At 34.9% G+C, this 72,089-nt stretch overlaps 1 protein-coding gene across 1 annotated transcript; it reads right to left on the bottom strand.

Annotated features, from left to right (window-relative positions):
- Positions 1–25,384: 25,384 nt before the first annotated feature.
- MEP1A (meprin A subunit alpha) lies at positions 25,385–58,459 on the bottom strand. The gene is made up of 14 exons (XM_074189993.1): positions 58,391–58,459; positions 58,281–58,305; positions 58,148–58,195; positions 49,324–49,364; positions 48,490–48,565; positions 45,935–46,052; positions 44,991–45,166; positions 42,709–42,930; positions 41,903–42,052; positions 35,270–35,485; positions 32,375–32,848; positions 30,465–30,638; positions 27,907–28,189; positions 25,385–25,648 (listed from the first exon to the last, which is right to left on the bottom strand). Exons 1-14 carry the CDS (start codon positions 58,457–58,459, stop codon positions 25,492–25,494), a joined length of 2,229 nt encoding a protein of 742 aa, XP_074046094.1. The 3' UTR covers positions 25,385–25,491.
- Positions 58,460–72,089: the final 13,630 nt, after the last annotated feature.

Here is a 72,089-nt window from a genome sequence, read left to right as displayed (position 1 = left end):
TATTTTTAAAAAATAGGCAAGGAAGAAGTTCTACCAAAATCCTTTCACGACATCAACATGGTGTTAATGAAGAACCAAAACAGACAAAGAAAATTATAGACCAGTATCCCTAATGAATATTGATGCAAAAATCTTAAATAAAATTTTAGCACTGAGACTACAGGAAGTTATTATTAGGTTACTACACCATGATCAGATTGGATTTATACCAGGCAGGCAGGAATGGTTCAATATTAGGAAAACATTCAGCATAATTAAACATATCAACAGTAAAACCAACAGAAACCTTATGATTATCTCAATAGATGCTGAAAAAGCATTTGATAAAATACAACATCCATTCCTATTAAAACCACTAGGTGAGGCAGCTAGGTGGCCCAGTGGATAGAACACCAGCCCTGGAGTCAGGAGTACCTGAGTTCAAATCCCACCTCAGACACTTAATAATTACCTAGCTGTGTGGCCTTGGGCAAGCCACTTAACCCCCATTGCCCCGGAAAAAAACAAACAAAAACACTAGAAAGCATAGGAATAAATGGAGTTTTCCTTAAAATAATAAATAGTATCTATTTAAAGCCATGAACAAATATTATATTTAATGGCAATAAACTCAGAGCACTTTTAACAAATTCAGGGGTGAAACAAGCTATGCCCACTATCACCAATACTATTCAATATGGTATTAGAAACACTAACAGTAGCAATAAGGGAAGAAAAAAATTGAAGGAATCAGAATAGTCAATGAGGAAACAAAACTTTCAATCCTTGCAGATGGTATGATAGTATACCTAGAGAACCCAAGAAAATCACCTAAAAAACTCCTTGAAACAATTAACAAATTCAGCAAAGTAGCAGCATATAAAATAAACCCACATTAAATCATCAGCATTTCTATAAATGAACAACGAAGCCCAAGAACAAGAGATAGAAAGAAAAATTTCCATATAAAATAACTAACATTAAATACTTGGGAATCTACTTCCCAAGACAAACCCAGAAATTGTATGAGTGCAATTATAAAGCTCTCCTCACCCAAATAAAGCCAGTTCTAAATAATTGGACAAATGTCAAATACTCATGGTTAGGTTGAGCTAATATAATAAAATGACAACTCTACTCAAATTAAATTACTTATTCAATACCATATAAATCAAACTACCAAATAAATACTTTACAAGCTAGTAGAAATAGTAACAAAATCCATCTGGAGTAACAAAAGGGCAAGGATAGCAAGGGGACTGATGAAAAAAAAATGTAAAGGAAGGTGGCCTAGCTCTATCAGATCTAAAACTAAACTATAAAGCAGCAGTCATTGAAACTGCCTGGTACTGGTTAAAAAATAGAGCAATAGATCAGTGGATTAGGATAGGTTCAAAAGAAAAAACAGTAAGTGACCACAGCAATCTATTATTTGACAAACCCAAAGATATCAGCCTCTGGTATAAGGACTCACTATTTGACAAAAATTGTTGTGAAAACTGGAAAATAGTATGGCAAAAACAAGAAAAAGATCCACATCTCAAACCCTATACCAAAATAAGGTCAAAATGGGTACAAGATTTAAGACATGAAGAGAATGCTATAGATAAATTAATAGACCAAAAAATATTCCATCTATCTGATCTATGGAAAAGGGGTAAATTTATGACCAAACGAGAATTATTTTAAACTGCAAAATGAATGATTTTGACTATATTAAATTAAAAGGCTTTTGCTCTAAAATCAATGCTGCCAAAACTAGAAGAAAAGCAGAAAACTGGGAAACAATCTTCACAACCAGGAATTCTGATAAAGGTCTCATCTCTAAAATATATAGAGAATTGCATCACATTTATAAGGTCACAAGTCATTCCCCAATTGATAAATGATCAAAGAATATAAAGACAGTTTTCAAATGAAGAAATTAAAGCTATATATAAGCATATGAAAAAATGCTCCAAATCACTATTGATTAAAGAAATGCAAATTAAAACAACTATGAGGTTTCATCTCACACCTATTAGATTAGCCCAGATGAGAAAAAGGGAAGATGATCATTGTTGCAGTTGATGTGAGAGGATTGGGACATTGATGCATTGCTGGTGAACTTGTGAACAGATCAACCTTTCTGGAGAGCAATATGGAACTATGCCCAAAGTACAATAAAACTGTTCATACCCTCTGACCCAGCAATACCAATTCTAGGACTATATATCCAGAAAAAAATATAAAAAGTGGAAAAAGTCCTACACATTCCATAACATTCATAGCAGCTCTTTTTGTAGTGACAAAGAATTAGAAATTGAGGTGATGCCCATCAATTGAGGAATGGCCAAACAAGTTATGGTACATGAGCACTATGGAATATTTTTGTTCTATAAGAAATAATAAATGGTCAGACTCTAGAGAAGCATGGAATGACTTGTGGGATCTGACACTGAGTGAAGGGAGTAGAGCCAAGAGAACAATTTACACATCAACATTATGAGTTGAACAACCTTGATGGAAGCAACCCCTCTCAGCAGACCAGAGAGCTAGGACAACCATTTTTGACAGATTATGGACTATGTTATCCTCAACCAGAGGAAGAAAAACAAAACAAAGCAAAACATACAGAAAAAAATCCCACCAAATCTGATGAACACTTCATAAAAATTATCTCTTGTGTATCTCTTTCCTTTAATCCTAATTCCTAAAATTTCTAATTTATAAATATGTTTAACAAAATATGTGTATAAAATGCTGACCTGACTATTCCCAACTAAGAGTGGAGGGTAATCTTTGTAATGTGGAAATATGCATATACAAATGATTGAAACTAAAAAAAAAATAAAATAAAATATGCCCTCCACCCCCACCCCCACACCTACCTCCTGCTGGTGGTGCAGTAGATAGGGCACTGGCCCTGGAGTCAGGAGGACCTGAGCTCAAATCTGGTCTCAGATATTTACTAGCTCTGTGATCCTCTGGACAAGTCACTTAAATCTGATTGCCATTTTCAAAATAAAATGTGCCTTCCTAAAGCAAGACAATAGACTACAAGGAATAAAAGGTCACCCTTGCAGTCAGAAAGTACTGGATTGAAGTCTTGACTCTGATTATATAATATATATATATATATATATATAACTTAACATATATATATATATATATATATATTTATACCTTAACATACACACACACACACACACACACACACACACACACACACACACACAAACACACAGACAAAATTAACTTCTCAATGTCCAAAGGAAACAAAGTTGCAAATTGTCCACAAAGTTGTTCATCTGCATCATGGAAGGAAGACAGTATTTGGTATCTCTCATACCAATAAAAATTACAGCTCCAGTTCTGAATCAAAAATTTCTCCATGAGAGCAATTCCATCTACCCAAATACTTTGAAAACAATTTAAAAATTTAGTATAGGAAAACCCTTATAACTTTTTTGTTCCAGAAAAGGAAGGGTCCCACAGAGTAGATGATATTTATTTAAGAGATACATTATGACATATACCTTCAAGTCCAGAAAAGGGATAAGGATGTCATCTTTACTAAAAAAAAAAACCTTTGCTTTTTGAGTTGCTTATGAGAGATGAGGCTGAACCAGTCCATGCCCAAGCCTATGTATAGCTACAACCATTTTTGTATGTCCCCACAACGGATGGTTTATCACAGAAGACATAATTATTTATTACATAATGGAACAGAGCACAGATTTTTAAAAAGCAGTTGACATTTTCTATTAGAACTTTTCTCCCAAGAAAGTCAAACCAGTATGTCATTAGAAAGACAAACACTTTTTGGAAGCAATATAATATGAGGGAAAGAATATTAGATTTGGAGACATGGGATCTTGGCTCAAATCCCATGTTTTTCACTTGCTACCTGTGTAGTCTTGGGTAAGTAGCACTAGCTAACTCTCTTGATTTCTTTATCTGTAAAATGAAAGGTTTGATCTAGATGAATTTTAAGGTCTCTTCCATCTCTAAATCTATATATCTCTTCCTGATTGTTTTATCTAGTGAATGAGAAAAGAACTAAAAAAATTATTTTTAAGAGGTAAGTCAAAATTCTACAAGGGCAACTTTTTCTGTTTTATGGGAGAGTTCATCCCATTCACATTCACAGTTAAGATTACTGTGTTTTTCTCCATCCTATTTTTCCTCCTATATGATGTCCTCTCTCTCTCTCTCTCTCTCTCTCTCTCTCTCTCTCTCTCTCTCTCTCTCTCTCTCTCTATTTTTAAATTATTCCCTCTTTGAGGCAAAATTGATGAGAGCAAGGTTCAAGGAATGTCCATCATTCATACTCCCATCTTCCTCTCCAGTGTAAAGGCACCTCTCTGTACCCAATGTCCTATCTTTCTCAGCCCTTAATTTTTTTATGTCATTCCATCAAATTTATGTTATACCTATAACTTCTGTTTATATACATATACATATATTCATTCTACTGTACTATTAGTGATTCACTTTTTTAAGAATTACAAATATCATCTTCCCATGTCTTCCTGTTAAGGATGTAAGCATTTTAGCTCTATTGAATCCCTTATGTTTTCTTTTCCCTTTTAAACTGTTTACACTTTGCTTGGGTATTGATACTGAAGATAAAATTTTTGTTTTAATTCTGATGTTCTTCTATTTTAAGTTCTACTTGATGTTCTCCATCTTTTGAAATCCTTCTATTTCATTAAATAACCATTATTTCCCTTAATATATTATGCTTAATTTCTCCAAGTAGGCGATTCTTAGTTGTAGTCCTAGCTCCTTTGCCACTGTTATGTCCTCTTTAATTTGGATTGTGGTTCCCCAATATTTGAATTATTTCTTTTTGGTCTTTTGTATTTTTCCCTTGACCGGAACAGTATGAAATTTCACTAGAATGTTCTTTAGAGATTTTATTTTGGGATCTCTTTCCTGAGGGTTCTTTCAATGTCTATTTTGTCCTATGGTTCCAAGATAATAAGACAGTTTTCTTTGATAATTTCTTGAAAGATGATGTTCAGGTATTCCTTTTGATTATGGCTTTCAGGTAGTCCAATCTCACATTGTCTCTTCTGGTTCTATTTTTCCAGTCAGTTTCTCCAAAGAGGTAATTTATATTTTCTTCTATTTTTTCTCATTCTTTTGAATTTTTCAATCGATTCATGGTATTTCATCCACTCAGTTACTTGTATTTGCCCAATTCTAACTTTTAAGGAATTGGCTCCTTAATTAGCTTTTTAAAGAGATGTTTTCTTTCATGGATTTTTATATTTTCATTTCCATCTGGTCAATTCTATGTTTTAGGCAGTTGTTTGCTTTTTCTAAGCTGTTAACTCTTTTTTCATAATTTTCTTGCATTATTCTCATTTCTTTCTCCAATTTTTCTTCTACCTTTTTTATATATTCCTTTTAAACTCCTTTTTCAGCTCTTCCATAAGTTCTTTCTAGGCTTGAAACCATTACCTGCTTTGCTTTGGGGTTTTGTCTGTGGGTGTTTTGACATCATTGTCCTCTACTGAGTTTTTGTCTTGATTCCCCCATCACCATAATAATTTTTCATGGTCAGATTCTTTTTTGTTGTTTTTTTGTTCATCTTTTTTGACCATTTTCCTCTCTTAAATTTGAGCTCTGCTTCAAGGTTGAAGGGGCATTGTCTCAGACTTCTTGTGCCAGAGCCACAGACCCTGGTGGTTTATCATATGCTGCCCCGATGTTGCTTTGAGGCCCATAGGGATCCCTCATATCTGTTTCTGCAGTGAAGAAGTGGAATGAAGGGTGACTGGCACTGCTGGAGGTCATTAAGGTCTGGCAGCTTACCTAGTACTGAACTGGGGTCTGATAAATGCTGAGGTTGTTGGGGTCTGCATTTCACTGGGTCTAAACTGAAGCATGTAGAGATCTGGTCACTGGAATCTGTTCATTCCCCTGGCTATTCTGAGATTCATGAGGTATCCTGGTGTTGGCATTTGCCTGTTCCACTACACTGAGATTCAGGATTTACCTCTGGTTAGCTGAGGCGATACTTGCTGCTGGCTTGCTGGGAGGCTTTCTGTCCTGGATCACATTCCTCTTTTACCCAGGTGAGATAGACAATTCCTGACAACCTTCCAAGTTTCTTGGATTCAAAAACGGATTTACCCTTTCTTTTTGTTATTTCTGCTGATCTAGGATTTGAATATTTTTATGGATGTTGGAAATGAATATGGGAGAATTACAGCTTACTTTTTAAATCTTACTCTACCATCTCTACTTCCCTTTTAGGTTTTATTGTTGTTTTTTATTAAAAAAGAAAAATTCATATTTCAGTTATCTCTTCAAAAAGCTTTTATTTTCCATTCATGCTAAAAGTCACCTATCTATCTAGAAACTCAAGGCCTTTGGGGGAAGTGAATGTTATGCTTGATGACATTCTATTCTTGACATCAGAATTGTTAAGAGGAACTGTTTTCCACTGACTGCTCCAAATTGGCAACATTCTCTTATCATTCACCCCACTAATGATATGAAAAGAAAGTCCAACATACCCAGGGTTTATTTAGGCACATAAGGTCACAATATAACCATAGAGATTAATGGCCACCACTATGTTCAGAAGAACCTGAGATGTTTTGCATCATCCAGAGCTCTCTGGAGTAGATTACTTCAGGCAGAGTGATGTCATCCAGGAAAATCCTCCCACTTGAATTAGGGTCTCATTTTGTGCCTTGGAAGAGGTATCTGAACTTAGTTTCTTCTCTGAGGATCATGTGAGTAGTTTTCCACTTATAGTTTTGATTTCCTGAAGACAAAAATAAAGATGTTAAATGTACTCACCCTGTTACTTTTTATTTAAATAATTTTTATTTTAATAAATTGTTTTAAGATAAATAGATAATGGGAATGAACACTTAGGTACCACAATAATTTGAAGACAGTTTAATTTTTTGACAATTTAATTGGTATGGAAAAGATGATTTTTTAAAAGTGACTATTTTAGGAGAGGATATGGAAGAAAGAATAGGCACGCTGATGCCCTGTGAGTTGTCCCAATCATTCTGGAAAGCAGTCACCAAACTTTGAACTAGACTGCTAGGCATATACCTGAAAAAGATCATCAGATAGAGAGGGAAAAGAACCAAAAATACAAAAGATTTTAGAGGGGCAGCTAGGTGATGCAGTGGGAATGGCTAGGTGGCTCAATGGATAGAGCACTGGCCCTGATGTCAGGAGTACCTGAGTTCAAATCCCACCTCAGACACTTAATAATTACCTAGCTGTGTGGCCTTGGGCAAGCCACTTAACCCCATTGCCTTGAAAAAAAACTAATAAAAAAAGTTTTTAGAGTAGCATCTTTTTGTTGCTGAAATCAACTGGGAAAACAAAAATAAATGCTGAGCAGTTGAGGAATGTCTGAACAAATTATGTTATATAAATTTAATGGTTATTGGGACTATGTAAGAAGTGACAAAAGGGACAGATTTAGAGAAAACGAAGAATATTTGTATGTATTTGTATCAATTCATACAAAGTGAGCAAATCAGGGTAATCCTTTATACTATGACCACCATATTGTAAAGAAAAATCATATTAAAACAAAATTCTGATCAATGCAAAAGCTAATATAACTCCAGAAAACTGGTGCTGGAGTACTACTCTTCCCATCTTTTATCAGAAAGTTGGTGGACTGTAAGTATAGAATAAGACATCCATAGTCAGGAAACAATCAACCAATTGGCTAATTTTTTCTTGGCTATATAAACATTTGAGAGGAACATATGGATGGAGATAACGATAGCAACAGAATAAAAAAATATAATCAATGGAACATTTTTAAAATTTACAGAAATGAGCAGAAGAATGTTTAGATGGAGAAAGATAATCAGAATAGTTTAAATACTACAGTTTTACATGTATTTTATATAATATAAATATTAAATAATCTATTATACAGTTTCAAAGTGTGATATACTTCTAATTTTCTTAGTTTAAGATAATGTTCATTTTTTAAATTTGTGAAACTCTTAATAAGATACATGGCATATATTCATGTATATATGCAAAGTATGTTTCTGTGTATATGTGTACATGCATATTACATATAATACCTTCTTGGAACAGTCAAAATAAATCCAGTAAATAAACTTAATGTCCTTTTAGTTTAATTTATCTTTTTTTCTAGTGTCCAACCAAAATAGGTTCTCTCATGAAACCTGTCAGCACCATCTCTGATACCTTAGATCATGCCACAAATATTTTCTTTATCAAAAGCACAATGGTCCAGAAGTGTTGCTGACAGAAATAATTTTTCACCCAGACTCATGATTTAGAAAATCAAGGTGTCCCATTCCTAGAGGTTATTAACTTCTAGACAGATAATGCCACACACATTTATTTATCACTTTAAGTTTTATAAATCCTTAACAATTCCATGAGTTGGGTTATACAAAGATTCAGAAGCCCTGTTTATAAGGAATTGGAGGCATTAATAAAGGTTAGAATTCAGGATTTCTGATTCCAAGTTCCTCAAAATTCTTGTTCATCAAAGACTAATATTATGAAGCCCTTGTTTCATAATCTGAGTTTCTATATTTACACCAAATTCTTGAATCATCATCAACTGACCCTAAGGGCTATCTATTTACATTTGCTAGACCTAAGGATATAGAGAATGGGTTTAAGATTACTTTGCAGGCTCTGATTGGGGAATTTATAAAGTATTGTTAAGAAAGGTTTCATCCCAGAGATACAGATTAGATCAGCAGAGGAGGATGGGGATAGGATTTGGGGAAACTACAAATAGTTGTGGAAATAAAATTCACAGAGTAAAGATTGGGCAGCTAGATGGAACACTGGACAAAGTGCTAAGTCTGAAGTCAGAAAGACTCCTCTTCCTGAATTCAGATCTGGCCTCAGACACTCACTAGCTGTGTGATTCTGGGAACATCTCTTAAACCTGCTTGCCCCACTTTTCTCATCTGTAAAATAATCTGGAGAAGAAAATGAGAAACCACTCCAGTATCTTTGCAAAGAAAATCCCAAATAGGGTCATGGAGAGTGTAACATGACCAAAACAATAACTCCAACAGCTTCAAAAAATAATAAAAATAAAGTGACATAGAATGAAATATAGGTCCCTCAGGAAAATACCATCCTTCAGCCCCAGTGAAACTCACTACAGTTATCCATTGAATTAAGTCTTTTTAAGTTAAGGATGTTAAAATGATGGCGCTGTGCAATGATATCATCAAATGCAGTTATCTTGGTTATGATGGTGGACATACTTGCATCCTTGTTAAGGGAGTATAGCTCGTAGTGTATCAAGGATTCATAGTCATAAGAGGTGTTGAGTTAGTTCAGTTATGAAACTCCTGTTTTATATATTAAAAATGTGCTCATAACCTGCCAAGGAAAGTAGAATGCAAGATCTTTGAGGGAAAAAAAATCTATTTTTAAATTGTCTTTTATCTCCAGCATCTAGTACAGTACTTAATAATGCTTTCTGAATTAAACTGAAAGAAGCATCTAGAGGTCAGTCTTGGCAAATGTACACTTAGCTTTTTTTACAATGAATTGTCTTCTAATAAGGCATTGGAAAGTGTCTGCAGTTCTTTCAGTTATTAAAAGGAAACAAAAAAGAGGAAAGAAAAGAGAAAGGAATTAATTTAAGCATGAAGAATATAAATTCAAAATTGTAACTAAATTTAGCTAGGGAATCTAGTTGAAATCAATATTAATAAAAGCATCAATTTTCTAGGGTGTCCCAGACTTCTAGTCACTCTGACCTTGGCCCTGTTTCTTTAGAAAGTCTTCTTTCAAGCGGCCTCCTACCAGGATGCTGGGAGTGACCTTTGTTTCAGGCCCCATCTCCTTTTATTATCCTTTATGGAATAAAGGAGTCGAGTAGTATTTTTCTTTGACTTTGTAGTTTCATACGGCCCTCTTCTTTATTGTTAATTATTCATAGAATCATAGATTTAGAACTGAAAAGGACTATAGCAGTCATCAACTTTAGCTCCCATATTTTAAAGATGAGACACCAAGACCAAAAAGGACTTTATGACTTGCTCAGGCTTCTATAAATACTAATTATCTGAGGAAGAATTTAAACCTAATTCTTACTGATTCTATTTCCATTGTCTTATATCATAATCATATTAAAGGTAGTATCTGCACTCAAGTCCTACTTCAGGGTAAGTGCTCTTTTCACTGGATCATTCAATCTAAAGGTCTGTTTCAAATCTGAAATTCTGTGTTTTTATGACTAACAAAAGTGAAGATTTAATTTTAAGATTCTAAAAGTATTTCTAAGTTTTGAAAAAAAAGAGTATTAAAAATATACTATGATACAAACCAACTTTAATCTGAAAATTTAGATTTATAAAAAAATAAATTAGGTATCATCCTTAATTAAAAAATGAACCTGGAATTCCTATATTGAACTCATGTTAATGCATTTTTGAGGACACAAAGAATATGCTGTCAAATCACCAACTTAAGTTTCCCAATGCCTGCTCTAATCCCTAAGTATAAAACACAATTCTTTAGAAACTCCTGTGTCAGCTCTCAGAATAGTTCAGAATAAGTCATTGTGGGGTAGAAATCCAAGCAAGCAAGCAATAGACAAGTGGGGAAAATGTTCTAAATCACCAATAATTAATAAAATACAAAATAAAATAACTCTGAGGTACCTTCTTATATCTCTAAGTTTGACTATGATAAAAAATTAAAATGAAAAATGCTGGCAGAACTATGTAAAAGTGGATATATTAATGCACTCTTGGAGCTATGAATTAGTCCAACTGTTCTAGGAAGCAATTTGGAACAAAGCCCCAAAAGCTATTAAACTGTGCATACACTTTGGTCAAGCAATATTGCTCCTAGAAGAAAAATATAGAGGAAAAGGAGTCATATGTATAAATATATTTTAGCAGCTTTTTTTTTGTAAGTTGGAGGATGGTTATCAATTAGGGAACAGCTAAGTTATAGTATACAAATGTGATAGAATACTATTGTGCTATAAGAAACAATAAAGGGGATAGTTTTTTTGTTTTTTTAATTTAAGTAATTTGTTTATTTGATTTCTGTAAAGTGAAATTACTTCACAATAATCATTATTTTATAGTCTGGGACTGAGTTTCATATTAATCTGAACTTCTTTTTCTAAAATTTGTCTTTTTGATATTAGGTGAAAAAGCGAAATAAACCTGATGGGGAAAGAAAGGAATCAGTCTTGTATTATAGATTTCATCTGATTAGGATTATTGGATTCAAACCAGTATGGATTACTATCATTTTTTTTTAGTAAAGAAAGATTTTATTTATTTTAAACTTTACAATTTTTTCCCCTAATCTTGCTATCCTCCCCCTACCCCCCCCCCCACAGAAGGAAGTCTGATAGTCTACATTGTTTCCATGTATACACTTATATAAGTTGAATGTGATGAGAGAGAAATCACATCCCTAGAAAAGAAAAATAAAGTATAAGAGATAGCAAAATTACATAATAAGATAACAATTTTCTTAATTAAAGGTAATAAGTCTTTGGTCTTTGTTCAAACTCCACAATTCTTTCTCTGGATACAGATGATATTCTCCATCACAGATATCCCCAAATTGTACCTGGTTGTTGCACTGATGGAATGAGCAAGTCCATTAAGGTTGATCATCACCCCCATGTTGCTTTAGGGTGTACAATGTTTTTCTGGTTCTGCTCATCTCGCTCAGCATCAGTTCATGAAAATCCTTCCAGGCTTCCCTGAATTCCCATCCCTTCTGGTTTCTGATAGAGCAATAGTGTTCCATCACATACATATATCACAGTTTGTTAAGCCCTTCCCCAACTGATGGACATTCACTCAATTTCCAATTCTTTGCCTCCACAAACAGGGTTGCTATTGATATTTTTGTACAAGTGATGTTTTTACCCTTTTTCATAACCTCTTCAGGGTATAGACACAGTACTGATATTGCTGGATCAAAGAGTATGCATATTTTTGTTGCTCTTTGGGTGTAATTCCAAATTGCTCTCCAGAAAGGTTGGATGAGTTCACAGCTCCACCAACAATGTATTAGTGGCCCAGATTTCCCACATCCCTTCCAACATTGATCATTGTCCTTTCTGGTCATATTGACCACTCTGAGAGGTGTGAGGTGGTGCCTCAGAGATGCTTTAATTTGCATTTCTCTAATAAGTAGTGATTTAGAGCAATGTTTCATATGACTATGGATTTCTTTGATTTCCTCATCTATAAATTGCCTTTGCATAGCCTTTGACCATTTGTCAATTGGGGAATGGCTTGTTTTTTAAAAAAATTTGACTCAGTTCTCTGTATGTTTTAGAAATGAGTCCTTTGTCAGAAATATTAGTTGTAAAAATTGTTTCCCAATTTACTACATTTCTTTTCATCTTGTTCCAGTGGTTTTGTCTGTGCAAAATCTTTTTAATTTAATATAATTAAAATTATGTAGTTTGTTTTTAATTATGTTCTCCATATCTTCCCTGGTCATAAACTGCTTCCATTTCCATAGATCTGACAGGTAAATTATTCCTTGACCTCCTAGTTTGCTTATAATATTGTATTTTATGTATAGATCCTCTATCCATTTTGAATCTTATCTTGGTAAAGGGTGTTAGGTGTTGGTCTAATCTAAGTTTCTTCCATACTAACTTCCAATTTTCCCAACAGTTTTTATCGAAGAGAAAGTTTTTATCCCAGTAGTTGTACACTTTGCGTTTATCAAACAGCAGATTACTATAACCACCTCCTGCTATGGCACGTAGTCTATTCCACTGATCCACCACTCTATTTCTTAGCCAATCCCAGACAGTTCTGATGACTGATGCATTATAATATAATTTTAGATCTGGTAGGGCTAAGCCACCTTCTTTTGCACTTTTTTTCATTAAATCAAGGGCATAGTGTTTTTTTTTTAAAAAAACAATCTGGAAAGACATATAAACCAATGAAAAGTGAAGTAAGTGGAATCAGGAGGACAATGTATACAATGATAGTAATTTATGAAGATTAGCAATGTAGACTTACTTGTGCTGATCAAAGTAATGAACATCTATAGTTAAAATGTCCTCAGAAATGTCTGTAATAATTTATTTAGATTTTATAAATTTTAATTAAAAACTAAGGGAAAATTTTAGATGCTAAGTCTGCATTAGGAAATCTAGCATTGTAATATAATTTAGGTTATATTCTCTTTTCCATTTCAACAGAGACAATAACAAATATCAGAATAAACCAAAACGTCACTTAGTACACCCCAAATGGGTTCACAAATAGTCAGATAAACTGAAAAATAATTGAACAAACTTCAGGAAAAGAACGATCTAAACAACTCTATTCCTCAATGCTATAATAAGCACTATTATAATGTTGGTTGAATTTAACCTCTATTCATCAATCATACTTGAGTACCATTTGAAACAGTAGGTGGTGAAGATGAAATAGAATTGGCCCTTTTAGAAAATATTTTCTGCCAGGGCTTTTATAAAAGGAAGTAATCTGATATCAAACTAGAAATAAAGAAAGATCAGACCCAGACAATGAAGACAAAGAAATATTGATCAGAGATGTTTGTTCCCTATTCTGGAAACATGAGGAAACCAGTGGAACTTCTTAAGTAAGAGAGTGACATTTCCGACCCGTGCTTTAAGTACATCAATTTCACCACTAAATATTTAAGATGGATTGAAGAGGGGAGAGACTAACCCTAACCATCTGGGAAAATTCATAAACTCAAGCCATGAAAATTTATAAAAAGCAGACTAACTTGGACTTGAACTCAGGTATTCCTAATTCCAAGGTGGGTGCTGTATTCACTGCACCACCTAGCCACTCAGCCACCCCAGCAGACTGACTTGGAATGACATACCTTCTATGCAGAGACTTTATTTAGACAGTCATCTGCCTTAGGACAAAAGAAACTCATGGAGTCATTAGATCTCCTATTCCATTCTTCTTGAAATCCTTCCTATTCTGAATTATGCTACTATATATAGATTAGAGTCTACTAGATTAGTTTAGATTAGTTTAAACTAGATTAGATTAGATACTAGAATAGATTAAAATCTACAGAAGGTATATACAAGTCTTTCCAAATATAATAAAAGTGCTATTGGGACTTCTGGCCAAGATGGCAGAGAGAAGACAGGCACAGTTCTAAAGTCTCCTGATCTCTTCCCCATATACCATATGAAACAAACCTCTTAAAAGAAATACGACCCACAAAACCCAGAAAGAAAAGCCAGAAGAAAGAACATCTACCTCGGGATTTATCTTCAGCAGGAGCTGTGGCTGAATTCGGGCAGGTAAGTCTGGGCCCAGAGGGAAGATCAGCCCCGAATAACCAGACTAGCAGCTGAATTGGAATTGGGAGTCTGAGGGCCCAAGAGCCGGACCTGCTGGATCAGAGGTGGGGCTGGACCACAGGGGCATGAGTCTGCGGAGGAGCAGAGGCACTGGTGTTGGAGCTGTCCCCCTGGAGATCCCGGACAGGGCTGGGGGGGAGAATTCTGGAGCAGGGGAGCTGTGGACACCATCCCTGGGCTCCTCTGGTCTGAGTCCCATTACAACTCAGACTTCTCCCCTAACAAACAAATGCAAACTACTTCTGCCTCAGGCCCAGGTGTGTGAGGAGAAGAGCCAGCCCAGCTGAGGAATGACCTCAGGCCAGGGTAAACCCCACCATTGATTGAAGGCAAAAGAATTCAATACCTCCAACTCCTCCCTTCAAGCAAAGGGAGAGGGCCTCAACCAAGGTCACAGACACTCCAGAGAAAGCAACCAGCACCTCCTACTGGCCAGCCAGAGAAACCACACTCAGTGAGTAAAGCCTTTAGCGATCCCAAGCCCCTGTGAACCAGCCCCTCCAAAACTCAGGTCTCAGCAAAATGAAGAAGGGTCAGCGGAAAGGTGGATCCATTGAAAAATTCTTGGAAGGGAAAGACACTAACTCAGAGAGACCATGGAACGTTTGAGGAGAATACAATCTGGTCTTCAGCACAGAAAGACTTCCTTGAAGAAATATGGAAGGAGTTTAAAAATCAACTAGAAAATTTGGGGGAGACAATTAATACCTTGCAACAAGAAAACAAATCTCTCAGATCTTCAAATGGGCAAATGCAAAAAAAGAAATTAATTCTCTCAAAACCTCAATTGGTCAAATGGAAAGCTCTTTCAAAAGTAGAATTGACCAATTAGAAAAGGAGTTGCAAAAGGTTAATGAAGAAAACTCCTCCCCCCCAAAAAAGAATGGAGTCTAAAGAAACTAATGACTCCATGAGACAGCAAGAGTCAGTTAAACAAAATCAAAAAATAGAAAAAATAGAAGCAAATGTAAAATACCTCATCAACAAAACCACTGACCTCGAGAATAGATCGAGGAGGGGCAACCTGAAAATTATAGGACTTCCTGAAAACATTGAAGAGAAAAAAAGCCTGGACTTAATATTACAGGATCTAGTGATGGAAAACTGCCCTGATATCATGGAATCGGAGGGCAAAGGCGTTATTGAAAGAGTACATCGATCCCCACCAGAAAAAGATCCTAAAATGAAAACACCAAGGAATGTTGTGGCCAAACTGCAGAACTATCAGATAAAAGAGAAAATCCTGCAAGCAGCAAGAAAGAAACAATTTAAATATCAAGGAGCCACAGTAAGGATCATGCAGGACCTGGCTGCATCAACTTTAAGGGATCGAAGGGCCTGGAACGAGATATTTCGAAGAGCACGGGAGCTTGGAATGCAGCCAAGTATCTACTTTTCTGCAAAGCTGAGCCTTCTCTTCTAGGGAAAAGGATGGACATTTAATGAAATGGAAGAATTCCAAAAATTTATGATGAAAAGACCATAGCTAAACAGAAAATTTGGGCATCAAACAGGAGGTTCAAGAGACACATGAAAAGGTAAAAAAAAAAGGGGGAGGGTAAAAGAAAAAAAATTGTAATCCAGTAAGTTGAAACTGGCTATATCCCATTATGAGGGTAAAAAAAAAGATTCTCATAAACCTTGAGAAATGTAACTCTAACAGAGAGAATACACCTAGCCAGAAATGATGGACATTCACGACCTATCCATGAGACTACTGTCTAATGGGAGGTAACTGGCTTTAACCCCACTTGGGAGAAAGACTCTAATAACTCTCAGGAATTTTGACTCTATTCGATAGAAGATACAGAACTAGAAGGGACAGACACTCATAATTTTCTATGACTTAGAATGATCTAAAAAAAAACACTACTGCCCTAAAAAGGGGGACAGGAAAGAGATGGGAGGAGGGAGGGGATTGAATGGGGGTAAATCTCATTACACTAAGAGGTACAAAAAATTTATGGTAATAGTGGGGAAGAAGGGAGCAGAGGAGAAATAACTCAATCTTCTTCTCATCAGACTTGGCTTAAAGTCAACCTACACATACTCAGTTAACTTATGAAACATCTAACCTTTCAAGTATTAAAAGGGGAAAAGGGGGGACAGATAAAGGGAAGGGGAGTGGGGGAAATAAGGGGAAATAACAAAAGGAAGGGAAGGGAAAAGGGAAAAAGGGAAAGGGGAAAGAAAGGGGAGGGCGTGATATAGGAGGGCAAACACACTGAAGGGGGTGGTTTTCAGAAACAAAAGACGGGAATATGGATAAAGGGGGGGGAAGGGGAAAAATACAAACAGAGGGAAGATAGCATGGAGGGCAATAAAGAATTAGTAATCATAACCTTGAATGTGAATGGGATGAACTCTCCCTTAAAACGTAAGCAAATAGCAGAGTGGATTAAAATCAGAATCCTACAATATGCTGCTTACAAGAAACTCATTTGAAGCAGAGAGATACATATAGAGTAAAGGTAAAAGGCTGGAGCAAAATATATTTTGCTTCAACTGAAGTAAAAAAAAAGCAGGGGTAGCAATCCTTATCTCAGACAAAGCAGGAGCAAAAATAGATAGCGTTAAAAGAGATAAGGAAGGAAACTTTATCCTCTAAAAGGTACCATAGACAATAAAGTCATTTCAATATTGAATATATATGCACCCAGTGGGACAGCACCCAAATTCTTAGAGAAGCTGAAAGAATTACAGGAAGACATAGACAGCAAAACTCTACTAGTGGGAAACCTCAACCTCCCGCTATCAGATCTAGATAAATCGAATCATAAAACAAACAAGAAAGAAATTAGGGATGTAAATAGATTGTTAGAAAAATTAGATATGGTAGACTTATAGAGGAAACTGAATGGGGATAGAAATGAATATACCGTTTTCTCTGCAGTACATGGAACTTATACAAAAATTGACCATGTACTAGGACATAAAAACCTAATGATTAACTGCAGAAAGGCAGAAATAGTGAATACATCTTTCTCAGATCACAATGCAATAAAAGTCATATGCAATACTGGGCCAAGGAGATATAGATCCAGAACAAATTGGAAACTGAATAACCTCATTTTAAAAAATGAATGGACCAAAAAACAAATTATAGAAAGAATTAACCATTTTATCCTAGATAATGATAATAATGAAACAACATACCAAAACCTATGAGATTCATTCAAAGCAACTCTCAGGGGATATATTATAGCTCTAAATGCTTATATGAATAAATTGGAGAAAGAGGAAATCAATTAACTAAACAGGCAAGTAAAAAAATTAGAGAAAGAACAAATCAAAAATCCCCAATTAAGTATCAAATTAGAAATTCTAAAAATTAAAGGAGAAATTAATAAAATTGAAAGCAAAAAACTATTGAATTAATAAATAAAACCAAAAGTTGGTGTTATGAAAAAACCAATAAAATTGATAAACCTCTGGTCAATTTGATTAAAAAAAAAGAAGGAAGAAAACCAAATTGCTGGTATCATAAATGAAAAAGGTAAACTCACCACCAATGAGGAGGAAATTAAAGTAATATTTCAAAACTATTTTGCCCAACTCTATGCCAACAAATTTGATAATCTAAGTGAAATGGATGAGTATTTACAAAAATATAAGTTGCCCAGGTTAAATGAAGAAGAGATTAAATACCTAAACAACTCTATCTCAGAAAAAGAAATTCAACAAGCCATTACTGAACTCCCTAAAAAAAATCTCCAGGGCCTGATGGATTCACAAGTGAATTCTACCAAACATTTAAGGAACAATTGGTTCCAATCCTATATAAACTCTTTGGAAAAATAGGGAAAGATGGAACTCTGCCTAACTCTTTCTATGAAACCAATATGGTGCTGTTACCTAAACCAGGAAGAGTTAAAACAGAGAAAGAAAATTATAGACCTATCTCCCTGATGAATATAGATGCAAAAATCCTAAATAAAATCTTAGCAAAATGATTACAACAAGTCATCACTACGATAATACATTAGGATGAAGTAAGATTTATTCCAGGAATGCAGGGTTGGTTCAATATTAGGAAACTGTTAGTATACTCAATTATATAAACAACAGACCTATCAGAAATCATATGATCATATCAATAGATGCTGAAAAAGCTTTTGACAAAATACAGCATCCATTCCTATTAAAAACACTAGAGAGTGTAGGAATAAATGGACTGTTCCTTACAAAAATTAGCAGTATCTATCTGAAACCATCAACAAACATTATATTCAATGGGGAGAGGCTAGAGGCATTCCCAATAAGATCAGGGGTGAAACAAGGGTGCCCATTATTACCACTACTGTTCAATATGGTATTAGAAATGTTAGCATCAGCAATTAGAGAAGAAAAAGAAATTAAAGGAATTAGAATTGGGAAGGAAGAGACAAAACTCTCACTCTTCACAGGTGACATGATGGTCTACCTAGAGAATCCCAAGAAATCATCTAAAAAACTACTGGAAACAATTAGCAATTTTAGCAAAGTTGCAGGTTATAAAATAAACCCTCATAAATCCTCAACTTTTCTACATATGTCTAGCAAGAAACAGCAGGAAGAGCTATAAAGAGAAATCCCATTCAAAATAACCTCAGACAATATAAAATATTTGGGAGTCTATTTGCCATGACAGACTCAGAATCTTTTTGAAAACAATTATAAAACACTTCTCACACAAGTTAAAGTAGACTTAAATAACTGGGCAAATATCAACTGCTCATGGATAGGTAGAGCTAATATAATAAAAATGACAATTCTACCAAAACTAAACTATCTGTTTAGTGCCCTACCAATCAAAATTCCAAAAAATTACTTTAACGAGTTAGAAAAAATTGTAAGTAAATTCATATGGAGAAATAAAAAGTCAAAAATTGCCAGGAGCTTAATGAAAAAAAGTGCAAAAGAAGGTGGCTTAGCCCTACCAGATCTAAAATTATATTATAAAACATCAGTCATCAAAACTGTTTGGTATTGGCTAAGAAACAGAGTGGTGAACCAGTGGAATAGACTAGGTGTAAAAGCAGGAGATGATTATAGTAATCTGCTGTTTGACAAACCCAAAGAGTCTGGCCATTGGGATAAAAACTCCCTCTTTGATAAAAATTGCTGGGAAAATTGGAAGTTAGTATGGAAGAAACTTAGATTAAACCAACACGTCACACCCTTTACCAAGATAACATCCAAATTACAGGACATAGACATAAAAAACAATACTATAAGCAAATTAGATGATCAAGGACTAGTCTACCTGTCAGATCTATGGAAAGGGGAACAGTTTATGACTAAGGAAGAGTTGGAGAACATCACCAAAAACCAATTAGATGATTTCTATTACATTAAATTAAAAAGCTTTTGCACAGATAAAACCAATGTAACCAAGATCAAAAGAAATGTAGTAAATTAGGAAAAGATCTTTACAACTAATGATTCTGACAAAGGACTCATTTCTAAAATATACAGAGAACTGAGTCATATTTTTAAAACAAAAAGCCATTCCCCAATTGACAAATGGCCAAAGGATATGCAAAGGCAATTTACAGATGAGGAGATCAAAGTAATCCATAGCCATATGAAAAAAATGCTCTAAATCATTATTAGAGAAATGCAAATTCAAGCTTCCCTGAGGTACCACCTCACACTTCTCAGATTGGCCAGTATGACCCCGAAGGATAATGATCATTGTTGGAAGGGATGTGGGAAATCTGGGACACTATTACACTGTTGGTGGAGCTGTGAACTCATCCAACCCTTCTGGAGAGCTATTTGGAACTATGCCCAAAGGGCAACAAAAATGTACATACCCTTTGACCCAGCAATACCACTACTGGGTCTATACCCTGAAGAGATGAGGAAAAAAGGGTAAAAACATTACTTGTACAAAATTATTTATAGCAGCCCTGTTTGTGGTGGCAAAGAATTGGAAATCCAGTAAATGTCCTTCAATTGGGGAATGACTTAGCAAACTGTGGTATATGTATGTTATGGAACATTATTGTTCTATTAGAAACCAGGAGGGATGGGATTTCAGGGAAACCTGGAGGGATTTGCATGAACTGATGTTGAGTGAGATGAGCAGAACCAGAAAAACACTACACCCTAACAGCAACATGGGAGTGATGTTCAAGCTTGAAGGACTTGCTCATTCCATCAGTGCAACAATTGGGAACAATTTTGGGCTGTCTGCAAAGGAGAGTACCATCTGTATCCAGATAAGGAGCTGTGGAGTTTGAACAAAGTACAAGGACTATTCCCTTTAATTTAGAAAAAAACAGATAACTTATTGTCTGATCTTGTTACCTCTTAGACTTCTCTTTAAGGATATGATTTCTCTTTCATCACACCCAATTTGGATCAAGGTACAACATGGAAACAAAGTAAAGACTGACAGAGTACATTCAATGGTGGGGAGGGAAGAGAGAAGCAAGATTGGGGGAAAATGTAAAACTCAAATAATATCTTTAATAAAAAATAAATTTAAATAAAAAAATAAAAGTGATATTAAAAAATCAATAATTTTCTAAATTATTATAATAGGTTGGTTAGAAATTATAAACAAGAAGATAATAATCCACAAGATTAAATCCTACAAATATTTATTATCACCCCACTGAATTAAGATTTTTAATAGATTCTAAACTGTGATGCATAGAAACATTCCCATAGAAACATTCACAGGACACTTTATTTTATATCAGAATCCAATTGTATCTAGGTGTAACTTCCCTTAAAGTAATAATTTGAAAGTAGAAGCCCACAAGTCCTAACTAAATATAGCATCAAGATATATATATATCAAATATATAGATATAGATATAGATATAGATATAGATATAGATATATAGATATATAGATATATATCAAAGGGGCATAGTGGATAGAGCACCAGCACTGGAGTCACAAGTACCTGAGTTCAAATCCAGCCTCAGACACTTAATAATTACCTAGCTGTGTGGCCTTGGGCAAGCCACTTAGCCCCATTGCCTTGCAAAAAACTAAACAAAAAAGATATATATCCGTGTGTGTGTGTGTGTGTGTGTGTGTGTGTGTGTGTGTGTGTGTATCAAGAGATAATAATAATAAATCAATAAACCTTAAGCACCTACTCTTAGAGGCTTAGCAATAAGAACCAATATCCTGAGTCTGTCTGTATTTCATATTCAGTATCACTAGACAGGTATCCTCCACCTAACATGGTGCACAAGCACAATGTTAGATGATAATGCTACATGGGACAGTTAGTGCCATACAGGCAATGTTATAAAGGGGGAATCCATTGAACAGCATCACAATAGGATTTCAAGATTCTCTAGAGAGGTATAGTTATTATATAATAATTAATATAATATTGATAGCATTATTATTAAAATGCAAATTTGGTATAATTTAATGAAATATATGCCCATAAATACAATGTGATTTGAAGGTTATCTGAAGGATTTGATGAATCATGAAGTCTGAAGACATTTTGTAGCATTGAGGAGTGTGCCTTAATTCATAGGATCTAAGTAAAGAACAACCAATATTACTCAGTTTATCAGCCACAATGTAAAGAATGGGTAATATCCATCATGTTGAATCTCTTAGGTCATTTCTGTTGTTCCGTTGGAAAGAAAGAAGATGAATAATTCACTAAGGTCTTCTGATGAAGAAGATAGAATTCTCTAAATAGCCTGACCTAATTATTTCAGTTCCCATTAATCTGCCTTATCTCCAAATTCTTGCAACACATGTAAACTATGCTATATAATTTAATCCTTAAAAACTAGATTATTGTGCTCAGTTGTGTGTGTCATATTTTAGAACACTTATAATTTGAAGAGCATCAATATGATGATCAAGATGATTGATTGAAAGATAAACCAAGGCAAGAGCTCATAGGAAGGTGAGAAAAAGTGATATAAGGACACTCTCAAGGTCTCTCTGAAGAAGTTTGGAATTGATTAGGAGACAAAGGAGACTGGAACAAGCCCACCCAATGGCAAGCTTGCATGAAAGTAGATGCTGTACTTTATGAGCAGAATTAAAGTAACTTAAAAGAATCATGTGATGCACAAATTTAGAAAGATCTCTTCCAATTGTTCCTGTGGACTATTTGTACTTGACCTGCATAGTAGAGCTCCCAAGCTATATTGGTCTGCTCAATCACATTTGGATACACTGCACATTGTTACATCTTTCCTTTCCTCTTTGAGTACAAGGGACAACAACCAACTAACTTCATATTGTCCATATCTAAGAAAATTAATAGTGAGTCTTCTTACTCACCACCTTCCTGAGATCTCCTCTCCCTCTCTGATATTCTTCTTGCTACCCCGTCAAAGAGTTTATGATTCATTCATTAAAAACTTTGCTCTCAGTTATATGTCTACTCCTCCTTTAAAGTGCCAATAACTTGGTAAATATTCTTTCTAGGAATTTCTGTATATAAACAATGAAAACATAGCATGTTGTATTTAGAGTCAGAAGACCAGACTTCAATCTATATGCAGACTCCATCAGTTCTCTCTTTGGAGGTGGACAGCATTTTCCCTCATGAATCCTTTAGAATTATCTCAGATAATTATATTGCTGAGAATAGCTGTCATTCACTGTTGTTTATTATACAATATTATTGTTTCAGTGTTCTCTTGGTTCTAATTATTTCACTCACTACATGCAACAGCTCTCTGAGTAATCTCTGGTCTTCTATCCATGTGGTCAATGATAATCTTGTGGATAAGTTAGGATTTCAGATTTTTGTCAGTCTTGACTTTTCTCTTGGTTAGATCATTTCTCTTATTTAGCTTTTTTTTTTTTTGCTGATGGCATCTGGAGAAAGGTCCTTGTTCCCTGAGACTAAAATTTTTCTCTGAAAATAGACCTTACCTTGGTATTTGTTCTTTTGGTTTAGGTGAAGCAGATTAATCTGGAAGCTATGACCTTGTCAGTTAAAAGGTCAGAAGAGTGAGCCTACTGAGGTCTAAAAGTCTGGGAAGTCTGGGAAGTCTGCAAAATTTTGCATTCAGCACAGCATCAGTGACCCAAAGCAAAATCTTCAGGTCCCAGATACCAACAGTATCACATTTGAATATGAACTTGGTGGAGCAATGCTAGGTAGAAACTGTTCCAAGTTGGAGTCTACACTCTCTAAAGACTCAGGTCACATGGGGCAAGTGTCAGCAAATCATAGCCTGCAAAGGACAGCACATGAGGCAAATCCAGCCTGTTTTTTGCATGACTACATTTTTATACACATTTTAAATAAATTATATTTAAATACATTATGCATATTTACATTTTAAATAAATTATATTTAAATATATTGTACTTTAAAACATTTTTTGAAAGATTCTTAGCTTACAGGTCACACAAAAACAGGGAGCAGAGCAGGATTTAGCCAATGAGCAGAAGTTTGCTGATCCCTGATATAGAGGGAACTGTATCCTTAAAGTGTTGGGGGTGGATTGGGATGTTTATTCTTCTGTTCTTGATTTTTTATAAAACTTTTTGTAAAACTTTGTAAAATTTTTTCATAAAAAATTTTGTAAAACTTTTTTAATGTCAGTAAGCTAAACTGAACTTGTTTGACTAAAAGCAAAGGTAGCATAACTATTGACTTAAGTGAACAGAATTAGAGAAAAGTCATTATAGCCTTGAAGGATACCCTTAGAACTCTGAGTGGGAAAAGTAGTAATATTTCTGAGTCCCCTGAACATACTCATTATACATAATTTTATTCCTCTGAAACTCCTATTGTTGACATAGGCATGTGAATTTCCTTATGTCCATTGATTTATGGTGGGAGTTGCCCCTTTTGGGGAGAAATTCAACCCTAAATCCAGTTTTCTAGCATAGGGCTAGAACCCAATTCCATCCTTTTGTTAGTGTCTCCCTTCCTGCTTAACTAGATCCTAATCATGTTATTCATTTATTTTATAAAAATACTGCCAAAGACAGAATAAATACTACCTTCAGACAAACATAAAATAATGTTTTATAATATAATTCAAAGGCCTAAAACACTAAAATTATACTTTATATTTATTCTCCCAAGGGACCAAAACCAATAACTATAAGAGTATATCTAAGAGTAACTCATAATAATAATCTGAGAATTTGCCACAAGGAGTCAAAGGTTCAGAATACGTTCAATAGGATAATAAAGTTCTTTATTCTTTGTTTAATCAATCCTGAGACTAAATTTCTACTATTTTGTAATTTTCAGTATTAATGTTTATTAAAATGATACACCAAAACCCTCAAAAAGAAGCTAAAGGTGGCACTTCATTTTTTTTTTCTGTGGAGGACAAGGAAATCAAGGTTAAGTGATTTCCTCAGGGTCACACTTGTACATGTCAAATGTCTTAGACAGGATTTGAACTTGGGTCCTTATGACTCCTGGGCAGATACTTTATCCATTGTGCCACCTAGCTGTCCAGGTAGCTTGGTGTATTTTTTTTGTTTATTTGTTTGGGGATTTTTTGAGGAGGTTTTTTAAAGAAAATGTATGTTTCAGGGTTTATTGGAAATGATGCATCCTGATTCTTGAAGACAAAACCTTGGAATATTATATTTGGTAAATATCTAAAATTGTCAGATTAATTATGAATTATCTGCATAGGAATATGAATATATTTCATTTAGTCATCCAAGATTTTTTAGGGAGAGTGATGTTTTAGTTAAATAAATTTATTTTTATATTTATTACATATATAATTTATATTTATAATTATAATTAAGTTTATTAAACATTTATTATTATTTCTTTAATTAATGCTGACTTTAATTGACTGATGATCATCTTATGATAAACCATTTTCTGCCAGTCTTGGCTATCTGGGTACTGGAATTTGACTGGTAGTACCAACTCATCTTGTTTTTATTGTCTTCTCTCTTAGTCTATCATTTCCCATCTGTTGCAATTCTGGACTTCATCCAGGCCTCCAGAATCTCATTATCCTAAAAGATCACACCATATATAGTCTTATTTCCTCAGTACTCCCTATCCCCAGATGCCCTCCTTCCTTTTGATTAGAAAGGGTAAGAGGGACATTTACAAGCAAGAGAGATGGCCACTTCAGAGGATGCCAATAAGGAATAAAGATGGTTGTAAGTGATCTAGTCTCTACAAATAGAGAGAATGAAAAGTAGTTGTGGGGGCATTACTCTAAAGAGCCTCAACAGTCTGTTCATGATGCCATCCTTTTGGACAGCATGGAAATTATGGCAATAGTCAACACAATAGTTCCAGCAGCTCCTCCAATCATCATTCCCAGGATGCTTCCATGAACCTGCATAGCCTGACATCGTTCTCCAGTATAAAAGAAGCCATGTCCAGAGGCACACCTGGGAAAAATATCAGAAATAGCCAAATGTGAGAAATGACTAAATGCTTATAGATTCACAGATTTTTGGAATTGAGGACATCTAATCTGATTCTCTCTTTTTCATTAGAATCTGAAGTACAGAGGGAAAATTAATCTGTCAAAGATCATATGGTATCCTCGTGGCTAGACTAGAATCCAGAGATCCTGACTCCTAGATAAGTGCTTTTCCCTTCCTATACTATTTTTCTAACCAATGTGTGGGTCATCCTCAAATGAAATCAGAGAAATATAATTAAACAACCTTTAATAGAATTAAAAGTTACTTAGTTCTCTTTAATGTTCACAAGAGTTCAAGGTAGAATTAAGCAACAGGGTGTTGTGTGTGTTTGTGGATGTGCACACATGTATGTAGAGCTAAATGACTTGACTATCTATTCAACAATTCTTTATTGGGCTTTGAGTTTCCATCTATATGTCCATGGAACTTCTGATTAAACTTTCAGAGCTTAGGGATTTCATAGGTCCCATATCAAGTTTAGTGTAGGTATAAGCATTTATATCTTGGAAATCAGAAAACTACATTACAAATTGGGGCAAGTCCAATTTATTATTTTGTCAATTTCTAAACTAGGAAAGAGATGGTGAAAATATTATTTAAACAGATTAAATTTTAGAACTCATTGTGAAAAAAAGAAATATGTGTGTACATATATTTATATCTAGAGCTAGATCTATCTATATATTTGTAAAGAAATAGTAATTAAACAATTACTAGTATATCCTTGGTTCCAACTGTGACAAATCCAATGTTATTGACTTTTTTAGCCTCAACTGCTATTCAATGAAGTTATGCCTGCTTATTCCCAAAGATTTTCTATACAATTTTTAACCTGTTTATCATGTACTCTAAGAATATCTACTGTTACCACCACCATTACAGCTACTGCTGCTGCTTCTGCGGGCTATTTCTCATACATACTCCCAAGCTTTTTAAGTCATTATTCTCTTAGTTCTAGATTAGATATTTTGCCTAGTACCTAAGGAGAGATTGTAGTCAAGAATTCTCTAACCTGGAAAAAATATAAGAACTATAAGAATTCTGTAATTTTATTTTTTTAATATAAGTTTCTAGCTTCCAAATCTCCACTGATTTGATCTACTGTCACCACCACCACCACCAACAACAGATACCTAAGAATCCTTGGGGATACACTGAAATTTAAAATCACTCTGAAGATGATTTTGGTGTGTTTGCACCAGGGGAGGCAGTTTGATTCAGAGTGAGAGGGCTTGAGTTTGAATCCATCTTTTTCTCTTTGTGTATAATCTTTGGCAGGTCACTGAAATCCTCTGAGTCTCAATTTCCTTATCTGTAAAGGGTTGTACTATTTCATCTCTTGGTCCAGTACAGCTCCAGATTCTAGATTCTTGAGAATTAATTCTGCTATTTTAATGACCTGAGTTCTTCATTCCAAGTAGTAAGACTCCTATCACAAAGGAATCTTATTTCCCTTTCTTAACTTTAAGTTATTGAAATATTATTGATGTATTTTAGAGCCAGAAGGATGTAGGAAGAATATATAAGATGGCAATAAAACTCTGGATTTGCTTCTAGGCCAGGAAAAAAGGAACTAAACTGATAAAGGCTATTAAATAATGGCATTATTATTATTATCATCATTAAGAATAATAATATCTACCATCAGATAGCCCTATTTAAGAGATTCAAAGCACTTAACTTAAATTAACTTAAATTAGCTCATTTGATACTCACAACAGACCTAGAGGTTTCACAGCTAACTTTGAGGATTTGGAAAAGAATTAATCTGTAGAAATTAATTAAAGATAAATAAAAGAATGAATCCTGGTCCAAATATTTTCCAGACAACCTATAGGTTGTCTGAGATGACTGATGCTTCCTGTTAATTAGGCTGAAATAGGAATCAGGAAACCTCATTCAAGCTATGACTCTGCTAAGAATGAGCTATATGACCTTGGATAACTCATTGCCCCCACCCCATTGACTCAGCTTCCTCATCTATAAAGTGAGGAGGATCATCCTCATGATCTCTAAGGTCCTTTTGAGCTCTGTCAGAATAAGAGTCTGTAAAATTACCCCCATTGCTCTGAAATTACAATTCATGGGAAGGGCTAGGACAGATTTTTAAAGATAAAATGTTAGGATTTTATTAAATCTACAAAATTTCTCTGGAATGCAGTAGGGTAGAAGGATGATTCCAATTCCCTCCAGGATTCCTGGAGCCCCCCAATACCCACCTGCAACTTGCCATTCCTTTTACATTTACACAGATTCCTTCATTCTGACAAGGGTTTGGTTCACATGGGTCTCTGAAGTACTGTGGCCAGTTGTGATCCTCCAGGGGACCTGTATTCTCTACAGATCGCTTCTGCCTGCCAGGTCTAGATGGGCCTTCTTCTAATGTCATTGTCCTGGAATCCTCCTGTGATGTTTGAAGCTCATGACTTTGGAGAATCAGACCTGAGGAGCTCTGCCTCTTACTGGTAATAGGAACTTCAGTCTGATTAAGGTGGGTAATATCTTCAGTAAAACAGATAAAGGAAGAAATCATGGAGATGACTCATCATTAAAATGGGAAACACAATTTTCATTTCCAAAGATGTTAGATGAAACTAAGATTTCTAAGGCAAACATATCCTCCCCTCATGATCAGAGCTTTCAGAGCCCTGAAACAGACTATGACATATAGAATTGATTGGCCTATAGATGAACCATTTATTCTCATTCAGATTCAATTCAAATATCCTGGGGAATATTTGGAGCAGACAGCCCCTGCTTTCCCAAACCCTATTCATTCTGCTAACCATCTCCTTTTACTTAAATATATTATAAATATGTATATATATATATATATTATATATATATGTACATGTGTATGTGTGTATGTATCTTGCTTTGTATATATTTATTTGTATATTGCCTCCTCCATTAGACTGTAAGCTCCTTGAAGGTAGGGGCTATCTCTTCTTTTGTGTATGTTTCCCAGTGTTTAGCACAGTGCCTAGCATATTTTTGTTGTCATTAAATCATTTTAGTCATGTCCAACTCTTCATTACCTCATTTGGTATTTTCTTGACAAACAGCCTGGAGTGGTTTTCCATTTCCTCCTCCAGCTTATTTTATGGATGAGAAAATGAGGTAGAACGGAATGAAGGAAGGAAGGAAGAAAGGAGGGAAGGAGGAAAGGGAGGAAGGGAAGAAGGAAGAAAACTGAATGTTTCATGTTTTAATCATGGTTCATTTCATTGATCCCATAGAGTTAACAAGAACTAAGTAGTACTGAAGATGAAGCTAGGTGATGCAGTATAAAGAGTGCTAGACCTACAACTCCTTTTTTCTGAGTTTAAATCTGGCCTCAGATTTTTTGTTAAAATATGCCTGCCCCAAAGGACGGTGGTAAGAGATAGTAGATATAGGACTTGCCTTACCATCACAAAGCCCTGGGTTCAAGATCTGCCTTTTACACATAATGACTATATGATCATTCTCAAGTGATCTTGAGAATGCCAAGACTATTCACCAGTTCTGCAAGTTATAAACAAGTTGACTACCTTCATCAATGAAAGAAGCACTCCTATTGAGAGAGTTTCCCAAGTCAAAGAAATCACAGGTCCAAATGCTTATCTGATAGATTCCTTTGTTAAATTTTTTTAGTATATGGAATAAAACAAGCATTTCTATGGCATAGTACACTGAAAAGATGATTTTACATGAACTGCAAATCTTCTATGCTTAACTTACTATTTCATTCACATATACAACAAAATTATCATATAATATATTTTTTTCTGCCCCTCATGTCCTCCCCACCTGATATATGGCTACCATTAGACACAAATTGATATGTGTTTGTGTGTGGTGTGTATATGTGTGTGTGGGGGGTGTGTATATGCAAAATTTTTCTATACCTACTTCTTTTTTTTTCTCTGAATGTAAATAGTCTCTTTCTTCATAGGTTCTCTATAGTTAATTTAGGTATTAGTCAGAATAACTTATTTTAATCAAAGTCATTCTTAAAACACTATTGCTCAGGGGCATTTAGGTGGCATAGTGGATAAAGCACCGGCCCTGGAGTTAGGATACCAGAGTTCAAATCCGGTCTCAGACACTTAATAATTACCTAACTGTGTGGCCTTGGGCAAGCCACTTAACCCCATTTGCCTTGCAAAAACCTAAAAAACCCCACTATTGCTCTTACTATACACAGTGTTTTCTTGGTTTTCTCATTTTGCTCATTATTTCGTGCAAGTCTCACCATAATTCTCTTACTATTTCTCTTTTTAAAGTTATTTTTAATACTAAATCTTTATGCCCACCTTTATGTGAAAGTTCAATGCCCAATCACGAGCTTGGTCCTACTGCTGACCAGGATAAAAACTTTGACATACTCTATTTCTAACTTGGTCTGGTTTGTCCCATGGTAGGTAGGGCTTACATCCCTTCACACCTCTAGGGTACTAGCATACTGAGAATTAATGTGGTATTAACATGACTGGCCTTAGTCCTATTGTAGCTCCCAAACACCCAAACTCAATGATCATTCCACTAGCCTCAGTTTCCCTAGTAGCAGAAGTTATAAGCTTCTGCTTGTAGTAGGAATGCCATCACTCCAAATCACCTGATTTCTTAATAAATCCCCCAAATAAGGGCCATTGAAAACAATTCCTTCCACCTTAATCTCTCAAAAACAACTCAGAAGTTTAATGTGAAAATAGTCATGTAACTTTTTTGCTAAACAAAGAGAAAAGGTTCACAGAGTTTATAATTACTTTAGGCAATCAAATAAGACAGGTACCTTCAAAGTCCACAAAAATGACAAGTGTATCATCCTTAATGAAACTCCGCTTTTGTAGCTGCACATGAGAAATGACGGCACTCCAGCCCCAAGAGATGCTTCTGTAACAGTCACAATTGTTATCATAGATTCCCACAGTGGATGGTCTATCCCAGATGTTAGAATTATTTATGGCTGCAAAAACAAAAGTTAAAGAAACAAGAACCTGATGAGTTCAAATAAAATATATTTTCCCTGAGGAATCAAGGCAGGGAGAAATCTGAGATTTGTTTAGAGTGGCCAAGCATCTATCCCTAATTATCTTCCCCCAATAAAAGGAAAGGGAACAACATAAACTTCTTTCTTGATAGTTCAATTTAAGGACTGAGTAATAGGTGTCTTGAGCTATGTCCACTTAACCCAAAATAATCTCTTCAGGTTTTTCTGTGTTCTGCTTCTAATTTTGATTTTTTTGCTTGCTTGGTTTTCCCAGATAGTCAGACTTCTAAAATGATAGGGCATTTGGATTTTAGCATATTTTGTGCAGCATCAAGCTGAGAATATTTAATCAAATTTAAATCAACAAGGAGAATGCAGTCAGTTCTTCATTAACCAAAATTAATGGAAGCATGGGCTTAGACAATCACAATTAGTAGATGACCAGTGAACCCTTTATTTTTAGCTTTGGAATACATTATATGGTAGTTTGAATGAGGTTTCAGTCTTTTGCTTTGTTTCGGTATTTCTGGTTTTATCCCAGATTTGACCTTCCTAATTATATATTTGCTTTTCCTAGCCAAACATTATAATTACTGCACTCCCTGAGTGGAAAATGTTCTTTCCTGAGCTGAATCCAAAATGCAACTAAGACCTGAAATTGTGTAGCAAAAAATGGAAACAAAAAAAAGGCCCTTCCATTAGAGATCAGTTTGACTGACTATAGTTTTCCTGAATGCAGTGGAATATTATTGGGCCATTGTTATTTCTCTGTTATTGTTGTTAATTTTTCAGTTTTGTCTGATTTCTCTTGGTCCTTTTTTGTTATCGTTATTGTTTTTGCAGATACTGGAACAATTTGCAATTTCCTTCTTCTGTTCATTGTATAAATGAGGAGTGGAGGCAAACAGGGTTATAAGTGAGAATCACACGGGTAGTAAGTGAATAAGGTTGGATTTGAATAGATCTGATGTTTATATATATGTTATATATATATAGTATGTATGTATTTGCACATTTATGTATGTATGCATAGAAATATATATACATATATATGTACTAGAGAACAGATTGCCACATACATTCTTAAATGATTTTATTTATTATTTTTGCCTCTGTTTAAAAAGGGAGAAAACTGAAAGTTGATCCCAGGAATGACTAAGATGTTAAAAAATATATGGATTAAAAAATAACATAGAAAGAATTCAGAGAAACATGGGCAATGGATACATGAATGACTGCAGAGAAAAGAAAGTAAAGCTAGTTTTGAACATATACCATGGCCACACTAATGAAGATACAAAAGAAACCACAAAATGATATTCAAATTCAGCTGAAATTCAATGACCAATTATTTCAAAAAACAGATGATGAAGCACCGCTCATAGTAAAAAGGCGAGGGGTGACACATATGGGATATAGTAGGCACTGTCAGATGGATTCAGATATTTGCTAATTTTTTTTCATTAGAAGAGAATTCTGGGGCTGAGGAAATATATAGGAATAATAATGGCATTTTACAAAGAGAAACCAATAAATCTAAAAAGAAAAAGACAACTTGCTGCAAAGAATCAAATAGCTAGACTAGGTCATATATGTGCTAGTTGAAGAATATAACTATTAAATTGTTCTTCCTGTTTTTTTTTAAATAGAGAAAATCACATTGTCAGTCCAAAATGCTTTGGCCACAATCATGCCAAAAGTTACCAGCTCACCTGAAGATGTATGGTCCTTGGAGGTGGTAAACACCATACTTGATGACATTCTGTTCATGACATCAGGATCATTATCAACAATTGTCATGATAGCCTGTCTATTTTCCACTGGCCATTCCAAGATAGCATCATTCTCCCCACTGTAGAGTTGAAAAGTAAGTCCAACATAGCCAGAGAGACTGGTATTATTTCTTCCATGGGGGTATAAGGTCACCCCATAACCATATCCCTCTGAGCTGTAGAATCTGGGGCTGTAGATTGGATCACCCTTCACAGTGTTCTGAAGGATCTGAGAGAAGTTTCGAACCATCCAGACCCCTCTGGGGCAGGGAGTTTCGGTCAGAGTGATGTCATCCAGGAAAATCCCTCCATTAGAGTTCTGGGGGTCTCCCTTTGTGCCTTGAAAGAGGTAACGGAACTTAACTTCTTCTCTGAGGGTTACATGACCGATTTTCCAACCATAGTCACTATCACCTGAAGCAGAAACAAAGAGCTGTTAATGCCACTCAATCATGTGTTTTCATTTAAATCGGTCATTTGTTTATGTCAGAAATTATTTAATTCTCTGATTTCCCTTTTGGGGCTTGATACCAGACTTTCTGTCTCCCCACACCCACATATTGAATGCATGAGAAATAATCATCAAAATGAACTAATCATCAAAAAGATGGAATCACTAAATTACTTATGGAAGTGGAAGTCCCCCATAGAAATTCTCCATCCTCAAAAAACAAATCTTTTTACTGCTTGAAATTTCAGTATTTTGCTTTCTCAGACTGTCAAAAGTTTGACATTTTAGAGATTTACTCTAATTAGCAAGCATTTCCCTAAAATCCAGATAATGAAGATATAATAGCAGGGTACCTTCGTTGCAGATCTTTACACAGAAGTTAAATCATCAATTGTTAGGAATAAAGTCAAATATTTTCCTGTTCAGGTGTGGATTAGACTGGATAGTCTCTGAGATACCTTCCAATTAGAGATTTTGTGAATCACAGAATTTAAGCCTAGTGGCCCTTCCTGGAGTATTGCTATTTAGTTTCAAAAGCTTTTTTTGCTCTATTTAGGTAAATCCTAAAGTTGGTTGACATTTATCCTTGGTCTTGGCAAAGGACAGTGAGAGGCGATGTCATGACTTGCAAATGAATTCACCAGCTACTTTCTCCTCTGGAGCCATCTGGGTCCAATGGCCAGAAATGATTCAGGACCTCTAAAGGTGGACCTGGATGTAGTGGGAGATCTTAGTTTTAAAAGAGAAAGCAATTTATCTAGGTCTGGAAAAAATGAAGCAAAGAATAGCCTCTTTTATCTAATAAAAAATTTTAAAAATCAATTTGGGAGGGGAAAGATCCTCAGGGTTTCTGACTTAAGAAATAAGATTAGCTCTGTGTCAATCAGAACTCAACCAAAATTAAGTGGGGCTTGGTCTGGGACCTATGTTTGACCAATCTATGAGAGCTAGAGGGATTTGGGGCTTGCAAACAGTATTTGACATTCAATAAAATTATTTGACTTAAAACATTCCATTGTCCAACATAGACAAGGGTAAGTTGGAGTCAATAGTTAAATTTTCATAATGAGCATTACCTCCAAAATTTACAAAGACTATAAATCAGGCTTTAATTTATGGTTTTGTTAATTGTCTAGATTTAAAGTGATGGAGAAGATGTTAATATTTCTGATTAGAGTCAAAAATCTATCCTGTGCTTTTTTCCCTGGAAAACTGATTGTTAATGATTTGCTAAAACTACAAATCTATCTTAAAAAAAACCCAAAATCAAACATAAATACCTCTTTTAAAAGGTATACTGTGTGCTTTCTTAAAAAACATTTTTATCTGAGGTACCACCTCACACCTCTCAGACTGGCCGATATGACCAGAAAGGACAATGATCAATGTTGGAAGGGATGTGGGAAATCGGGGCCACTAATGTATTATTGGTGGAGCTGTGAACTCATCCAGCCTTTCTGGAGCAATTTGGAATTACACCCAAAAGGCAACAAAAATATGCATACTCTTTGATCCAGCAATATTACCATTGGGTCTATACCCTGAAGAGATGATGAAAAAAGGCAAAAATATCACTTGTACAAAAGTATTCATAGCAACCCTGTTGTGGTGGCAAAAAATTGGAAATTAAGTGAATGCCCATTAATTGGGGAATGGCTTAACAAACTGTGGTATATGTGTGTCATGGAACACTATTTTTCTATTAGAAACCAGGAGGGATGGGAATTCAGAGAAGCCTGGAAGGAGTTGCATGAACTCATGCTGAGTGAGATGAGAAGAACCAGAAAAACATGTATACCCTAACAGCAACATGGGAGTGATGATCAACCTTGATGGACTTGCTCATTCCATTAGTGCAACAATCAGGGACAATTTTGGGCTATCTGCAATGGAGAATACCATCTGTATCCATAAAAGAATTGTGGAGTTTGAACAAAGACCAAAGACTATTACTTTCAATTTAGGAAAAAACCCATTATCTTATTGTGTAATTTAGAAAAAAAACCATTATTTTATTATGTAATTTTGCTATCTCTTATACTTTATTTTTCTTCCTGAAGGATATGATTTCTCTCTCATCACATTCAACTTAGATCAATGTATAATATGGAAACAATGTAAAGACTAACAGACAGCCTTCTGTGGGGGGTAGGGGGAGGGAAGCAAGAATAGGGGGAAAATTGTAAAACTCAAAATAAATAAAATCTTTCTTTAAAAAAACACCTTTACATTTCTTGAGCTGAGAAGAGAATACAGTAAGATTATTTATGACAAGTGCCCTTTTTAATGAAAAAAAATCTTAAACTTTATTTTTTTCTTCATTATAGATTCAAAAGTCATAGTGTCAATGGATTTGATTAAGCTCAGATTGGCCTTTTAAATACCTTGAAATGTTTCTATCTTGACCAATTTTCGGACATTGCCAGTGCTGTCATCCCTCTTGACCCAGACCACAAGTCTGTCTAAAGGACTTCCTGTCATCTTGTAGTAAAACTGGAGGCACTGTTGCTTCCTTTTGGGGTAAAGGATCCTGGACTCTAGAAGAGCAGCTTCTTCTGTCTTCCCAAAACTGGTGTTGAAGTGCATGAAGTAACCTGCTCCTAACAAGGGAACAGAACAATACTTTATCTCAAGTCCTTCCATTCTGGATTCTGTTAACATAGCTAAGGTTAAAGGCAGGGTATGGACAAAGACCAAAAGAAGGCTGAAAATGCAAGATGTTCACCAGGTATCATTCCAACAGGCTACTTGGACCAGGACAGAATTCGCCAACTTGTCCCACATTCCATTTCTCTTCCTCTATAAAAATATACTCTGCATTTTCTTCATTCTCAAATTTGTGAATAAAGAGCTTAACTCTTTGCTGTTGACATTCAATCAAATATTAGAGGCAGAAGCACAGATTGCATATTTCCCTTTTTCCATAATAAAGTATTATGAAGGCAATAGGCTCTTCATTTTGTGATCTCATTCTGGATTTTGTGTAGGGGGAAAAAAGAACATTTTATGAGGGCAAGTTTCTTAACTATGAGAGCTGTCTAAAAGAGAAATTGGTTGCCTCAGGAAATAGTAGGGTAGTCTTCATTGCAGGTCTTCACACAGAGGTTAAATCATCCAGTTGTTGGGAATAAAGTGAAATATTTTCCTGATCAGGTGTGGATTAGACTGGATAGTCTCCGAGGTACTTTCCAATTAGAGATTTTGTGGCTCACAGAACACTGACTGCTTTATCTCCTGTTACAAGCAAACCTTGCTTATTGTACTGTACTTTGTATATATTTCATTTCTCTTTTGTTTGCTTTCCTTTCTGTCTTTTTTTTTAAGTTTATGGCAATCCTACATTAAGCAAGTCTATTGGTTTCATTTTTCTAATAGCATGTAGCAGGGGAACACTGGGCAAAGAGAAATATTGAATCTTTCTCCTTTCTATGTTAGACAAATATTATAATCTTTTCCTCCTGGTACCAATAAGGTACCCACAAGCTTGTACCAACAAGTCTTTTATTAACAAAGTACTGAGGAGGCAGCAAATTGCATGTCTGACAACCATCACATATCTTGCTAACAAAGATACCCTTTGAGATGGAACCTATATTTTGTGCTCTCATTCCATGTATCTTGTTATCTATATTGGAGCCACTTGGACTGGCATCTTAAAATCATTTTACCAAGGGGAATCTGGGATACTCATTCCATGTATTTTAACACTGGCACCTCCAAATTATCTCAACAAGATTGGATGCTAAGACAAAATAAATTCATTGAGACACCTGGACATTAATTAAAACTACTACCCTGGGGGTAGCTGGGTGGTGCAGTGGCCCTGGAGTCAGGAGGACCTGAATTCAAATCTGAACTCAGACACTTTATTAATTGCCTCACTGTGTGACCTTGGGCAAGTCACTTAACCCCACTGACTCGTAAAAACTAAAAAAACAAACTACTACCTTGAATTATGACCCTGAACATTAAATGCTAATCTCTCTGGACATGTGCAGTGGACACTGCCTTACTCCATGTTTGAGCTACTCCTTAGTCCTTCCCTAGTATCACCCTAATCCCTCCCTCTCCCTTCCCAATACTGACACCATGCTAGGCTCCCTTTTAAAGGTCTTCCCTTTCTCTCTACCTGTGCTGATTCAGCCTGTTTGCAATCATTGCAACTGTCTTTCCTTCTTATGCTAACTTTGCTACTTTCTTAAGGAACACTCTAAACTTCCTTAAGAATTCTGTCCTATGGGCAGCTAGGTGGCATAGTGGATAAAGCACCTGCCCTGGAGTCAGGAGTACCTGGGTTCAAATCCGGTCCCAGACACTTAATAATAATTACCTAGTTGTGTGGCCTTGGGCAAGCCACTTAACCCCGTTTGCCTTGCAAAGACCTAAAAATTTTTTTAAAAAATTTAAAAAAAAAAGAATTCTGTCCTAAGGGGCAGCTAGGTGGCACAGTGGATAGAGCACTGGCCCTGGAATCAGGAATCCCTGAGTTCAAATCCAACTCAGACGCTTAATAATTACCTAGCTGTGTGGACTTGGGCAAGCCACTTAACCCCATTACCATGCAAAAAAAAAAAGAAAGAAAGAAAGAAATCTATCCTATGCTACTATCCTGAAATAATACATACATAGAGTTTATGTCTTTATGTCTCTGGGTCAAAGAGTTTTGTGAATTCTTTTTCCATTTATGGAACCCCTGCAGTCTTTACAACCTTAGTAGCATCCAATCCCACTGGCATCATTATGACCCAATGTCATATTTTGGTGTTTTTCAAAATATTTCAGACTTTCTCATTATTATTACATCTAATAATGTGACCTGTGATCAGTAATCTTTGATGGTAGTATTGTAATTGTTTTGGGGTACCAAGAACCACACCCATAAAAGACACCAAACTTAATTGACAAATTTTGTTTGTTCTGATTGCTCTACTAACCCTCCTTTGTATTTCTCTTTGTCTCCTGAGACCTCCCTATTCCTTGAGATACAACAATATTGAAATTAGTCTAATTAATAATCCTACAATAGTCTCTTAATGTCCAAGTGAAAAAAAAGAGTCAATCAATAAGGCAAACATTATTCTTGTCTTATTTTAAGAAATTACCACAGCCACCCCAACTTTCTACAATCACCAATCAGTAGTCATCAACATTGAGACAAGGCCCTCCACCAGGCAAAATATTGCAACTCACCAAAGGCTAAAATGAGGGCTATCATTTTTTAGTAAGATAATAATTTTAAATTAAGGTATGCATATTATTTTAGACATAATATTATTGAACACAACAGGCTACAGTATGAAATAAAGATAACTTTTACATGCATTGGAAAACCAAAAAATAATAGTGCGACTTGCTTTGATATTCAGTTATTATGGTAGTCTAGAAATGAACCTACAATATCGCCAAGGTATGTCTCTATATATTTTTATTTACTTAATCTGTATATATTGTAGTTCTCCTTAGTGAAACATAAGTTCATTGCAGATGAACTTTTTGTCCTCGTATCTCTAGTACAGAGTTGGCTTACTATGATGCAGTAAAACCAATTGGTCTCAGAAGACCTTGGCACTTACTAAGTGTATGATCTTGGGCAAGTCGTTTAATTCTGATGGGACTTAGTTCCTCATAGGATCTCCTATAAAGTCTTTTCTAGTCTATGATACATTAATAATATTATATTACTGGTCCAAGGTAATACAACTAGTAAGACAATCAGAGCTAGGATTTGAACCTAGGTTCTCTGACTTTTCAGTATTTTTCTATTTATATTCTACTACCTATACATCCTTTACTTAAGAGAATAAATTTGTTTAAGCAAAGTTTTCTGGGATCAACTTCTCTGAAACAAATCTAATTTTCTCATTAACTTGCATTAATAAAGTCAGAAATGGATTCTATGGAGGGAAAGTTTATATGTCTAGGGAGCCCTTGGAATTCACAAACTCAAGGATCCTATTTGGACTATTCACTATATTCTCTAATGTGATTTAGTCATCTCCTCTCCAGGAGTCAGTATAGACCTGCTGACCTGACTGAATATATCTTCCTTATGCATTTATTTTTAAATTCTGGCCCAGATTTGTAGTACAAAATGCTCTGTTTAGCATTCAAAGTCCTTTATAACCTAGCTCCCTCTTATCTTTTCAATCTTACTGAAAAGTTACCCATAAATGTTATATAAAAGCATATTATACTAAGGTATATGTGTGGGTATACATTTACATCATTTATTTAGTATTTTAAGGTTTGTAAAGAACTTTGCAAATACTATCTCATTTTATCTTCACCACAACCCTGAAAAATAAGTTCTATTTTCTATTTTGAGAAAGGTCAAGATTAAATGATTAGTCCAGGATCATGCATCTAGTAAGGGGATGAGACTGGATTTCAAGTGATTCCTGGTCCATGTTCTATTCGTATCATTTATTTGTTGAGGGAAAAAACAATATAATTTTAAGTAAGAAACAGATCCCAATGGGCTCCTCTCCCACAGGAAATCCCTAGAATATATGCCTAGGAAAAGGCAGACTATATTATAAATGGCATTGTAATATAAGTAGAATGAAAATTCCATTAGGTTAGGAATGACTTGTCTTAGCCAGCCTCTATATTTCTCCCAATCCTTATGCACATGGTAAGCCTTCATTACACATTGAACCTTTGTGACAAAAAGAATGCTACACTACACCTGATAGGTATCAATCCCAGCATTGCCATCAAATGTGAGCCATGGTGGGACTTAATGTTCTTTAGTTTCCCTTTCAGTTATATAGCCTATGAAATTTTTCCTCAGTTGTCTAAAGACTAACAAACATCAGATTTTTACTTTATTGAAAGTACTCCCTTTTTTTAGGTTTTTGCAAGGCAAATGGGGTTAAGTGGCTTGCCCAAGGCCACACAGCTAGGTAATTCTTAAGTGTCTGAGACCGGATTTGAACCCAGGTACTCCTAACTCCAGGGCTGGTGCTTTATCTACTACACTACCTAGCTGCCCCTAGTACTCCCCCTTTTTTTTTTAGTTTTTGCAAGGCAGTGGGGTTAAGTGACTTGCTCAAGGTCACACAGCTAGGTAATTATTATGTGTCTGAGACTAAATTTGGCTCCAGGGTCAATGCTCTATCTACTGTGCCACCTAGCTTTCCCAAAAGTATTCCTTAAGAGATATAAAAGTTTTAGAGAAGAGTCTGATAAAGCGATTTCAGATATTTATTGAAGACTGGGATGGGTTTTTTCTTTTCTCATTAATATACCCACTCCTATATTCTTAGCATTTCAAATGGTATACAAAAAATTCCTCCCATTTTTAAATGACTTTTGCTGCTTACTTGAAAATCAAATATTAACTTATAAACAATCATAATATAGACGTTAGATTTATGATTATAATTGTCTCTGGAGATATTTTCACTATACCCAGAAGATAACATAATGTTGACCTAATAACTTTGAAGATAACAAAATGATTTTATCTTTTTCTGGGATATAGGAAAGGAGATCTGCCTTGCCACAAAGCAGCTGATACTTGCCTAACGTGCTTTGGGGAAAAAGATTAACCCCAGATATCATCTCTTCTTATTGACTTTTAGGAAAACAGTGAGGGAAGCACTTAAAAGACCATATTCTTAAATATCTAAGTTATTTATATGAGATGACCTTGTATAGTAAATGGAGCGAAGGACTCAGTCAGGAAGGGCAGGGTTCAATTTCTGAGACATATTGTCAGCATAACTGACTCTGGACAAACTGGCAGCTCACTATGACCATAAACTGCTTTAATAGCTTGCCATTCTGCTTTGAGAGAAGAAATCTTCACATTATAAATTCCTTATATTAAGGAATCAGTACAAAATCCAAAAATAAAAATATTAATTTTCAAAGACTCTCCAAGTTAGAAATCATCTAGTATAGTCCAAACCTGAATAAGAAAATCTTGTCATTATCCCCAGCAAGTGATTACCTAGTCTTTTCATGAAGAATTCAAATGATAGAGAATTCACTACCTATCAAGGCAGTCCATTCTACCTTTGTACAACTCTATTTGTTGGGATATAGGGAGGGAGGGAGGAGGGAGGGAGAGAGAGAGAGAGAGAGAGAGAGAGAGAGAGAGAGAGAGAGAGAGAGAGAGAGAGAGAGAGAGAGAGAGAGAGAGAGAGAGAGAGAAATGGAAGGAAGAAGGGAAGAGAGAAGGGAAGGAAGAAGGGAAGGAAGGAGGGGGAAGGAGGGGGAAAGGAAGGGAGGGAGGGAAGGAGGATAAGAGGGAGGGAGGAAAGGAGAGAAGGAAGGAAGAGAAAATGGAGGAAGGGAAGGAAGGAGGGAGGAAGGGAAGGAGAGACAGAGGGAAGAAGCTGAAATTTGCCTCTTGTTTTGAATTCTGCCCTCTGAGACAAAAAGAATAAATTTAACCCATATGGCAGTTCTCCAAATACTTGAAAATAGCTACGCAGTCTTCTGCAAGCTAAACATCATCAATTCTTTTAAGTGATCCCAGTAGGTCTTCCCCTCTGGGTGCTGTTCATCTTGCTAATTCCATCCTAAAATCCACTGCCCAGAACTAAGTAAAACATCATACAGAGTCTAAACAGAAAAAGAAGTACAAGGAAAATTTCCCTGGTCCTGGACTCTATTCCTTTTTTTTTAAATGAAATATGAGATTGTGTTAACAGGTTTTGCTGCCATCTCTTAATATTGTTTCATGTTGAGCAATTGTTCCACTGAAACCTGAAGATATTTTTTCAAACAAATAGTTGTCAAGTCATATTTCCTCCATCTTGAATTTGTTGAAGCTGAATTTGTAAATCATCTTTGCCTTCTCTTGTTGCTCATCACTCATCCTCTCTATCCTTGAATGGTTTTTTAATTCAGCCTAAGTGTGAATACAACCTTCCTTTGTCCATTTTCAAATACTTACATATTAAAGTATCTAGATGCAAAAAAAAATGCTGACTTGGAGAAATCAAATTCAATCTGAACAACCTGATTGTTCTTTTAATTTTCCTTGTTTATCTTGTTCCACTCACCTTTGCATTGTCCAACCAGAGTATGATCCTCTTGTCCTGGACCTTCACCTCTATCATGAATCCAGTCAGCATCATCTCTAGTGCCCTGGATCATGCCACAAATGTTTGGTTTCTCAAAAGTACACTGATCCAGAAGGGTATGAGTTGCCGCTAGAAAGAATATGCCAATTAAATTCATGGTTCAAAAGATCAGGTTTTCTTCATTCTAGATGCAGTTAATTTCTAGACAGAAAGTATAGAAATTGTAGTGCATTTCTACATCACTTTAAGTTTTATGTAGTTCTTTCTTCACAACAAATCCAGGAGGTGGATAATGCAAGGATTTGTAGGCCTATTTTATAGATGAGGAAGACTTAGAGTAGTTGAACAGTAGTCAAGTCTAGGATCCAAAACCATATTCTTGACTCCATATCCAACAATTCAATCTTACCATTTCACAAAAGTTATCCAGTTGTGTTAATATCATGGGACTTTGATTTCATAATCTCAGTTCCTCTACAAACATCAAATCCTTTTGTCCTCAATTAAGTCCCAGAAGGCCCTTTATTTATTTGTTAGAACTTGATATAGATGAGTGTTTGTTTATGATTGATTAATGAAATGTTTTATAAAATAGTTTATAAAAGATGCTGAGATTCCTTCTAGAGATACAAACAAGATCAGTTCTAGCGTGTCTGGTTCTTTGTCCTTTAAAGTAAAGTGTAAAGAAAAGAAAAGAACAAAATAGATAAGCAGAAAGATAGAATGTACAGACTCAAGGTGAGATTTAATTTCAAAATCTTATTGTTAACCCCATCAGAACTCACTGCAATTGTACATGCGATTAAGCCTCTCTAAATCAACTGGGCTAAAATCAAGGCGCTGTCCAATGATGTCATCAAATGCAGGGATCTTGGCTGTGATGGTAGGTTTACTCTCATTCTTATTAAAAGAGAATAGCTCATAGTGCATCAGAGATTCATAGTCATAGGGAGTGTTGAGGTCAGTTATGTAACTATCATTGTAGGTATTGAAGTTGTGCTCATAACCTGTCAGGGAGAGAAGCAGCACATAGTCATTCTTGAAAAGTATTTACAAAACTTATCTAGAGTGAAATATCACCTGGTGCATCACAGAAAAGAGAATATTTTCACATCAGTCTATAAGAGGAAGCAGATAATTAAAGTCAAGCCAGAAGTTGGAGGAGAATAAAAGTAGATTTGTAGCATGTAGACTGTGAAAATACAAATCTATAAAATTACTTTGGACATTTCTTTTTAGATACCATAGCTTACCTTCATAATTTCTACATTAATTGTTTCGGAAATTAAATTATTAATAGTTCCCTTTTTTCTACAAAATGAAGTCTGAAAAACTAGTTACAGCCTTGCTTTCATTGCTTTTTCTAAGTTCTAGTGTTTTTCTAATCTTCTAGTACTCTGACATGAACTCTGATTTACTCACCTTGATTTGTTCCTCCTAACCCTTTACTTTTGCTCATGCTATTACTCTCACCTACAATAACTCCATTCCTCCTCTTAACCTTCATAAATTTTGTTCATCCGTCTAATATCCTTCCTCTTCTAAAAAGCCTTCTCTGACCACTTCAGCCCAAGAAAACTATTTATTCATTTGATCTATAACACTTGGTTTGTGGTCTCACAAGGTATTTATCCTACATCTTCTAATGCCTTGCACCATTAGTGATCTTTGTATAAGTTTATGCCGTCTCTTTCCAACAGAGCAAGTGCTATGATGGATTTTTTTAGCATTATTAGGCAATACATTTATTCAAATCCCATCTTCTTTAATTACTAGAGTCAAAAGATTATCTTGTTTGTGAAACAGATTAACAATACCATATTGGGGACAGCTAGGTGGTGCATTGGATAGAGCACTGGCCCTGAAGTCAGGAGTACCTGAGTTCAAATCCAGCCTCAGATACTTAATAATTATCTAGCTGTGTGGCCTTGGGCAAGCCACTTAACCCCATTGCATTGAAAAAAAAAAGAATAATACCATGTCACATGGTATTTGATGATAAAATGAAATCATGTATATAAAGGACTCTGTAAACAATAAATCATCATATAAATGTCAATTAATATTTCTATTCTTATTGTCTTTGAATGGCCAAGCCTTCTGTTTACTTTAGGGAAGGAATTACAGGCTTACCTAAGAGGTATGGGCAAAATTCCACAAGTACTTAGCAATTTTCAAGTCCTAATATTCTGACATTTTAGTTGACTGCTTATAAGTTCCTGTAATTAAAACTTAACTATATTTATTTCCTCCTCATGAATGTATCTTGTTAAATCATTTTATAGTTTATATATTTATATATTAATGCATCTATATATGCATATATAGATAGATGAATATATATATACACATATCTATGTATGTATTTACATATTGTGTATGTGTGCAGAGAGATAGAGTGACAGAAACAAAGATAGCCTCTGTCTGAACATGGCTATGTAACTGTCCTGATTTTTTGTGGCCCCACTTAGGGTTTCCTTGGCAAAAATATCAGAGTGGTTTGTCATTTCATTGTGCAGCTCATTTTACAGATAAGGAAACTGGGGCAAATACAGTTGAGTGACTTGTCCAAGATCTTAGAGCTATTAAGTGTCTGAGTTCAAATCTGAACTCATGATGGTATGTTCTTGACTCCAGAACTGATCCTCTAATCAAAGTACTGCCTGGATACCCTAGCCTACCATTAACACTGTATATATCCTGAGTGTACATAGTTGTTTGTACAGTCTCCATCCTTAGACTATGAGCAAACCATTGCCCAAGATGACAAATCAAGATTTTTACCATAACCTAGTTGTATTTTCATGTAGTTATTGTTTAACATCATAAATCAATAAATACTCAGTCAATAAACATTTATTAGCTTCCTTTTATCGCCTTTTTAGACAGGGATCAGCAGTTAGAAATAGGTGAGAAGAGCTTGCACATTTAGCTCTACCTCTTTGTACAGTGTTGCTGCAAGATTGCTGGGTCCACCCCTTAATAATTTTAGTCATACATAATTTACTAAGCAAAGGAAGGTGGACTGTGCCAAATTTTACTTACCAAAGGTCAAATTAACACTCACCTTCAATAACTTCATCCCACCAAATGTTCACATAATCATCTCGGTCTGACCTTGACTGCTCATGATAAAATCCCAATGCATGCAATATTTCATGCTCAACAATAGCCTTGAAATCACAGCGTGAACCAATGGAAAGGTTCTGCCCTGTATGTTGATCTCCAACCATAGACCAGCACCTTCAAACAGAGAGAAAGGAAACTTTTCTCTGAGAATTCCCAAGTTCCAGCATCAATTACAAAGGTATGGGGGCAGCTTCTTCCTATTTGTTTATATTGGTACTGAGCTTAATAAAAGAAATCATAGAAATCTTGAGGATTTTAACAAATATATCAAAGCCAATTCTAGCAACTAACAGGTGTGTGTCTCATCCAGAACAATGAGAAAAGCACCTATTTTGTTTAAAAATCTCTACAAAAAAGGGATCCCATCATTTCCCTCTAAAAAAGAGAAAAATTCAGGACTATTTTAGTGGGAAAAACAGGTCCCTCAGGGTTTAACATCTTATGTTTTCTTTCTGGTTATTTTAGTCTTACCTCATAGATCTTTATTTTTCTTTAAAAAATTATGCAGTTCTCCATTTTCACCTGTCTTCCCATGAAAGACAATTTAGTTGGGTAGAAAAAATACTGTATTTTAGATCATACCTTTCCTGTGGTAGAGGATACAATAGCTGTCCTACGCCTGATATTGTACACTGAAATTCCGTTTCTTACTCTTTGTGAAAATTTTTAGATTGATAATTAAATTTGTTTTAGACATTTCCCTGTAATTTTACTCTAAGGTTAGGGCAGAAACAGAAAAAGAAGCCTAACAATTGCAATGTACTCATCACCAACCCTCCAGGATGAATAAATGTATATGGGAGCCTGGAGCTCTTTTGGGGGACTCTTTGTATCATTCATATATTCATCAAAGGTAGAATTTTCAGTTTCTATAATACAAACCCATTAAACTTCTGAAATATAATATAAGTTTCTTCTCCTTGGTAGGGCTTGAAATCCACACAGGACTTGAGACGGAACATTTCAAAGGCATAAAGAATGACTCCTTTGGCATTCAATTCTAAAAAACACATTGTACTCATTTTAAAGCACTCACTTGAGAAAATTTTCCCTATATTTTAGTGATATAAGCCTGGCTTCTTCTTTTCCTCCTCTCCCCATCAATAATGATCTTCTCTCTCATAGCTAGTATAGCATTCTATCTTATACCTTGTGAATGTATTTTGAAATATTGAAGTTAGATAACAGAGACTACTAGAAAGAGATCATTTCAGATTACTTAGCCCAACCCTTTATATTATTTATGAGACAACTGCGGTGCTGGAAGGGAAATTACTTATCCAAAGTTATACAAGCAGTACAAGTAGCAAAGTGGGATTTGGAGCCTGGTCTTCCATTCCAAATCTAGTACTCCTTAAGTTACATCTTGTTTCCTTTCCTACTAGGGCCCTACTCCTAACTTTCTGCTTTCCAATGTACTATGTATATAAGCAAAGATTAGATGGATATCTGTAGAATTGAATTTATGCTTAAAACATAATTTAAATATTATTTATAACAATATTTTAGAGGAAAAAATACTGGTCCTTTTAGAAAACAGTTTCTGGAAGTGTTTCATAAAAGGTAGTCTGGCAAAAACTGATAAGCTTAAGTCTTTCAAGGGGTAACATCAGCAATTAAGGTTGGGGTCATTACAAATAGAGTAGGAAGAAATTATGATTCTCAAAAATAAGACTAAAATCTTTGACAGGAGAAATAGTTTTTTTATTTATTGTTTCAAATTTTTCCCCTTTAAAAATAATCTTTGTGGGGCAGCTAGCTGGCACAGTAGATAGAACAGCAGCCCTGGAGTCAGGAGTACCTGAGTGCAAATCCAGCCTCAGACACTTAATAATCATCTAGCTGTGTGGCCTTGGGCAAGCCGCTTAACCCCATTGCCTTGCAAAAATCTAAAAAAAAATAAGCTTTGTTATAGGGGGGGATTGAATAAGAAGGGAAACATTCAAAAGCAAATATGATATAAAAGTTAAAAACATCCATGAAATTAAAATAAAAACATGAAAAACCTAAGTGACCTAGAAGAGCTTTAATGTCAGACTTACTTAGAATTTTGTCCTTTGATTTTTATTCCAATGTAAGATGAAGAGTACATAAAGAAGCTAGACAGGCAACTTGTTAGCACAGTGAATAGAGCACTAGTCCTGGAGTCAAGAAAACCTGAGGCCAACACTGGCCTCAGAGGCTTATTAGCTTTGCAACCTTGGGCAAGTCACTTAACCCTTCTTGTCTCATTTTCCTCATCTATAAAATGAGCTAGAGAGGGAAAAGGAAAATCTCTCCAGTATCTTTGTCAAGAAAACCCCAATTGAAGACATGACTGAAGAACAACAAACATTACGAAAAAACTTTCTATTTCATATCACAGAATGAGATGAGAATATGATATTATATATAGTACCATTTCTTATTCTCAAAAAAGTTTTGCTAATTAGTGAAATAAAACTGTGATAAAGGGAAAGGGTTAAAAAGAAAACGTCTTGAACTTCTGCTTATTTTTGGAAGCTTAATCTATGAGATTATTTATTGTACTATTTAAGGACTACTCTGCTTAGCCATTTATTTAGTAGGTTGTATTTATGTAAATTAGCAGTATACAAAATGTATGATTATGAGCTAGATCTAGTAAAGTATGTGATTATTCAAATCAAGTAGTCACAGTAAGTAGAGACAATGAGAAATAACCTTAAAAGTAAATACTATATTGGGGATCAGAAGATCTGAGTTCAAATCCTGAGTAACTGTGTAACTTTTCCAAGTCAAATCAAATCAGTAAGCATATATTAAGTGCTTATGATGTGGCCCACAATGCTCAGTCCTGAAGACAGAGACCAAAAAGTGAAAAGTCCTTCCCCCCTAAGAGCCTATATGGGGGTAGGTTTAAGAGGAAATAATATGTTTACATGTAAATAAGTACAAAGGGAAGAAAGCAAACCATTATATGGTACCAACTACTGTACTAAGCACTTTGAAAAATATATATTTTTAAAATCTCTCATTGAATCTTGGGAAGATCTGAGTTTAAAATCTGTATTAAACACCTACTATCTGGTATTACCCATGGCAAGTTAATTTCTGGCTGCCTCTGTAAAAAGGGGATAATAACAAAATCTATTTCTAAATGTAGTTATAAGGATCAAATGAGAAAATAAAACAAAATGCTATTAAATTCTAGTTATCATTAGTATATATCATGCAGTATTCTTTAGCCTACATAACACAGGTTCTATACAAATGCTATGTTACTTGAAACAACATTACAGGAGGTACTTCATCCCATAGGAGCAATATTTTAACAATGTCTGCCTTAAATCCAACATGACTTAAAGGAAATTCTCTCAGGAATTTCAGGAATAACCATGCCTGGCACTTTTGGCTCAGACAGAAGAAAATGAGTCAATCGAAGTCATGGGTAATAAGTTTAGAACAACCACTGTTACCCAGATTATCAGCCAGAATGTAAGGAATTGGGAATTTCCATCTTGTCGTTGGATCTCTCAGTGCATTTCGGTTTTCCTTCAACAAACAAAGAAGATAAATAATTCACTAAGGACCACTGGCAGGGAGGAGTATTCTTTCAAAATGCTTTCCCTTAATTTTCTAGTCCTCAAGAATTTTCTAGCCCCCCCCATCACTGAGTTCCTTCAGAATTTATTATCTGCACTATGGCATTCAATGTAATGTGATCAGTCATCATTTTTTTTAAAACACTAACCCACAGAGGAGGCATCCAGTATGGTGATAGGAGTGGAGACCAACAAAATGGCATTCAGTTGAAGGAAATAGAAATGTTTAGCCAGGAGGAAAGAAGGCTTAGGGAGAAAATAATAACTATGAAAAGATATCACATTAGATTTATCCTCCTTGATCACAGAGTCTAGAACTATGATCAATATGTAAATATTGTAGAAAAAACAGATTTTAACTTATTCTAAGTTAAAGCTGCTATCATGTTAAATAGGCTGTCTTTGGAGGTGACAGATTGTTTATTATGGAGATTTTTCAAGTGACTAGATGTCTATGTTCCAGAGGGTTGTATGGATAGGATTCTCAGGGAGGCACAGATAAACCTGGCTAACCTCTAAATCTCTTCCAACTCTAATATTTTATAAATGCCTTCTGCGGGTGTCTAATTGACTCACCATCCTATCATGAACTCTGTTAGAATCTCCTTAATTTCAAGGCCAAGCCTCTTTTACTTGATAAATGCACAATAAATATTTGATTTATTGAGTAAATCAAAAGTGTTGAAGCTAATGAAGTTCTTTACCCACCGGTAATAAGATGTCCCCTTCAAAAAGGTCCAAACCAGCAGCTAGAAATGGATTAGAGAAAGAATATTTGTATGAATAAAATTAAGCATCAGCATAGCATGAAGCAGAGCTTTCCTATTGTTAAGAGAAAAAAATCTTTGGAAACAAGCAAATCTGGAACAATTCTCACCAATCGCCAATCTAGAACAACAACAAGATCTAGAACAATTAACCTTCTCTTAAGCAAATGGTCTGTTGTGCATTGTGATTTATATGAATAAATAATAAATATTTAAGTTGTTTTGCCTACTAGTAGAGTTCTATCTAAAACTGATTAACTTCCTTGGAAAAAAGACAACCCCCAAGGGAGGAAGAAAAGGTTAGGACTTAGTCTGAGAGAGGGAGAGGGAGAGGGAGAGAGAGAGAGAGAGACTAAAGGAGGAAGGGAAGACAAGAGAAAAGAAGTTTCTGTTGTACAATTCTATCTACCCAATTGTGTGTTAAATTTTTGCAGCCTATAGTGGTATATTGCAATTTCTACAATATCATTGCATAATCTGTATCAATGAGTTTCAGTTTTTTAAAGAAAATTTTTCTATATCTTATAATAATAATGACCCAATCCTGAATTGCTATCATAAACCCCTTGAATTTCTATAAACAGTTCTTCATATCTCAGCTATTTATTCAACATTATTGTCAAATTTTTGAATTAGGTAGGTAGACTATTATGGAAGCTGTATAAAAATTAGGTTTTGGAGGAGAATATTAGTATCTTATCTGAAACTATCTCCAATGTATCTTGTACTGATCTTGTTTGCACAGAATTACTTGCATGTTATCTGCCCCCATTAGACTGTGAACATTTGAGGGGAGAGAGTTTTTTTTACCTTTCTACGTATCTATTTGTTGACCAACTGACCATTGATTCCCTTTGAGTCTTCTTTTGTAACTTAGCTGCTTTATAGGTTGTGTCCAGAACTAAATCACCTTTGCTTACATTTGACAAATCTAGTGGTTATTCCTATGATCATTTACTGCTTCTTTGTGAAATAATATCTGTTTGTTCCAAAAGTATTTCTATGAAGTTTTATTTTTCGTGACAATGGGGTTAAGTGACCTGCCCAATGCACAGCTAGGTAATCAGTAAGTGCCTGAGGTCAGATTTGAACTCAGGTCCTCCTGGCTCCCCAGTAGGTGCCACCTAGATATCCCTCTATAAAGTTTGAACTTGTTTTATCACATACAGTGAAGTGTCAACTAGTGAAAATAATGAGTTCCCTGTAATGGTCTTATGTATTTGAATTTGTACTATTAAAAATCATAATATGGAAAATATGATAATTGGTTCTGTTGCAAAAGATAGCACAAATTCAAATAATTGAGAACATCATGAGATTTATTAATTGCATCAATAGGATCTGGCTCTATTCTAGCTCATCTATCAATATTCTGTCTCTTTTAATGATGATTAATGAACCTTTTCTGGTTTTCTCATGGTGTTAATAAGTCATTTGCTTTTGTGAGACGTCCTCTAAGTCCATTTTCTTTTTTTAATTTATTTTTATTAAACATATTGTTTGTGTTTTACAATTTTCCCCCTCAATCTTACTTCCCTCCCCCGCCACGGAAAGCAATCTGTCAATCTTTACTTTGTTTCCATGTTGTACATTGATCCAAATTGAGTGTGATGAGAGAGAAATGATCTTATCTAAGACATAAGAAGATCAGACAATAAGATATCTGTTTTTGTCCTCAATTAAAGGGAATAGTCCTTGAACTTTGTTCAAACTCCACTGCTCTTTATCTGGATACAGATGGCACTCCCCTTTGCAGACAGTCCAAAATTGTTCCCTATTGTTGCACTGATGGAATGAGAGAATCCTTCAAGGTTGAACATCACCCCCATGTTGCTGTTAGAGTATACAGTGTTTTTCTGGTTCTGCTCATCTCACTCAGCATCAGTTCATGCAAATACCTTTAGGCTTCCCTGAAATCCCATCCCTCCTGGTTTCTAATAGAACAATAGTGTTCCATGACATACACATATCACAGTTTGCTAAGCCATTCCCCAATTGAAGGACATTTACTTGATTTACAATTCTTTGCCACCACAAACAGGGTTGCTATAAATATTTTTTACAAGTGATGTTTTTACCCTTTTCCCTCATCTCTTCAGGGTATAGACCCAGTAGTGGTATAGCTGAGTCAAAGGGTATGCTCATTTTTGTTGCCCTTTGTGCGTAGTTCCAAATTTCTCTCCAGAAAGGTTGGATGAATTCACGGCTCCACCAATAGTATAATAGTGTCCCAGATTTCCCACAACCCTTCCAACAATGATCATTATCCTTTCTGGTCATATTGGCCAATCTGAGAGGTGTGAGGTGGTACCTCAGAGAAGCTTTAATTTGCATTTCTCTAATAATTAATGATTTAGAGCAATTTTTCATATGGCTATGAATTGCTTTGATCTCCTCATCTGTAAATTGCCTTTGCATATCCTTTGACCATGTGTCAATTGGGAAATGGCTAAGTCCATTTTCAATGTCAGTAATCTATTAAGATAGGAATTGCATAAATATAATCCACTTTTGACTTTAGGATAGTAATCAGTTTAACATACAAAACCTCAGTTTTCTCCTTCATAATCTGCTTAATGTATCTTTATATTTCTAAGTATTGCTATCATTCACTGGTGCATTTTGACCTCTGATTCAATCACAAAGATCAATTCTAGGTAGTAAAATAGAAAGGACACTGAATTTAGAGTCAGAATATATGGTTGGAATCCTGCTTCTCTGTCTCTAGCTCCCTGTTTGACCTTTAGCAAGTCACTTAATCTCTATGTGCCTCATTTTACCCACCTATAGGGAAAAAGAGTTATACTAAACAACCTCAAGGTAACTTCCACTTCTAAATCTAGGATTCTGTGTTCCTACTGGCATAGATCTAAATGACCTATTATCAGAGAAAGTTTCTTCAAGATTAAAAAATTGGTTTTCAATAGAGTCCTATAACTTGTGGTGAGTTCATCAAGGAATTGAAATATTTTTTTATTTTGTGATTCTTTAACTTGAAAACCACTCAGTCTTTTGGCAAGGATGACAATGAATTTAAGGTTAGTCATACTCAAAGCAGGTTTTCAGTCATGTCTGACTCTTTGTGATCCCATTTGGGGTTTTCTTGGCAAAGATACTGGTATGGTTTGCTATTTCTTTCTCCAGCACATTTTACAGGTGAAGAAACTGAGGCAAACAGGGTGAAGTGACTTGACCTGGGTCACACAGCTAGTAAGTATCTGAGTCTAGATTTTAACTCAGGAAGATGAATTTTCCTGACTCCAGCCCTGGCCCTATATTCATTCAGTTCCTTGATGAACTCAGCACAAGTTATAGTGCCATCTAACTGCCATACTCTACATCAATAGTTCTTGATATTATTATGTTAATGACATTTAAATAGAAAAGCTTTTTATGTGAGTATATAATATCACAGAAATTATTATTCTACTTCTACTAATTCTATTACTATCACTCCTATCACTACCACTACTACCATTACCACACTACCATTATTGCCACTAATACTATTGTTACTACTACTACTACCTCTACCACCAATACCATTACCACCATTACCACCACTACCATCACTACCACCACTACTACAACTACTTCTACTATCACTACTACTACTACCACCACTACTACTATTATTACTAATACTACTACCACCACCACCACCACCACCACCACTACTCTTCAAGGACATATTTTTATAAATGAAATTCCTGTATGAAAATATGACAGCAATCAATATTCTCTTCATTTTTAGAGAAAGTGAGTCTTTCACTATGAAACTCAAACTGTCTTGCAGATGTTCTTTCAAAGTTTTACAATATCCTAGTGTGGGGGTGGCTAGGTGGTGCACTGGACAGAGCACTGGCCTTGGAGTCAGAAGTACCTGGGTTCAAATGCAACCTCAGACACTTAATAATTACCTAGCCGTGTGGCCTTGGGCAAGCCACTTAACCCCATTGCCTTGAAAAATCTAAAAAAACCCAATATCCTAGTGTGAGGACAGCAACATCCTAGAAAATATTAATCTGGATTTGAATTTAGTTCTTTCTCTTAGAGATAATCTAAAGACAGTGATAGCAATTTATGATGTTAATTTGCAGAGTTTTGTTTGTAGGCTTTTCATCATGTATCATTCACTTATTAAATGCTATTCTATAGTATTTTTTAACATATCATATTTTCCCAATACTGGAGTGTGAACTCCATGACTTTCCACAGATATAACCCTGGATATGTTTGGAAGAATCTCAGCTTTTTATAATCCTCATTACATATTATTGCCCAGATTTTTTTTAGAAAGGGTAAAGTGAAACATAGAGAAATTATGGAGGCCTTTCATAATATAATTTTCTCATCTTTCTAAATATTTGAAGGTTTATAAAGCACTTTAATGCACAAGTTTGTGAGATAGATTTATCCCCATTTTACAGATGAGGAGTCAGAGGCAAAGCAACTTAATAAAGAAAGTACATGATTTGTAGACACTGAAACAATAGAGGAGACAGAATGATGATATGGTAGTACTGCCTTTGAAGTCAGAAGACCTAAGTTAAAATCTAATCTTTGATACTACCTTGACAGATCACTTCAGTGTCTCAGTTTCCTCATCTGAAAAATGAGGATATGGAATTAGATGGTCTCTTGAGTTCCTTTCTAACTTGAAATCTATGAACCTATGAAAGTGTGGTTTCTCAAAAAGTCACTTATATCTGGCTGTTCTGTCTACTCTGGTCAAGGGCAATACAAAATTATCTATAGAGCATGAACTAACAGTGCCTTGTGATAACTGCTTGTCATACTGTATACGTGTATGAGTGGTGTAAGCTAGGAACTAAAGAGGGCTTAGATTAGACTTTGTTGTTGTGGTGGTGGTGGTGGTGTCATTTCATTCATATTTGATTCTTTGTGACGCCATTTGGGGATTTTCTTGAAAGGGTTTATTTCCTTTCTAACTCATTTTACAGATGAAAGAACAAAGGCAAAACAGGGTTAAATAACTTAACCTGAGTCATACAGCTAGTAAGGTCTAAGACTGGATTTGAATTCAAGCCTTCTTGTTTCCAGGCCCAGTGTTCTTGCCACTGTACCACTTATATCCCCTTGGACTATTCTACTTTATGTCAAAAAGTGGAATACATAGCAATAGACAGAAGCAATAGAAAGAAAGAATTTTCTGGTGATCCAACAAAGATTGCCTCCTGGACTATTCTCCCTATTTCTGGTGACAATTGAGGCAGAAGCTATAGATTTGATCATCTTGAAAGCTATAATTGTGAATCCTGAACTGGGTGAAAAAATGAACCGATATCATCTGAGGTCCCTTCCTTCTCTGGGATTCTATATTCTGTGTTCTCAGAATTCATGTTTTGTGTTCTAAAGACTTTCTCTAGTTCTCACACACTGTGTTGTAAGGTTCCAGTTGTAAGGTTAAAAGTCAAAGAATCTGGATTCAAATTCTGGTGGTATCTCTTAAAATCTGAATGAATTTGAGCAAATCACTTCAGTCTCTGACCCTTTTTCTTCCTCTTTGTAATGATAGCATTGAAAAATGTGGTCTTTAATGTCCCATTCAATTCCAAATTATATGAGATGATGGTCCCTAAGCATACACATTCATTTTGACTTGTATCAGTCAGAACATGGAATTTATCAAATGTTATTAATTGACTTTGATTGACTGGAACCTTTAATCTTTCTTACCAAGGTCATGCCCTAAATTTCAAGAAACAGAGAAATATAATCCAAAAAACTAAGTTACTTTAAGGTCATGTGTGTCTGGTCATTCTTATTTATATTAACAAAGTGAAATAAAAAATTACATTATTATCTTGATCAATGACCTAAGGTACACAAATTACCACCAGCAAGCTCCAGTCTTTACTGGCTTCTCAAGTTACTCATGCTGTACCCTGTTTCATACTTTAACGATCAGAACATTCAATTATTTCCTATCTGATACAACTGTTTCATGTGAGACAGAAAATCCACATAATTGAGGGAACAAAAGAATGGGGCTTCATGCCAAAAGATAATTTTGAGAATCATTCTGAAGGAGTCACATAGCACCAAGTGAAAATGTGAGTGCTAAAATATGGAATTTTTTTTCACTCTAAGTTAAATTTTTAATTAAACTATCAGCATGATCTCTAGGTGATCAGGGATAGAGATCATAGAAGATAGAGATCAAGATCATAGAAAAAGTAGAGCAGCATGGATCTTAAAAGGATATGAAAAAGTGTGGGTGGACCATATGTAACAATGGCAAAAGTCATTTAGTCCATTTAGTCCTTGTGTTCCCCAAGGGTAAAAATGAATAGGTTGGATGAATCAGTACTAAAATTACTTCTAACTCACAAATTTTATGGTCTGGAATCCTGTTTGACTTGTTAGATGAGCTAGTAGTTGGGAAAGCTTCCTAGAAAGGGTAAACACTCATCTGAAGTTGAATCTAGTTTTTCCTTCCAAGTCTAATCTAAAGAGAGTATTAGAAATTGATGACTTTAAATCAGAGAACTTTGTATTTTCTTTATCATGTATCATTGGTTCATTAAATGCTATTTTGTTCTATATTTTGTATGAATTATGTTTTCCTTCTTCCATTACTTAATTACTATGAGGCAACCATGGTTATATTTGGAAGAATCTCATCTTTTTATGACTCTCCTTGCTCAATTTAGTCCTCTGCACATAAAAAATACTCAAAAATGTCTGTTGTATAAAGAAACAAACTCCCAATTTCATTAGTCACTGGTTCTATCTTCAATCAATGTGGCACAGTAGATAGATTTCTGGCTTGGATTTGACAAACCTTTTTTTTAATCATAGACCATAGAACTATGGCTTTAGAGATTAGAAAAATAAATAATCAAAAACAGTTCCTTTATTTTATGGAGGAGGAAACTGAGGACCTGTGAAGATAAATGATAAAATGAAGATGAAAGATTTAAGGTGACACAGGTTGAAAGTGAGAGTCAGAATTTGTACATAGGTCCTGTAACCCCATTTCAGTACCCTATTATGTCCTATCACCCTGTCATATGACCTCTCAGACTAATTTGCTTTAAGATTTTTGAGTCAATCATTTAACCTCTGCCTTAGTTTCTTCATCAGTAAAATATGGATAGCATCTACATTATAGATTTCACCAGGTTGTAAAACTCAAATAAGAACATATGGAATATACTTTGCAAATCATAAAGCTTTGTACAAATATCTGTTATTTTTATTTTGCTGATCACTGACAGAATCAACATATGGTTATCTAACACTAAAGTAAGCTGGGTACATTTGGGTAGTCTTACCCTTTAGAATTGACCTTGGCTATATGTGGGGGAACCTTACCCATTATGCTGACTTTATAGGTCACATAGTAAAGATATCTCTGGACTATAAATGAGAGATTTTGCAAAAAATATATTAAATATATATTTGGAGGACAAAAATTTAGAATCTTGTGCTTAATGATTATGTTTTTAACCTAATAGACTCTATTCCCATTCTCAGTGGTTGACAATAAATAAACAGAGATGTGTAACCATTGGTTGATATCAATTCTAATATCAATTTCACGTTAAAAATTTCAGATAAGTCATAAATGGAGAAAAATACAAACCTAAAGAATTTAACTATGCTAGAAACATAATGAGTTCATTATGCTTTGGTGAAATATTGAGTTACATAATGAGTTAAATGGCTCTTTTTATCATAGGCCCATAACACTTGAAAACTCTTCTTTTTGTCCCCATCATCCCAGGGGCAAGGGATAGTGTAGAGGTTCTTAATCCTTTGTGGTATATGATATCCTTCTCAATATTTTAGTTACCATCTTCAATAAAGATAAATCATACTTGAAAATTGTAATAAGCACTTTTTTCATTTGTATGAACAGATAATTTACATTCTTCCCCTCCAATCTAATCATAAATGGGTGTGCTTTAATTATAAAATTGACTAAATAAAACTGATATATAAATAGAACTGTATACCAATTCTATTGTATAGTGGCACTTGTTATATAACAATGTATTATATAATAATATAATACAGTATTTGTGTTGTGTATACCCATTATATGATTAGCATTTAGCATGTATTAATTGAATGAAAAATAAATTGTTCAAAGAACCCATTTGTATAGCTGCTTTTTCAGGAAGACTTCAGAGAAGTGTAGAAAGATTTGTATGCGCTCATTCAGAATGAAATAAAAAGAACTACCAAAATAATGTACACCTTCTAGTAAGACTGAAAAACATGATTGAAAAGATCATTCAAATGATTCAAGCTTCAAGAAAATGCAAGAAAATGACTAATTATCTCAGAATCCTCTAATCTGAAAGTCAGTAAACTACTTGTATATAATATTCATGCATTATCAAAGAGTCCCAATATTAATTTTCTCTGTCAATTGAAGAAGGAGAATACATTCATAAAGTAATGTTATAAAGTATGGGTCGCTTGATGTACAGTGGCTAGATCTGAAGTCTGGAAGAACTGAGTTTAAGTCTGCCCTTAGATATTTACTAGCTATCTGACCCTGATCAAGGCATGTAACCTTTATATTTTTCAGTTTCCTTATCTGTAAAATTAGTACAATAATAGCACTTTTCTCCCAGAGTTGCTGAGAGGATCAAATGAAATAATATTTGTAAAACACAGTACAATACCTGATATATAGTAAATACTATGTAAATATTAGCTATTGTTGTTGTTTTATAAAATAATACTCTTTTTTTTTAAAGAACTGAACAAGCAGAAATATAACTTACCTAGATTGATTTCTAAAATGTCTTTCCTTTGATTAATGGCATCTATATCTAGAGGGAAAGGAGATATTATTACTACTGTGTTTGAAAAGAGACAGTAAAGAAACATTTTCTGAAATTAATAAGAAATCCTTACCATTTTCGTTGGAGGGTGGGTTGATCTGAAAAGAAATATTCATATATTGGATAATAAGCATATGGTAATAAATTGTTCTCAATAGTAGAGGAGAATGGAAAGTCACTCACCGATATGGAGGCAGCAAAGACAAATAACAAGGAGAAGGATAAGCTCCTGATGACTCTGGTACAAGGCATTGTGGCAAATGAAACAATTTTTCCTGGAGGTGCCTTGTAATAAATGTCTCCTGACTTTTGCCCTGGCTATTCGTTTCTGAACTTTGACCTGCCTCTCCATACTCATTGTAGAATTTTTTTCAAAAAATGTGTTAGATTAACCAGATTAGATTATTGCTAAGTCTACTTTGAAGCCCACATCTTTGTTCATTGGGGAACCTGGGATGGAATTCACTTTTCAAGCTAAAGTTAAGGAATGAAAAAGTTAATGGCACAGCAATCATTCTGCTTTCTACAAAAGCCAGAGACTAGAATTTTCAGCCAACTTATCCCTGGGGATTGAAAATCAGGTGATATGGAAAAGGGAAATCTTTTCTGAAGTTGTTTGCTTTTTATCCTTAGATCAGATGTTCTTTACCTAGGGTGCATGAACTTCTGGTGTGTTTTTAATATTTTGATAACTATATTTCAACACAATTGTTTTTTAACTTTTATTAGGCATTTTAGTTGTCACATAAAAAAATATGTTTTTCTGAGAAGGAATCCATGGGCTTCCCTGGAGTGTCATGACACAAACCAGTTTAAGAACTTTTGCCTTATATTGCTTCTTTTATTTGAAGACATTTCAAATACCTATTTTGTACAAGATTCCCAATGGGATTCTCTCTCTCCCTCTCCTTTACTAACTAAACAGCTGGGACAACTTAAAGAAATGATACTAAGAAACTATAGTCTTATAGTCTCTCTTTCTCAAGTGCCCAGCAAAATATTAGCACAGGGGTAATTGCAAAGGATCATCTGGTCTTAGGATCAGAAGACCTCATTCAGAGCACCTCCCTGGGTCTCTACCTTGTACCTGAGCTCCCTTCTCCATCCTGGTCACACTTGGCTCTCAAGGTCTTTGAAGTCATCAGCCAAAAAAGTCACTTGCCAAGAGACTCTGAAGAAGATGATACTCTGGGAAGTTATTTTTCTATGACTTTTTAAAAGCTGTGCTCTTTTTTTAAGGTTTTTGCAAGGCAAATGGGGTTAAGTGGCTTGCCAAGGCCACACAGCTAGGTAATTATTAAGTGTCTGAGGTCACATTTGAACTCAGATCCTCCTGACTCCAGAGCTGGTACTCTATCCACTGTGCCACCTAGCCACCCCTAAAACTGTGCTCTTTTTAAATAAAAAAGGAATGCTAACCAAAAAAACATGTCCTAGATGACAATTCTGTCACCTAATTTAAAAGGACTTAGAGGATACCTTACCCAACCTAATTTTTTGAGACAAGGTCCATAGTAATTAAGTGACTTGTCCAAAGTCACATAGTAGTAAAAAAGCAAAACCAAATTCAAACCAGGTCTTCTGATTTCCCTAATTCAAATAAAAGCAGCAGAATCCTTTCAATTTTCCAGTTTTACAACAGAGACATCATCTTTTCTTAATTCTCTTTCAAGTCTGTATTTAATAAACTACCAATTATAATCCATTACAAGACCATAATTTCTTATGTACATCCTTCTCTCTACTCACATAACTACTGCCTAGTTCTGGCCTTCATTGCCTCACTCTTGAACTATTGCAACAGCTTCCTAATTGTTATTCCTACCTCAGATTTCTCCTGGATCCAATCTACCCTCTACACAGTTTCTAGGGGATATTGATGAAGCATAGGTCTTATCAAGTCACTCCCCTGCTCAAGAAATTCCAGTGGCCACCTTTCACTTCTACAGTAAAGTGTAATCTCTGTGTCTCAGAACCTCAGCTCAGCCTACCCATAAATATGGATATATATGTGTGTGTGTGTGTGTGTGTGTGTGTGTGTGTGTATGTGCAAATATATATGTATACACATATATTTGTATATATATGTTATACAAATACAGGCATATTTGTCTTGCATATGTTTGTGTGAGTTGAGGGTATATTGATGTAGTTGTGTGAGTGGGTGTGTGTATTGTGCAAAAACATATGTATGCATATACATATATGTATGAATTATAGAGAGATTGAGATCATACACATATGTGTATATATAGTTATCTATTTATATATTTATCTATCTCTCTATTTCTCTATATTTCAATCACTCTTCTTCAGCCACTCTATGATCCAAGTAAACTGGCCTGCTTGTTATTCCTTCATCATGCTTCCTTTACATATTTTTAATAAATATTTTATTTACATACAATGGTACTTTCCTGATGTTCTTCACTCAGTTGCCAATCACCCTGACTTTGCACTGGCTGTTCCCCCATATCTAGATTGCAGTCCCTTCCCTACACCCTCAATTCCTTATATCTCTTCTTTCTAGGAAGACTCAGCACCATTTATATCAATCAACCAACATTCATTAAGCAACTACTATGTGGCAAGAACTATGTGAAGCCTTGAAGCATTTCCTGATCCCCACAATAGTTAATACTTCCCACTCTCCCATCTTTATCTTTATTATATAAATTGGGTTTTTTCACCAATCAAATGTCAGTATCTTAAAGAAAAGGACTGTTTTGAGATTTTTCTTTTAGTCTTTATTACAATACTTTATATAAAGTAAGTGACTACTAAGTACCAATTGCATGAATAAATGAATGCTTTCCAGTGAAAGGTCTCATTACATTTCCCCTCTCTCCCTTTTCTTTTGCTACTACACAGAAAATTTTTTTACCCTGCCACCAAGTACTCTGACCATTTTGATAATTGGTAATTATTAATTATATTTGTAAATAAAACATGTTTATAGTTCTCTGTCCTCAATGGCTAGTGGGGGAAGTGTTCAAATATTGGGGAGACATTCCCCTTCTTAACTGAAGAGTTTGAAATCTCAGTTACCTTCAACCTAATTCAACCCTTTTGCTGATATTGTTTTAGCAGGTGTAGCTGCTGCACATACTACAGCTTCTTGGAGCTAAAAGTGAAAATTGGAGGGCAGGTGGGGACACCAAAAGTGGATAAGCATCCTGGAAAAGGGCTCAGTAAGTCCTCATACCAAAGGAAGGACAAGGAATGTCAGATAAGCATCTCATCCACTCTTTTCGATAAACATATCCTCTGCTGAAGGGGTGGAGAATGGGTGGAGACAAAGATAGACACATGTAGAATCCCTGTTGCAAAGCGGACCCTTTTTGTTTTGGTTTTATGGCTTTAATTATAGCAATTAGTTAGCTGATGTTTGCATTTTTTTAACCAGTTGGTTCCCAAGGTTTCAGTATGAACAGGGAGGGACTGGAAACTTTGACTCTTCCTTGCTGTGAAGATTTTGTGATTTAGAGGTAATAATGCCTTAATGACTTCCTATTTATTGGTTCTTTGACTTTTTTTTCAAAATGAGTTTTTATCGATGTATTTGTTTTTTTATTTCACCTTAATCTCCTCAAGTGTTTCTCTTCATCCTCTTTCCAATCAACCCATATAAAATCATAATTTTAACGGAAAAAAAGAGGAAAAATCAGCATAACTTATTGTATATTGAAAACTCTAAAAATATGTGAAACAAAAATATTTGTAGACCTCTCATCTCTGTATAAAATGAGCTGGAAAAGGAAGTGGCAATCTACCTCAGTATCTTTGCCAAAAAAGCCTTAAATGGGATAATGCAAAGTCAACCACAGCTGAATCAACTAAAAAACAACAAACCCCTTTGCAGAAGGGTGGGACAGTGATTTGTCTTAGTTTTATCCATGTTTGTTCTTTTAATTTTGCAACAATGACTTGATTTTTTTCTCAGTAGTTGTTATTTTCATTTACATTATTGTAGTCACTGTGTTTATTGTTTTCTTCCCCTGCTTTTTTCACTATGTATCAGTTCATGGAGCTCTTGCCATGATTCTCCATATTCATTATAGACATAATTTCTTAAAGCACAGGAATATTGCATTACATTCACATACCATCATTTGTTTAGTCATTCCCCAAATTCATAGACATCTACTTTGCTTCCAGTTCTTAACTATCATGAAAAGTGCTGCTATAAATATTTTGGAGTTTTTGTTTTCAGTTCTTAAGTTTCATAAAAAGTACTGCTATGATATTTTGGAGCTTTGTTTCCAATTCTTAACTACCACAAAAGTACTACTACAAATATTTTGGAGTATATAGGACTTTTTTCCTCCTGATGGCTTCCTTGGGGCAATGGAGTCTCTATTTCAAAGGATATGGATAACCTGCTTGAGTAAATTTTGAGGTACAGTAGATAGAGTCTTAGACTTGGGGTCAGGAAGACCCTGCTTCAGATATTTATTAGCTATGTGACCTTGAATGAGACCCTTAATTTCTATTTGACTCAATTTTCTCTTCTATAAAAATAAGGGAATTGAACTTGATGGCCTTGAAGATCCATTCCAGCTTAAAATTTCTGATCCTGTGATGTCACTATCTTACTAACATTCTTTTATATTTAATATTCTGTGTACAAAAGTGGAGGTATATAAATTTACCGAGATATAAACTTACCATCTGCAGACTTACAAATACTGAAAGCATTTTTGGAACAACTCTAAGTAACAACTGGACTATAGAGATAATGTTTACTTCATCCTTTTTCCATGTGATTTTGATTTATTGGAGAACTTGTCATTTCATATCATTTTGATCTTGATAATTTGGTATGGCAACACCTATTAATGACATCAGTCTTAAAATTTTTTATAGCTCAACATGTCCAAGTGATAATGATGATGAGTTTAGTCTCCAATTCATCAGTAAACTCACATTAGATACCTACAAGTTAGAGTCTAGCTTCCAAGAAAGCCTTTAGTAGAATTTATTCAGAGAAGGAAAATAGCGCTCCCTACTGAACAGGAATACCATGCTACCACAACACACTATTGTCCATTGTGGACCAACCCTTAAGAAAATAAATTCAGGCATCTTTTCATCCATTTCTCTTTTCAGGTCTCTTTACTCTTCCAGATGTCCTTTCTTTTCACCCCTCCCTAAATGTCATTTATCATATCATCTGCCCATTTATATGGGACTTTGCACTCAGACTTAGTGAAATAACTTCTTTTAAGGACTCAGTCAACAATAATCAAGTCAATATTTCTTTCAGGAAATTCCATGCTTTAAGGGGAAGAAAGAGAGTGGAAGAGATAGAGAAAGGAAATGCTTAAAAAGTTTAAAAAGCTTTTTAAGACTGTAGCATAACATTGAATTTGCAGTTAGAAAATCTGGTCAAATCCTATCCATAAAATTAAAAAATTGAATAAATAATCTCTAACTCCAAATTGCTATAGCACTAAGATATTAGGAATGGATCTTGAAACAATGAGAATGTCTGGGATACATTTAAAATTAAGTTTGTCCAAGGCTCCTCATCCATTCCACTTTCTGAAACTGGCAGGGGAAGGGAAATATAATAGTGGAGCTCACTATATAGTTGGGTCCTGAAGCTCTGACCATCAAGTTGCATTGTATCCATCTCCAATAGATTACTAAACCCCTTAAGTGTTTATGAATCAGTTCTTTCTGTTTCATTTTCGTCTCAGAATACTATTAGACTAACATAGATCTCATAACTGGAAGAAACCTCAGAGATCAGCCATTCTAAACATTCTGACCAAGAATCTCCTTTACAGCATCTCCTAAAAATGGTTATCGAGAAACCACTTGAAGACATCCAAGTACTTCATTACCTATTCACTATCTATTATGACTGCCCATTCTGATTTCAGACAGCTCTCATTGTTAGGATTTTTATACTTCTATCATTTTCTTTTAGTTCAATCCTTTGGGAGCAAATAGAATATACTTAATCCTTATTCTACTTAACAGATATTCAAATACTTGATCAGGTTAGCCCCTGTATATCTCAAGTCTTCGTACCCTCAAATCTTTTCTCTTTTTAGCTAAACATCTCCAAATTCTCCAATGGTTATTTATCTTTCATTTTTGAACAGGACAATGACATCATGGGGTGATGTGCTGAATTGCTCATAAACTGGATTTAAGTGAGACTCTTCCTGACTTACTGAAGTCCAAAGGCAAGAAAATAGTAAAGATCACTTGTGACAGCCAGGCTACCATTGCTGTCCTATCTAATGTATGACCAAGTTCTAAACACTCCACTATGCTTCCTTCAGGCACCTTCATGTCCATTGGAACAAATCTTTCTCATCCACCCATTTTGTTGAGAGGAAGTGTTCAAATATTGGGGAGACATTCCCCTTCTTAACTGAAGAGTTTGAAATCTGTCAGTTACCCTCAACCTGATTTAACCCTTTTGCTGATATTGTTTTAGCAGGTGTAGCTGCTGCACATACTACAGCTTCTTGGAGCCAAATGTGACAATTGGGGGGCAGGTGGGGACACCAAAGGTGAATAAGCATCCCTGAAAAGGGCTCAGTAAGTCCTCACACCAAAGGTGTTAGTCTTTCTTGAAAATCCTATATATCTCATCCTTTAACTTGGGATGATCTTTCACCCTATAGTTACCTTATGGCAGTCTCCACTCTCCTCACCATGGCATTTATTTGTTTTAGTCATAAAATGGTGGGATGAGATTTAAATTAGAAAAGTTCTTAACCCTTTCTGTGGCAGATACCCCATTGTCAGTCTATGAATCCATACTCAGAATGATGGTTTAAATGCATAAAATTTTGCAAAAATGCATAAAAAGAAAATTAATAAAATAATAATAATTATTAAAATATTGTTGTTATTGTTGTTTTCAATCATTGACCTCAGTTTAAGGAACTTTGGTCTAGAAAAAAAGTTTGTTCCCTTGTAAGGAAGGTGGGATGTTAGGCTTCCACAAGAAAATAAGAGATTCTTAGTTATATTACAAAGACTGGGGTCTGCCTGTGTTGATGCCTATGGGCAGGTATGTGGGTATAAGACAAAAGAATTGAGGCTGACCTGATCAAATCTGAGACTAGTTCAGACCTGCCCCATTTGATTCCCAGTTGACCCAGAATGCTTGTCCTTTACAGGTGTGCCTACTCTAGTACGTTCATACATATTACTGTTCACTCCCCTATGCTCATTAGTATAATGAGCAAGGGAGGGAAAACATATAGGGGTGAATGTATCGATTAGATTGTGACCCCAACCAATGATTGGCATAAAGGGGAGAAAAAAGCCTTTCAAACTTCATTTAAGACTGGACATTGTCATAATTCACAGCCTTCTCTCACTGGAAGAGATGGTCCTTCTTTACAAAGAAAAGTTAATAAAAACTATTTTAATCACTCTGGACTCAGTATTTATAATTACAAACCATAGATAACATCCATGAAATAAATATAGTTAGAGCCACATCTCAGTATGAAGGAAACTTCTTAAACATTCTGCCCAAGAGAGCCCCTCCCTGAGAAATAGAGTTTGACAGCAAGATGCTTCCATTCAGCTGAACCAAAACAGAAACAGGCATTTGGATGCAGAACCAGTCTGACCATTTGTGGACCTTTCTGCCTCCCTATCAGGTTCATACTGGTCATTCCAGAGATTTTAGGATAAGAAACAATGTGAGCAGAAAGAAATCAAAAAGTCCAAATAGGATCAGGAAACAGGAAGACCAGACTTGAACTAACTTTCATTTGCCTGAATCTGAAAAAGAGAAGCAGAGCAAAAAAAAAAAATCTATTTTAATTTTTTCAAAATAAGCAGTTCTATTTATTAAAGTTGGATTTTTTTTAAAAAAGCAACAGACTTAAATGTGGGAGTCTTGGGTTTGAATTTTGATTCTGCCATTTACTATCTCTATGACCCTAGGTGAGTCATTGAATTTCATTTTACTAAAGGGTTGGACTGTCCTTGTACAAGGTTCCTTGTACATCTATGATCCTAAGGTGTACAATAAATCATGAACCAGGTATAGATCAGAACCATGGGGCTACAATATACTTTATGATCCCTCAATGTATCAGGTGTTGTGTGCTGTGAATGAAAATTCAAAAATTATATGGCACTCATAGGTCAAAACATAACATGACACAATGTACTACAACATATATATGCAGTATATATATATATATATGTATATATATATGAATATTACATGTTTTCCTGACATCTATTGACTCTAATGAAGGTATAATCTTATTTTATGTGCTTATCTTTCTTATTCAAAAAAAGAGGGGGGCTAAAAAGAATCACAGAAAAATAGACATTTGATTACGTAAAATTTTAAAACTTTTACACAAATGCAATATACTTAAAAATAGGAGAAAAATATTAACTGGGAAAAAACAATTACAAGTCTCTCTTAAAAAGATCTTATAACAAGATTTATAAGGAATTGATTTAACTAGGTAGCAGAATGAAAAAAGTATCAGACTGGAAACAGGAAGTCATCTTTCTGAGTTCAAAATGGGCCTTAGACACTAATTGTGTGACCTTGGGTAAGTTCTATAACACTATTTGCCTCAGTTTTCTTAACTGTAAAATGAGATGGAAAAGGGAATGTAAGCCACTCCAGCATCTTTATTAAGAAAACAACAAACTGGAAACATGAAATGGGGCTGAAATGACTGGGCAACAACAACATAAAAATAAGCCTTATTCCTCAGATAACAAACAAATGGTCAAAAGATCTGAAGAGGCAGTTTACAGAGAGGAGGAAATCCAATCAATAAACATGAAAGAATTTTTCTAAATCACTAATAATTAAAGAAATGCAAATTAAAGCAACTCCAATGTAATGCTGATGATAAGACTCCACCCTCCAAATGGAATTGTAGGTCCAAACCAAAAACAGAAACAAAAAACAAAAACTTTTTTTTTATTAAAGTCATTTGCCTCTGGGAGAGGCAAATAGGATTTCTGAATTGCCTGGAAAAATTCAGGATGGGGTTCTAATTGTGGGCAGACTTTTAGCCTAGGGAATCTTTTTGTTTTAATCCTTTAATTAAGTAAAGCTGATGAAAACTAAGAGGTTTGCTTATTTGATCCTGAAAGCTAACAATACAAAGAGACTCAGGGAGAAAATAGCTTCAACAACTACATTTCCCTTAAAGCAATATTTAGTAATTTCTGATTCTTCTGACAAATGCAAGTGATTTCTGACCCTATTTTTGTGACCTTGGATGAGTTATTTAATCTAATTTAATCTGGTATTCGAAGCCCTCCATGATCTGGTAGCACATTTTCTAATTTTATGTCATATTTTGCCTCCACACATACTTTATGTTCCATTCAAATGAAGGTCTATAACCTAATCACAGTCTTCCACTCTTCATTCTCCATCACCCCATCCCTTAACAATCAATTGGCAATACCTGACTATTCTCCCTCCACAACAATTTTTATCTCTTCCTCTTATTCAACACTGTCAAATTTATCATCCTCAGATCCTTCTCACCTTTTACCTAGACTATTGCTACGGAAGCTTGGAATAACTTCCAGTCTCTCAACTTTCTCATGGTTTATCCACACAGATACTAAATAAATATTGATAAAGTGTAGGTCTGACTATATTGCTAACTCCACTGCTTAAGAAGCTTCAGTAGATCCCTATTGCTCTAGGATAAAAGAGGAACTTCTCTAATTGGCATTTAAAATCTTTCACAATCTAACTTCAACCTATTTTTCCAGGCTATTAATATCCTTGTCCCCAAGTTCACTAAGATATCGCTAAACTGGCCTTGGGAATATCTAATATCCCATATCTAACAGTTTGATACCTGAAGTGTTCTTTATCCTTATCTCTGTCTCTTGGAATCCCAAGGTTTTTCAGGGCTAAGCTTAAGTGTTATCTCCTACATGAGGACTTGCTACCAGTTAGGGCCCTCCACCACAAAATTACTTTGAATATATTTTATATTTGCCAATTTCTATCCATATCATTTCCCCTTGTGGCAGCAGTATTATCCTAACCACCATCCTCATGGAACTTAAGGTAGTTTTCCTTAAAAGGTACCGAAAACCATCCTTGAGACTTGACACAGGTTGTTGATATCAAAGGACAAAAAAGCCATTTTGCAAGCAAAGAAACTTTTGTCAGCTGAATAAGATAAAGAAGTCATCTGTGCCCAGCCTTGTTCAACACTTTTCTCCTTATGATTGAGTGAATCTTGTGTTAACTGTTGAATCAATATAGGTTATTATTTTGATCTAATGACAAACATAAATTTTTGTGATTTGATGCAATTCAAGACAAGGTAAGAAAATCTCAATGATTTCCCACCTTAAGGGAAGGAATTTTTTTCATTTTTGTCTTCATAGTACCTGCTTATTTGTTGCTATATATGAGTTGCTATATAATGAATGTTCTTTAAACTTGAATCAAAATTTAATTGAAACAGGCTATTTACTAACATTTTTACATGCCTTTAGTACTCATACTGCCCAAACTTTTAATGTGTTACCACAGCATCCTTTAAAACACAACCCAAATATCACATCTTTCATGAAGTCTTCTTGAGAGATGTCATATAATAGTCTTATAACTCCTTTATACATTTGTGATCTATTATTTATGTAATAATAATAATAATGATGTCATATCACTTTGCTAGACTGTAAGGTCCCTGAGACCAAGATATATTTCTTATCTAAACATCTATATGCCCTGAACCAAGCAACACAGTAGGAAATTAATAAATGTTTATTGAATTTATTCTCCTTTTTCTTCTCTAGTTCCACTTTTCCCTTTCTCTTTCCTTCTTTTACTTTAACTAACTTGTTTTACTTTCTCTTATTAACTCCTACTTTCTTCCCTCTTAACAGCCAACAGCTTAGGCTGCTCCAGTACAACCAAGGACATGGCTTATCCCAATAATAATCCATCTGATTAAAGAGACTACTAATGTTATTTCCATGTATAAAAACTCCACAGAGCCAAGTTAATCTTGAATTGACTTGAAGATGCTGTTTGGGGGCTAAATTACTGTATCATTGAATACTATTTTTTAAATGACTTAAAATAAGAAACTTCCAAGACATGAAAAATTTAAGGATAGAAAAGTAGTAATGATGTGATTGAAAATGTATAGAATTCAGATTTCCAAAACCTAGTTTCAAATTCCAGGTCTACCACTTCATTGACAGAAATACTTACCAACTGTACATGATCCTTGATCTGTAAAATGGCATCGCAATAATGTCTAAATTCCCTATTAAACAAGGTTATTGTGAGGATCGTGTGTGTCTGTGAATGCTAAATTACTATATAAATATTTGATGTTGCTACCATTTCTAGTGGCAGCTAGATAGTAGAATGGGATGGAGTGTTGACCTTGGAGTTAAAAAGACCTGAATTCAAATTCTACCTTGGACACTTGGATTCAAAGTCAGCTCCTCCAACTGAAGGACATACATACATACACACACATACATATTTATATAGCAGAAATATAAAATGGGAATAATACTAGACCTACTTACCTCTTAGACTCTAGAGGTGGAGGGGAATCATGCAGGTCCTTTAGTCCAACCCCCCTCATTTGATGGATAAAGAACCTAAAGCCCAGAGAGTTTCTCAAAGTCACATAGTTAATAAATAGCAGAGCCAATATTCAAAGCCAGGTCCTCCAACTAAATGTGCTTTCAGCTGCATCTCATATAATTTTGAAGATCACAGAATCAAATGAGCATAGATTTAGAGCTGGAAGGAACCTAAGATCTCAAGTGGAAAATCATCTAATCCCACTCCTCTAATTTTACAAAAGAGAATATAAGTCTATAGAAGTTAAAGAACTTGCTGGGAATCAGGTTGACAGTCAGGATTTAAAGCCAGATCTTCTGTATCCATCTCCAGTTTCTTTTTCACTGCAATACACTAATAATGATATGAGGATTTCCAACTGTTAATTTAAAGCATAGAGCAGGTCCTTAGCAAAATATAGTCAGAGCTCAGAATTCTATAGTATATATAACTTTGGGGTTAATAATTTTCCTTCTTTGGGTCTAAGTTTCCTCATCTGTAAAATTAGAGAGAGAAATATTAGCTCATTTAGCTCTAAAGTTCTGTGATTTTATTTTATATTTATTTCCTTGACACTTTTAGATTTCTTTTACTACATATGCATTTGCTGTTTGGCAGTATTATTTGAAAGCATTTTGTCCACCAGAGGGCATTATTAGAACAATTTTTCAGGTACCCCAAGTTCTTATTAGGATTCTCTTCTATCCATACATTCTCATTTACTTTTTTCCTTAGTGTTTACTGCATTCTTCTAATTCTGTTTTTTTTTCTTTTTGCATTTTTTGCAAAAAAAAATTTCTTTTGCACTTCTTTCTATTTCTCAGACTTGTTCATAATTTCATTATTCCATAACATTAATGTAGCATAATTTACTTAGCCATTTCAGTGGTGATACAGAGGATAAAGTATTAAACTCAACATTAAAGACCATCTGAGTTTGGATACTATATGAGATATTTCCAAACCCTGTGACTCCAGCTTCTATGAGCCTCAGTGGTCTTGTCTGTAAAATGGGAATAATAATAGCATATATAATCAGGATTGTTGTGAGATTCAATTAAGATAATGTAAAGTATTTTTCTGGCTTCAGGAAATCTAGGAAAACTTGTACACTCATGCAATCTGAAGTGAGCAGAACCTGGAGAACACTTTAAAAAGTAAATAATAGTGTAAAAATGATCAACTGTGAAAGACTATACTTCTCAAGTCAATGATTCAACACAATTCCAAAAGATTCATAATGAAAAATATGATTTCCCTCCAGGGAGAGAACTGGTGAACTCTGAATGTATATTGATTCATACTTTTTGTCACTTCATTTTTATTGTTTTATTTTGAGTTTTCTTTTGCAGCATAGCTGATATGAAAATGTGTTTTGAATGATTTCACATATATGATCAATATCAAATTATATGCCTTCTCAGGGAGAAAATTTGGAACTCAAAATTTTTTAAGTAATTAGAAGATGCTTCACAAAAATAATAATTCATATCTAAAAATAATAATAAAATATATTAAAAAATAATAAAAGAAAAATGTATATCTAAAAATAATTTTAAAAAATAAAATAAATAAATAAACTTTAAAGCAGCGTGAATTTGGAATTTCTCAGGATAAAATACCATTAAGTCCATTTTCATTCATTGGGAGGATGGTATTCCTGAGTCCCACAGAATACATTGCCAAGCAACATTTCCTGGGACAATTAAGGGCCAAACTATGATTTTGAACTCATTAATAGAACTTCTCCTGCCATTGATAGTTTGCCTAGACTCATTTCCTAAAGATAACAAACCCCTCCTCTTTAAATTTCCCCATCCCAATAATACTGGACCCTAGCTGTTGGCAAACAAATCCCCACTTCAATCCTTACTCCCCATTCTATAGCTCCAGATCTGCTGTCTTATTCACCAAACAGTACTCTTTCTCATCCTCATTCCATCATTTGATATTTACTGAAACTTGACTCCTCACTGATGAGTATCTATCTTCCCCTTCTCAGCAATCCTTCTTGAAAAATATGTCTTCATTCAGTACTTCCACTTCCTCTTCTCTCAGTCTCTTTTATACCATCTAGCTTCCTCTCTCATTTAAATGGAAACTGCTCTTTCATAAGCTACCAAATGTGTACTTAAAGATTAAGTGACATAGTCTTCCATTTTCATGATACATCTTGCAAACACAATTTATTGCATGTTATCACCTCATTAAAAAATCTGCCATTTTTACCTCTCTTTCTATTCCAGCACTTAATAAAGCACTTGGTTTACATTATAAGCACTTAATAAATATTTGTTGACTGAC

This window comes from Macrotis lagotis, chromosome 5 (genome assembly GCF_037893015.1).
Source record: "Macrotis lagotis isolate mMagLag1 chromosome 5, bilby.v1.9.chrom.fasta, whole genome shotgun sequence".
Classification (NCBI taxonomy): Eukaryota; Metazoa; Chordata; class Mammalia; order Peramelemorphia; family Peramelidae; genus Macrotis; species Macrotis lagotis.
Note: the sequence above shows the minus strand (reverse complement) of the source record. Positions and strands in the feature narration are given on the sequence as shown.

Coding starts and splice junctions, on each gene's coding strand:
- MEP1A (XM_074189993.1), bottom strand. CDS start 58,459: ATGCCTTGTACCAGAGTCATCAGGAGCTTATCCTTCTCCTTGTTATTT. Junction 49,365..58,147: donor CATTTTAGAAATCAATCTAG/GTAAGTTATATT, acceptor ATCCATTTCTAG/CTGCTGGTTTGGACCTTTTT. Junction 45,167..45,934: donor ATATTTCAGAAGTTTAATGG/GTTTGTATTATA, acceptor CTCTGTTTGAAG/GTGCTGGTCTATGGTTGGAG.